The sequence below is a fragment of the Citrus clementina genome, unplaced genomic scaffold (assembly GCF_000493195.1).
Source record: "Citrus clementina cultivar Clemenules unplaced genomic scaffold, Citrus_clementina_v1.0 scaffold_3, whole genome shotgun sequence".
Classification (NCBI taxonomy): Eukaryota; Viridiplantae; Streptophyta; class Magnoliopsida; order Sapindales; family Rutaceae; genus Citrus; species Citrus x clementina.
In genome coordinates this window covers 23356325-23407814 of record NW_006262339.1, presented here as the reverse complement: position 1 = coordinate 23407814, position 51490 = coordinate 23356325, and the positions used below count along the sequence as shown (strand labels likewise).

Here is a 51490-nt window from a genome sequence, read left to right as displayed (position 1 = left end):
TCAACTCTCTATGACATGCATGCACATTGTGGAATCTTTTAATAAAAAATGTTGGTCCAATTATGGTCTTTGCTACATGTAAAAACCAAGGGCATTGGAAGAATGCACAACCAACAATAACTCTAAATCTCTTAAACTTGTGCTTGTACATTTTGAACCTATTTTCAACTGCATAATTTCTTAAAGCCCAAGTCAACTACTTAAAGTTTCTAAAATATTGTCCAATTCTAAATACAATTGGGTCTTCGTTGGGAACATATATGTTTTCTCTCATTGTTGCACCTATTCTTGCCAAAATCTCATCAGTCTCATCATCAGAATCTTCACCAAATTCATTGTTATCACTGTCACATTCAGATAGGATGCCATCCATATCATTGTCATCAGAATGCATATAACTCTCATAACTCTGCTGAATAAGAGGGACATGAGGATGAATAACATTTGGAGCACCAAGTGGATGACATGAATCTTCTTCTTCGAATTATGTTAGACTATAATCATTGTCTTCAGAGTCATATCTTCAAGCTGCTGACTTAGTTCTTATGGGTTTTTGGCCATTATCACCAAGACCATGAAAATGGTTAGATGCTTAGAAAACTTGTGAGTCAGGATTCTGTGTTGTTGCTTGGGTTGGGAAGTCATTTAGAGGATTAGGTGTAGGTTCATGTAGGTATCGTGTATGTTGTTGCTGCTGAAGCTGGGGAGGGGTGGAAAAATTTTGTGTTATTTTTTGCCCAAATGGGGTTTTATCAATATCACCTGAAAATGTTTTATTAACATGACTGTCATTGGAAGTATTAGAAGTGTATGTTCTATTGGTTTGATTTGGTGATAGTGTTTGCTGGTCTGTTGATGATTTGAAATGGGTGTCCAAAAAATCTTCAAATAAATCAGAGTTAGGTTCAGATGCAATGTTAGGCTTATGTGTGGAAGGATATGGTGATTGGTGTGGTTTAGATTGTGATTGGATGCTATCTGGTGTAATCAAACGCATCAAAATGCTAGTGTTGTTATTCATAGGGGATTCATTTACTAAGGAGGCATGATTGACTTTTTGAGAAGGCATTTTGTCACTTGTGTTGGTAAAAGAGGCATATAAAACGGGGTTAATTTTTTCAGTTCTGGTTGAAATGCTTTTTTCAAGGGCTGTAGAAGTCTGGAATAAAGCTCTTTTTGCTGCTAACTCTGTAGCTTAAGGTATTTAATAAAGGTAAAGTTGCATATAATAGTACAACAGGTTGTGGTGCTCATGTAACTGAACAATGAGGTCATGATCATCCATAATCTGAACTTTCTTCCGCTTCCAAGATAGCCATACAGGCAAACACTTAGATTAAACTTCTTATCAGGAGTCATCATTCTTCCATGCACTCTCATTAAAACTTTATTCATAATGGAGACTCTACTCAACTTATCAGGATCAATGACACCAAGATTATGTGCTGTATCTTTGAATGTGACATAAAAAATTGTACCGCCATCATCCATTTTCACCTATAAAAAAATTAGATTTTCCTCTCGAATTGGCTAATGCATGAAGCTCGTGTCATGTAAGACTTATTTTTCATTTCCTAAAATGAATGTGCATAAACTCACCCAAATCCCACCCCTGAGTTTATCAGAAACACTAAAACCATAAACCAAAAAACTCGTAGTTTCACATGTAACAATGCAATAACACATAATAATTGAGCATTTAAAGTGAAATTGAGGACCCAAGACAACTCATTTCAACAGTAAGGCAACATAAGTTAAATCCATCCACACACATTCAATCATAAATCTAGTACATACATGCCAAAGTCACACAAAACCCAACAAATCCAATAAGTTATTTGACATGCAAGTAACATAGAAGCTTAGATTTGCGAAATAACATATATAGAAAGCCAAATCAGTGAAAAATAAACTAGGATTTGCTACTAACCTAAGTTATTTCAACCACCAAACACCAGGATCTCCTCTCGCCCAAATAAAAATACTTACATCCACACACCAATCAAACCCATGGCTCTCACAAATCTTATCTCCTTCAAATATGAATCCGTGTTAGGTAATTTTGGCGCTTATTTGTCAAGAATAAGAGTGAGGAGGTTGTCCTTGCTTATTTCTGCAGTAAGATCAAACAAGTGAAATGATAAGGCGCGATTCTTGAGCTTTATATTTTTTAAATTTTACTTCACTTTCCCACTTTACCCCTACACTGTTAACATTAACCGGAAAACTAACGAAATTGGGGCGCGGTGCAACTGGTCATATCTTTTAGGTGTGCAGTGCTATATGGCAATTCATTTGGGGACAAGGTATAAATTACTCTTTTTATAATTATAATTTTTTATTTTTCAAAATTTTTATAAAATAAAATGACCTTTTAATTTATTTAGGGGTAAAATTATTATTTTATTTAAATTATTTAAAGGTGTTAGTGCAAAAGTGGCTATTTGATACAAATTAAAAAAGAAAAGTGATAAAGAGAATATGTTAAAATTTTGTGCTGGTTGGATGAAAATAAGGGAGAACAAAGGTGGTGCAATGATAATTTTCCTTTATTACTTAGGTGTGGATATTTCCACCCCATTATTTTTATAAACCCACCCTATCTTTATAAAATAATGATAATAAGTTCACATTATTTTATAGAATTACAAATTAATAATAAGTTTGAATAATTAATTAATTAAATCATTCTTATAATTTTTTTCTTACTTTGTCTTTTAACAATTTAAGGTTGCTTTAAAATAAGTTTAATTTAACTAATTTACCCTTAAAATATAAAATAACCAAATTACCCTAAGAAATATATATTATTGTAACTAATTGTTTAGGAATTTAGTTTTATATTTTATAATCTAATATGTTTTATATAAAATTTAATAATTTTCAATACTCCAAATATCCTAATTACATCTCGTTAGTTTAGTGGAATATTAATAATCATACTAAAAAAGTACTACTTATACATCGTTAAAATATAAAAAAATTTTGTATAAAAATTTATTAAAGTTAAAGTAAATTTTTAGATTTTTTTTTTACTTTTACCTTTAAGGTTAGAATAATTATATTAATTTATGTTTAAAACAACTTTATTGATCAAATATAACAAAAAAAAATAGTCTCATAAAAACGAATTTAATTAGTTAAATTTTTAAATTTCTTCTTAATTTAAATTTTAAAAAAATAATGTGCACTTGTTGTAATAAGTTTTTAAAATTGGGGTGGGTTTTGATTAAATTAGAATATATTTTTTATTTTGAAAAAAAAACATTTTTCGAGAGTTGGGCTTACACTTATCCCTGAAATGGACCCGTTTTCAAATTTGAAGCTTTCGGGGCCTATAACCCGACCGAATTAATGGGGGCCGGCGCCGCGGGGATGTCGCCATCCCTTATATACATATATATAAAGTCTGAAGATCTGAAACTGCTTTGTTGTGAACTCAGCTCATTTGAATCCGACGAGTGAATTTGGAAAAAAAAATTCTTCTTCTTTATATATTGATTTAATTCAAATATTAAATGCAGATCTAATATCTGAATAGGTAGCTGTATAAAAATAAATACCTAATTTTCGTCGCATAATTTTCTCAAATTTTTGATTTTGTACTTGATCAATTAACTTGGAATGTTACTGTGGTTGCAGATAGAGCTGTCGGGCATTTCAACTATGGCCGATGCTGCCCCAAACCAGGGGGTAATTAATAGCTTACTGAAGCAAATTTGACTTCTTTTATTCCATTTTCAGAAGCATGCTTTGGTTGGGTTTATAGTTCTGGTGCTTGAATTTCTTTGCAGGATAACTCTTTTGCTGAAAAAAATGAGACTCCGAAAAATGTTTTCGATTTAGGGGCATTTGTTGGGGACTTGACTTTCGAGGAAGATGCGAGCGGGTACGTGGAAGTGTTTGTTTGACTAGTTTTGAGGTCTGATTTGTAATGGATATTTAGTTTAAAGATCAAGAAATGTATGCCATTGTTAAGAAATCATTGATTCTTGACAACCAGATTCAGGTTCTTTTTAGAGTGTTATTTTGTGAATTCTATTGGTTTTTAATTGAATCTGTTGCTGTTTTTGGCAGTGATGATATATCGTTGGAAGGACTTGAGCAAGAGCTTGAAGAATGCAAGAACCATGATGTAAGCAGAGGCTTTAGTATTTCTTTCATTTTAAGCTAATACCTAGCCTTTGTTTTGTTCATTACACACTTAGTTGTTAGTTTAGCAACTGACGCAAGATGTTACTTTATATTCTGATCTTGTTTTTGATATGTACTTTGAGCTGAAAAATTGAAAGCTTGTAAGTGAGTAAGCAGCCGTCCATTGGGTGTTGATTAGACCTCTGAGTGTGTAATGCTTCTTGAGCTTATATTAATGCAAGTTATTTAGATTTTTGGGATTAGAAGTTAAGTAGCTAAATGGTTGATGCCCAAGTCAGATGATTGCAGTATCCCGTTCAATTTTTTTAAACATCTTGAGAATACGGTTATCTATCAGATAGAGGGGGCTGATAAGTGTGTCTGGAGTAACACTTGTCATTGTCTTGTAAGTTTGATGCAGTGCTTGATGGTGGGACCTCATGCTTGCTGCCTAAGGAGCATGAATTCAAGGGTTGACAAAAGAAAAGCTAGAAAAAAGACGTAGAGTGTGCATACCATATTATGTTCTTATACTTGCCACCTAAAGTTTGCTGCTTGAATTTTGCATTATTATTGTATTTTTATTTCTGTTCCTAATATTTCTTCGCTCACCTTCAAATCTTGATCTTACCATGGGTGTCTACTTTTTACTTGCAGGTGGTTGCAAACATACTGTCTAAAGGTACAACACTAAGGGAGTATACAAAGGGGGTTGAGAACAATCTGCGGCAAGTTGAATTGGATTCGATTCAGGTCTGTGATTACTTCTCAGATATATTTATGTGCAACATCTTTCTAACTTATATTCTACTTGGTTTATGCTTATGAAGTTTCCTTTTTGACGTGAGTAGCATAAAAACGCTGGCTGTTTTCTTTTCATAAGTTATTTGTGATTTGTTTGAAGTATATAAATTGGAAAGCTCCTACTCTGCTTAGTTTGATTTGAATTTTATCATTTCTTAGTCCTCTTGCGCATGCTATGCAGAGAGCCTGTAATGTCTCTTAAGTCAGAATAAATAGCATCTGGTTAGTGAGAAAAGGATTGGCAATTAATCAACCGTTTAATGAATGGAGGTTTTTCTGTAGATACATAGGTAGCTCTGCCTGGACAAGAACAGACGTCAGTTGGGGTTGTTTTCTTCCGTGATTGTTTTGTGGTTGAGGATTGTCTTATTGTACAGTGTGTTCAGAAGTGTATCTAAAGTGGGTGAACTCTTATTCATTAAAGAAAAGGTGCTCATGATCTGCGGTCAATTATTAAAGTTCAAGAAATAACAATCTATAGGTCCTCTTTCATATTTGCAATTTTTGAATCCATTTTAATTGCATCTCTCTCTGTCCTATCAAAATTTTCCTTATAGTATTTGTGAATCTTAAAATTCAAAATTTTGCTTATCTGTCATACCTTTTGTAGCTTTAATTATCTGTCAAACTTTGTTTGCATAGTGTTAGTGTTCCGGGTGTGTAAGGTGTTCAAGCAGATTTAGTTAAATAAGTTTCTTGTTTCCTATCCACAGAATCTCATAGTTCTAGGTCAATTTTACACTTTTAATGTATAATACTTCCTTTTTTGTTAACTGTGATGTTAAAAAATAAGTTCAACTATTGAGTGTCTTCATTTCTTTTATAGTTTTCATTAAACCAATTTATTATTTTCTTCAGATTTTAGCATGCCATAGTGTTTTGGAAGAGTTTCATGTTAGTCGAGATGAGATATTGTCCAGTATAATTATGCTGGCAGAGCTGTTTTCATCTTCAAGTATCTTCTTTATTGTTACCTCATTTGTAGTTTATCATTTTATTTTATTTATACTCCAAGAATAATTATTCATTCGTTTTAAAACTGTTTCAAAACTGTAGGATTATATTAAAGAAAGTGATAATTTGGTGTCTCTTCATGATCAAATTCGTGACTGCGATGCCATCTTGTCACAGATGGAGACTCTTCTCAGTGGTTTCCAGGTATGTTAGTTTTTGATGGTCAATTTACCTAGCATTCACTTTCATATATCTCTCCCGTGATGATTTTCCCTGATTGAAAGGATTACAGTTATACTTTTAAAGTATTCCAGAGTAATCATACTCTAAGGTGTCTATGATAATTATCTTTATTATAAGATGCTGGATTTTTATTGCACCTTGTATCTGTAAGCAAGGGGATGTTTTTAATTTGTGTTAGACTATTAGTTCAATGTAATGTAAATCTCTGAACTCCAATTGTTTATGGTTGAAATACTTTTATCTTCTTCCATCCAATGCAACAATTTACAACTCCTAGTGAACCAGTGTGGAACATGCCATGTTGCAGTTGATGGGTTTCAACAGAATTTTGCAATTTTAAAAACAATAGAAGTTGTGTAATTGGGTTAACTCTTGATACAAGTAGAAAATTGTTGTGAGGTTGAGCAAATAAGTAGGTTCCAGAGTGTTTCTTTGTTATTGAGCTTCATGCTGATAATCATCTTTACTGGAAAAGCTGTATAAAAATGAATTCAAGCGGTCAAAATTACAGATTTAGCTCGAGAAGCATCCAACACGGTTTGTTAAGAGGATAAATTACTTCATGGAGCATACGAAGATCTGTTTACAGACTCAGGATGCTATTCGTTAGTATGCTATGCTGCCAAAGCTATTATCTTTGTTATTGTTGTTGCATGATAAAAAAGTTTTTCAAAAAAAAAAAAATTGGTGGTGTAGGCGTATAAGCAAAACTAGAAATAAATAATTTTAGAAAGAAATGGAAGAAACTTAGATAGCATAGGAGAGTCGAAATGGGGAAAATCTTGATAGAATTCATAGAGAAGAAATTTTCTAAATTCAAGTTGTTCAAATTATGATTTATGCTATCCCTTTTTATAGGGGAAAAATGAAACATACCCTATTAAGAAAAGGGATATGAAAAAATTAAACCAAAAAGTAATGCTAGTATAAGAAACCTTAATCAATAAAAAGCCAAAAGAATCCTAATGCAAGTATACAACCGGGAAAGAAATCTAACAAAATACTTTGTCTTGTGCCTATGTCTAGTTAATGTACATAGACCTTTAGGATATCCTACATCATATGGTATTGTCAGTGGTGAAGGTCAGTTATATATTGATAGATATCTCAAGTAGCTGATGCCAAGTTTGTTGTTTTGAGTCCAACAGTGGACTCTTCATGCAAAATAGCAGATTAGTAGAACTGTTTTCTGGTTTACCCTCCCAGTACTTTGCAGCATTCAGACCCTAATAGAGTAAGGATGTGTTTACTAACCGTGAACAATGATACCAGAGTAATCACCGGTATACAAGTATTAGAAAAGCACCAAAGATTCTTAATAATGTCCTCTCTCTATTAATTCTTCTTTGTGTACATTGATTTGTTCATGCGGGCTTACTTTTGCAACTTCTAAATTACTGGTATTGTTGTTATTGTCGTGTTGTTGATGTTCTTATTCTAGGAAGATGATTAACTTTTTGTCCTGCTTCTGTTTTGTTCTTCCTTGTACTATGATCTTGTATTATCAGCATCATAAGATTTTTCTTTGCTGCAGGCTGAGATTGGTTCTATAAGTTCGGATATCAAAATACTCCAAGAGAAGTCTATGGATATGGGCCTGAAGCTGAAGAACCGCAAGGTATGTTTCTGTAGGGACAGCTACATTTCACTGTTTGATGTGGAACTCAGAAAACAACAAATGCTTGTTGTGTCGATCTTTCTAAACAATGGGTTTCATCTTTTTGTTAAATAGTCGTCTTTTACTTAATCTATCTTTTATTATCTGTTTTTGTCATCCATCCCCATTTTTCAAGTATCTGTAGTAATTGGTTTAACTTCTTTGTATAGGTGGCAGAGTCAAAACTAGCTAAATTTGTGGAAGACATTATAATCCCTCCGCGGATGGTGGACATAATTGTTGACGGAGAGGTATTTCTTGTTTATGTGGATTTACCAACTTTTTCATGTCCTGTTGTTTCGTTTTGCAAAAATGAAGCATGTGCTCAACATGTTTTCTGCGATAGGTGGTGCACTCTTTCTAGGACCACAATTTATTTATGCAAATCCTTATAAGATTCATTTTGTTGATATTGGGAGGGATATGAATTGTAGTAGTTACTCTTAGTAGTTAGGAAAAGTTTTAAACACATATGTTTGTTCAGAGGGTTTTCATGAAGCCTTTGTCTAAGTCTAATTATTATTAAATAGGACACAAATCTGAAACAAACTATACCTGATTAGAAATTTGAAACAGTTTCTTTTAGATTTTCTTTCTTTCTATTCCTTGACTCTATGTCCATCCTTCTCCTAGACGTATAGTATGTCTTTCTTTAGACCAAACATTGTTACAAATCTGTTTACCTTTTTGACTAACTTTTGCCGATTAAATTTACTCATATCTGCATTATGCCTGCGGTGCTTCAACTTAACCCTGCCATGTCATCTTGGTTGGTGGTTCATTTTTTAACTTTTTTGATTTCATTTGGTTGCTAAATTTAAATCAGTTCTATTTTTTCATTAAAGGTCTGGGTAGCACCCCCTTATTTTAGTTCATAACTATATGCGCAAATGCCAGGAGTTTTGTTCGAATTGCAACATCCGTATATGTTGTTCTGTGTTGTGTCTTTGATTTGATAACTTTTCTGCTGCTTTTACGATCTGGCATGTTGAAATTATAGCTCTAGTTCTTTTTTTTTTTGAAATATTATCTGTATATCCTGTTTTACAGAGTTCAGATACATTACACATGTCCTCAAATGTTTCTTATGCACTCTTTATGTTGCTATGTTGTCCTAGAGAATTGGAATCCTTTTTATCCAATCATCTTAATTTGTGGTGGAGCTTTTATTCAGGTCAATGAGGAATATATGAGAAGTCTCGAGATCTTAAGTAAGAAACTGAAGTTTATAGGAGTTGATCCCATGGTTAAAACTTCAAAAGCACTTAAAGATGTTCAGCCTGAACTCGAAAAGCTTAGGCAAAAAGCAGTTTCAAAGGTAATTTATTGGAGCTTCTGGACAGTCCTGATTAATGGTGCTTCTAGTGATGTCATGCATATCAGATATAGTGTGGCAATCCCCCATGTACACACACACACTGACTCCCATTATTCATAATACTGGTCTTTAACTACAATGGTCTAAAGCTAAAAGCTCTGGTCAATACTAAATCTAGAAAGTTAACCATTGATATTCACCTTTTATACCTGCATAATTGGTGTTATTTCTAGCTGCTCGTGGTTGTTTTAATAGGGATGAGCTCTATTTTATTTGTCGAATGTGGTTAAGGTGAATAGAAGTTTCATGTGTAAATTGAATATCCATTCTATTGAGGCAACAATTTAATAAGTTAAATAAAAGTAATTGAGATTCTTTTTGCCAAGATTTCACTTAGACATTACTTAATTGTATGGAAATGTCATATTATGCAATATTACACACAATGAGTAAACAAATATGGCAAAACTCATAGTCTGGGAGGCCACAATGTCTAATTTTTTGAAATTTTTGTGTCAATTTAAACAGTTTTCTTCCTCAAATGGGCAGATTCTGTTGTTTCACTGGAACATTTTTCTTGAGTCTTAACATGGGGATTTGGTTTTAGTTCAGATTACACGAAGGTTTGACTGATATATTGACAAAGTATCATGTTTTTAAGTTCATGAATGGGGAAATTTTTTATTTTAGACTATGAACTCTTTTATGATAATCTTGGTGATAGTTTTGATGGCATGGTGAACGATGTCAAGTGATTCTGTAGCGATAATCTGTCACAGACTCTAAATTTTCTTCACCACTCAACTGTTTGTTAGCAAGTAGACAGAAAGTTCTGACTCTATTTATCTTTTCTGTAGGTGTTTGACTTCCTTGTGCAGAAGCTTTATGCACTCAGAAAACCCAAAACTAATATTCAGATCATTCAACAGAGTGTCCTTCTAAAATACAAGTGAGCAGCTGTTTTTATAATTATTTAATGGTGCTTCAACCGTCTTGCTCCCCTTTGTATGATACTAGCGTAAAACATGATTAATATGACTCTGCTTTAACTGCTTTAGTAATTATCAACTTCTATAGATCATCTCATGTTCACTCTTTACCCTTCATTTGTGTAATAATTTCAGTTTCACACCTTTGATAATTTAACTGAGAAATGTGAAATTGTAGGTATATTATTTCATTCCTGAAGGGACATGGAAAAGAGATATACAATGAGGTCCGCGCTGCATACATCGACACAATGAACAAGGTGAATGCTTTAGAATGCATTATTATGTGTTTGGAATGTAGTTTTGTCAGGGCTAAAATATTCTCTAAGAAATTTTTACTTTCATTATGTAAAATTTAATTACTGTTGCTGTTGACATATGTGTATGTATCAGATTATAACATTTTTTGTAGCTCAAAAGATGGGAAATTCAATTTTACAAATGCCACTGTAAGAATATCATTTCACAGGTGTTGATGCTCTGCTGTTTCATTTGCAGGTTTTGAGTGCACATTTCCGTGCTTATATACAAGCATTGGAAAAATTACAGTTAGATATAGCAACATCTAGTGATTTGATTGGTGTGGAGGCTAGAAGCACCGGTCTTTTCTCAAGAGGAAGAGAACCACTGAAGAATCGTTCTGCTGTTTTTGCTCTTGGGGATCGGATAAACATTTTAAAGGTTTTTCTTCCACTATTGGTTGAATATGGTTTGCTGTGTTATTCTGAATTGTACATTGAGTTTCTTGCTGGATCACTTACCAAATGAAATGTCAGTTGTGACTTGCATTATCCACTGATTGTTTTCTCCTTGGTTTCTTCTTGGGCATAAAATTTAGGAAATATACACTAATTTCTTTTTGAAGTTTAATATATGAGCCATATGACTCATTTGTTGCCATCTATTTCACATTTTTGTGTTATAAACAAGCCAACATAGAATTGTAGATGCCTGATTAAAATATATATGCTTTGTTGTGATTTGTTGCTTTGAGAAGGTGAAACCTGCAACGATAGTAGTAGTGAACGGGATCTACCGCTATATATCTGTGTTCAAAGTCATGTGTTATCCTTTGAAAAAAGGGCGAAACATTTTTTTATTGCATTATTTTAACTTCTGCTGGATTTATCCTGCTCAATTTTAACTTCATTTTTGGATAAACATTCTTCTTTCTTTTTTTTTCCCGTGGGGCAGGGGTGGGGGGTGGGCTGGTTACAGGGAGGAGGAATACTGTGCCATGAAGTGTTGTTATTTAGTCAGTATATTGTTCCTAGTTGAAGAAAGGAATTAATTATCTGGGAATGATAGACGAATTTGATGTTCCTAATCTTATGTTGCTTTAGTTTATAAAAGGCTTCAGTTTATGAATATTGTTTAGTTGATCTTGTTCCAGATAAGTGTAGATATTACTCTAGAATTGGATACATTCTTGAGACCTTTCAGGGTTGCTGGAGTTCCTTGCCTATTCCTACTTCTCTGGTCGTGCTTGCAGTTGAAAAGCTCTGTCATTTGTCAACTCCCCTATTCCCAAATTCTATGACTGGATACATTATTCTTATGGTTGATATGTTTTATCTTTCAAGAATCAGAAAATAGAATAATAAAATATTAATAATAATAATAATATTGGTAGTAATGAGATATGGTTAGGGGATACATTTTAAAGAAAATGAAAACTATATGTCACACATGTACGTTGTGCAAAGAATAATTTCTTCCCTTTCCTGGATTCCCTTATTGATTCTTTGTTGGCATTATGATTCCATAGTTTAAATATCTTCCTTTCTTCTATTTTTTTGGTTACAGGAAATTGATCAGCCAGCATTGATTCCGCATATAGCTGAAGCCAGCTCCTTAAAATATCCTTACGAGGTCCTCTTCAGGAGCTTGCACAAGCTGCTTATGGATACTGCAACTTCTGAGTATCTTGTTGCTCTGCTCTTTGAATTTGTTTTCTAGATGTAAGTGAATGTTTAGTCACTTGTAGTATCAATATTGACTCCTTTTCTCTCTATTTTGCAGGTATCTTTTCTGTGATGATTTCTTTGGGGAAGAATCAATATTTTATGATATTTTTGCTGGTAATTCCTTTTTTTTTTTTTTAAATCAATGATATGATTAAAAAAGCACTAAATGGATTTAAGTACTGTCATACAGTATACAAGAGGAGCAGAAAAAATAAAAGAAAAAGTATTTTCTCTTTAAGCACTAAGAATTTTCATTGATTCAGAAAGTCACTTGTCCTACAAGTATTGTGTTGAATGCTTTCAACAATCCTTTTCATTTACTTGGTATTGTGTCCATGATCTTGAAGTTTTAAGCTGTTTTGTTTGACTAATAACAGTGGGAATTATCACTGCATTGAAAGATAGATTACTCAAAAGTTTAAAATGGGTTATATTTTGGTAAATGGTGATCCTATTCTGTTGCACCAAAAAAACATTGTAACAGCTTTTCTTGTTACTTCTTTGCTATTTCAGGTCCATTTGCTGTTATTGATGAACACTTCAATGCAATATTACCAAATTGTTATGATGCTATTGGGTTAATGCTTATGATTCGAATCATACACCATCACCAGGTAATTTTATGAAATTATATAAATGAATGTCGATCTATATTAGTCAGTTTACTGTATGCAGTTTTATTTTCATTTAAGTCTTTTCTTAAATCTCCAGAACTCATACTAATCATCACTTGATTTCCATATGACTTGTTTGCCTATTGGTTGGAGAACCATATGATTTGAAAGATTTAGTGAAAAAATAAAAACATATTGGTCAATTTCAAATATTCCAATTGAACCAGAATTTGATGCCAAGTTTATTTATACCATAACATTTTATGAAAATCAATTCATTATGGTATTTATTTAGTTTTTACCTGTTTGTATCCTGATTATAAGTAAACATGGTCTTAAATTTGCTATCTGAAAATGTTACTGATTTCTTTTGCTTTTCTTTTTACAGCTCATCATGTCACGGCGGCGGATCCCATGTTTGGATTCTTATTTAGATAAGGTCTATCATCAACAGCACCTTGATGACAAATGTGATCACTATGAAGACTAATTTTGAATTGAATTTGAGCAGGTCAATATTTCCCTGTGGCCTCGTTTTAAGATGGTGTTTGACTTGCATCTTAGTAGTCTGCGTAATGCAAATGTGAAGACTTTGTGGGAAGATGATGTTCATCCTCATTATGTCATGAGGCGCTACGCTGAATTTGCAGCCTCTCTGATTCACCTCAATGTTGAATATGGAGATGGTCAGGTGAGAACTTTTGAAAGATGTTGGTCATAAAGGGTTTCTTTGTTGATTGTTTGTTAGCTAAAATACCATTCTTTGTCTGCAGCTTGAATTGAATATGGAACGGCTGAGAATGGCTGTTGATGACTTGCTTACGAAGCTTGCAAAATTGTTTCCAAAACCAAAATCACAGATTGTGTTCCTGATAAATAACTATGATATGACAATCGCTGTACTAAAGGTGAGAATATAATTCTTCTTTAGTATGACTTTGACCGGAGAGAACAGTTTTTTCAGAGTAAAATTTCCTGGTTTTCTATATTATTCCTTTGTAAGGAGTGCATATATGCTCCTTTTGGTTGTGCTAGAATGCTGTAAATCTATATGCCTTCAGTGACCCTCTCATAATCAAATTGGCATTTGGATGCAGGAAGCTAGCCCAGAAGGTGGGAAAATTCAATTGCACTATGAGGAATTGTTGAAGAGCAACACGGCTTTATTTGTCGTAAGCATCTGCTAACCAGTATTTTTAGATTTTTTATTGGATGCCTAATAAAACTCCACTCTTCACCTTAAAAATTGAATATTGCCATTTTAATATTGAATGCTGAAAGTAGCAGCTTCACCCTATACGTTTTTGTCTGTACGACTGAAGGGGATAGAGCAGTCTCCCATCCTCTGGCTTGCATTCTCATAATCTCATTTATAAAATACACATGGTGTGGCTCCAAATAACCCCCTTTGGAGAAGATACTTCTACACTAAAAGGGCGTGATTTTCTGGTTTGATTGCTATACTGGTTCTCCACTTTTTCCTCAAAAGCTACAACGTGGCAGTACAATTCGCAAGTAAAACTAACACTTTGGTTGTGTTAACTGTGCATATTTTAATGGTGTGGATTCAATTTAATGCCATTTGTTGGAGGGCCTCAAGCTCTAGTAACACAGTTGTTGATATGTAGGAGGTACCTGCATGCTGATCTTGGACGTGCATGAATTAGGGCTTGTGACAGTGCAGTTTGGAATTTTTCTATGCATGTGGTGCCTGAAAAGAATTAGCTTTAGAATTGGTTTTAGAGAAAAGATTGTTTGTCTCCGACTTATGGGTTTATGAAATTTTTCCACCACCCATCATTTATTATTTCACTTACATAATGCTTATCTTTCTTCAGGAAGAACTGCTTCTGGAGCATTTCAGTGATTTAATTAAGTTTGTAAAGACCCGAGCTTGTAAGTACTTGAACAGTTGTACATATCTATGTTTGTTCATTTAAATAGATGGTCTTATTTGCAAGTTGTCTTACCAGCGGAGGACTCGAGTTCCACTTCCGAGAAGCCCATAACCGTTGCTGAAATCGAGCCACTGGTCAAGGACTTTGCAAGCAGATGGAAAGCCGCAATAGAGCTGATGCACAAAGATGTCATCACCTCTTTCAGCAACTTCTTATGTGGCATGGAGATCTTGAGGGCTGCATTGACGCAGCTGCTGCTGTATTATACCAGACTCTCAGACAGCATAAAGAGAGTTGCTGGCGGGTCTGCGCTGAACAAGGATCTCGTGTCCATATCTTCAATCATGTACGAAATCAAGAAATACTCGAGAACTTTCTGAATCACCAATATCATGCATTAACGCATCTGGAAATTTGTAAAATGGTTGCCGCAGCCCATCCACCCAGTCGCATCAACTTTTGAGTATTATGCGCCAATTAAAGCCGAAACAGATTATACTTTGTATAGGGTATATGTAAATGCTTATATGATTTGGAAACAGCGCAGATTTTGGATACATGATAATTGATCATGATTTATTTTCTCTTTTTCAGAAATTTCCCTTACGCACATATGCATGAAATAAAATGCAGATTTAGCGTTTGACGGTCTAGCAAAATGGTTTTGGCCATTGTAAAAAGATTAACAATGGGCTTAAAATACTGCATTTTATTTTATGCGGACATTTGCGATACCGACTCTCTCTCTCTATATATGTGGAGAGTAAATTTTCAATAAGGGATTTGTCTCCTTAATAAAGTTAATGATAAGTTAAAATATAAGAAAAACACACTCAAATATAGTGTATTTTGTTTTGTAGTGTATTTTTTTTTTTAACTTATCTCTTACTTTGTTTAAGTGAGGGATTTCTTTATTTTAGATAATAATTATGTATGATTAATTTTTTAATATAGGATTTTTAATTATATCAAAGTTGGAAATAAATTAAAAAATAAAAAGATACATATTTCAATATTGTATATTTTATCTTGTAAGATATTACAATTGTATTTTTTTTGTCTTAGTCTGTATTAAAATAAGGGTTCTCGGATTCAAAGTTCACTCGTATATAGAAAGCTGACCTGGTACATGCAGCCTCACAATTCATAATACGCAATTGCATACACCTGATCACTCTTCTGTATATTTATATTCTATTGTCGATCATTCGGGACCGAGACTACCTACATCATAGTTGAAGAGATGAAAAAAAAAGTACAAATAATTTGTAAGAGTAAGGTGTAAGGACCGCAATCAAGAAATCGAGGGGCAACATCGATAGATTATGTTGTCCCCTAGAGTATCCGATGTGGTCCACAATGTGTCAAACTCAAAGATAAAAGAAGTTTCTGCTTATTTTAAAGCAAATTTGCAGGTCCATGACCCCATCGGGACTTAGGTGTCAATCTAGAATAATAACACATGTTTATCTAGAATAATAAACGATGGTTAAAGGTCTCCTCTTCTTTAAGAAATTTGCATAAATAATATCATTCATTTTTCATTTTCACAAAGCCACCTTCGATGGAGAATGCCTCTATTTTCAGCAATCATTAGCCTATACAAAGTTTTCTTGTGCCAAGTCAGATTGTTTATCTTCACATTTATTATGATTGGCCTTTGGTTTTCATTGATCGATTATTTTAATGCCATGCTAGATTGTACATGATACAATGTAGTTTGTTTGCATAGATTGTACGTTTAGCATTGCTTATGTGTAGGCCCCTCAACACTATTCTATGAAATTTTGTAGTCGAGATAGTTCTTTTTCTTACATTTAAACCAAATAAAACCCTCTTCTAAAAAAAAAATAAAAAAATGAAGAGACCATTTTATAGCGAGCACAGCAATCAACTTGACTATGGCTGAAGCATTTCTTGGTTGATACAAGAAGAAAAAAGAAAAAAAAAAGGAAATTACTAAGGCTTACCAAAACAAAAATTAGAACTACAGAAGATGAAATTTGCTTACCAAGGACGAAGCATTAGTAGAGAATTAAAGTAATTAAGCATTTCTTGGTTGATACAAGAAGAAAAAGGAAAAAAGAAAAAGGAAATTACTAAGGCTTACCAAAACAAAAATTAGAACTACAGAAGATGAAATTTGCTTGCCAAGGACAAAGCATTAGTAGAGAATTAAAGTCATTAAGCATATAACAGTATCAAATTAAAAGCATAATAGTAAGTAGCATAGAAATTCATTCTCTCAACAACCAGCCATATGGATGGAGAAAATGAAATCTTATCCTAGCTGCCTAGTTACAATCCAAAAGCACCATAAAGAGACTTATACAACATATAATTAAAGAGAGTATCAAAGTTCTTCTCCAAGTAAAAGTTCAACCGAGATCATAAAGAGAGAATAGAGGGATTGAGAAAAAGAGAGAGAGAGATGTGACCTAAGTCCTAACCATGGTTGGTGGGGTTAATTAGAAAAGAAGAATCCAAGGGAACCAAAATATATCCCAAGGATTACATGCATGCATATGCATTTGAGCTCCACATCCATTGATGGAGTTCTTGAAAAGTAACTAAATGCAAATAAAAATGTACCCTCCTACAGTTTAGTGTTTTGTTGCTAATACTCCAAAAGTTTTAGCCACAATGAATTTACAAGAAACGAAAATAAGCTAAAAGTGTTAGTAAAACATTTTCTCCCCTTACCCAAAGGGAAGAAATTGATTTGTTGGTTTAAAAAAAAAAATGTAAGATTTAAGTGAAAGTTGGGGGAAAAAAAACTTCTAAAAACATGAGTACTGCTGCCCTAGTTGCTACATGGTCCTAGTTCTAAAACCCTAAGACTACATGTTAATGCACAAAAAAAACTTTGGGCATATCCCATGCCCTTTTGATTTTTGCTAAAACTGCCTCTTTCTCCAGAGGTTCATTAGCCATATCTAAAACCAGAGGTTTGCTATCTTTTTGTTCAATTTACAATTTTTGCAAACCGGTTTCCATTTTATTAGCCTTTTCCCTAGGCTAAATTAAAGTTATAAAATGATATTTTTTTTTCAACTTAGCATTTCCAGGGCTAAGGATTTACAGAAAATTAAACTGTTCCCAAATACAAGCTGATCATCCACAACAGCTTGAGTTGGTAATTTGGTACAAAAAAGCTTTTTGGTTCTCTTTCAAGGAACCCTTTTACGAAAAAAAAAAGATGCATGACCATCCAAATTTTTTTTTGGAGGTGGGTTTTTTTTGTTTTCCAGCCCCTATGGGGGGCTTTTGTGTGCAAAAATGCCCATTTGATGCCATGCAAATTGGGCATTTTGTGTTAGAGAGAGAGGTGAAAGAGAGAACCATGGTTAGGCCAAAGGTTTTGTTTCTTCAGAGATTGCATGCAGCTGAATACATATTTGAAACTGAAGGAGAATGATTTGAGAGATTCATTGACTCTAGCGATGTGGAATTGGTGGAGCATGCAGAGCCATATTGGTCACGCCTGTGGCACAGCAAAACACACTGTCAAAGATGTTAGTAACTCTCTTTCAAACATACACGAATGTAAATCAACTATAGATATAATATAAACAAAATAATTTAGAGTTTAACATTACTCATATTATGGTGTAATTTCTCAATAAATCATTTATATTTTACTTTGAAAATAGAAAATAGTTAAAAGTGTGTTTGATGATGTGTTTCCAAACCTTGATTTCTAGGAGGAAAAAAAGAAAAACACTACTATTTGTTAACTTCAAAAAATTTTAGAGATGAATCGTAAAGAGTAAAATTGTACATATGGTACAAACCTGATTGCAAGGCAGGTGTAGGAGCAATAGACATAGGGGGACCATAGTGCTGCGGGTAACCGGCAGCGGCATTGATGGTGGAGTATGGAAACAGGTGGTGTGGGTACTGGACGCCGTAGCCTTGGCCGGAAGTGTAGCCGGTGGTGGCTGCTCCGGTTCCTTCTCCAAATTGAAGATAAGGGTAGTAAGCAGCGGCAGCGGCAGCGGCTGCTCCACCGGTCATCATCCCTCCTGCTGCATGGCCATTGCCATACATGGGATACTGAGCAGCTGCCCCTCCATAGACATTGTAGTAGCTCTGCAACAAAAGGAAAAAAATGAAAAAAAAAAATTCAATGCAAACAAGTTATTGTTCATGTTTTGTATGTTAGTAGATCTACTACAAAACTCATATATTATAGGTCTTTTGAACAAAACTTTGTCCTTGTTTTGTGAAATGAGACATATAACATGTGAAGTGAAAATGAGTTATTGCATTCAGGTAAAAATTTGTGCCTTTGTCATTCGAAATAATATTTTGCGTAATGCCTACATACATAAAGTTACAATTCAATTTAAGTATAGAGTTTTTTAAGATACGGTTCAATTTAATATTAAGATACAGTATTCGGCTGCATCTATATCGCATATAGAGTTTTTCAGACATCACATACACACAGCCAGATGTGTTGTAACATTACTCTTTTTGGGTAATAAGTATAGTGAAAAATGTTATCTTGGTGGTCGAATAGTCATAGACAAATAATACAGTCACAGCCATGGAATTTTGGAAGACTGTAAAAGTGTGACACAGAATGGACCACAACTGCAAATTCTATTGAATAAAGGAGACAAAGCTAATCTAGCACAGCTGTAAATTCACTTAAAAGTACACCATTTGACCACCTTCGTCCTTTTTTGAGAAAATTGCTATTCATGTCTCTTTTTTTTAAGGCACCTTCAATCTTCATATACATACAATTTATCTAGGGCTACTACAAAATAAATAAATAAATGGAAACAAAATGCATAATCCAAATCATTTTCGTATTAAGTTAGAAATACAAGTCCAGCTAGCATTCATATCAATATATTAACCACTCAGATTAAAAAATGCCAATGCTATTATTATTTTTAAGATGAGCTCTATCAAGAATTAAGAAATTCACCTACTATGATTACTAACATAATTGAAAGAGTAATAAAGGAAACCTTGTTCCAACAAATTTGGTAACAAGTCAACCTCATCCTCATGGCAGCTTTAAATGTCAACAGTTGTTGGTGAGTGGTCATTATTGATGGATTTTTATTTTTATTTTTAAATATTTGTAAAAGAGCTGTTGGAATTTAAGTACACTTATTGTACAAAAATAAAGGTAAAAGGAAAAGGAAGGTTGTGCAAACCGTAGGATAAGTGTAATCTGCTGAGTATGGTGAGTACCTGAAATAATGAGAAAAGCTTTGAGATTGTGTAACAAGAAATGAATTAGAGAAAGCACACGCCAATGTCGCAATGCACTATGCACATGCATGATTTCCGCATTAATTATTCACATTCAATTATGCATGCCTTCGTTTTTTTTTTTTTTGGGTGAAAGAGCATGCCTTCGTTTTTGTTAACACATGAAAGAAAGAGATAGAGAGAGTCCATGATTGATGCTTAAAAGTAAGAAAAAACATGGATAGTGATTCCCATGATGATAAAAGACAACAAGAGAGAGAGAGAGAGAGAGAGAGATGATGATGATGATGATGATCATAATGATGATGATGAATGAGCGTGCTTATTGAGTTGGCATTAAACCCTAAAGTTTTAATGGGGTTGAAGTTGAGTGTGCATCGTGAGTTGGCAATGCACGTGCATGCAGGCAGCTTCTCATACACACATGCACAAGGAGAAGAGAGAGAGAGAGAGAGAGAGTGAGAAAAAAGAAATCTATAAAAAGAAAAAAAAAATAATATACCCATAGAGATTAAAAGGAATGCCTTGTTGGATGGCATAATGAGGGAAGGTTGCAGCGGCAGTTGAAGGAAAAGTTGTCCCTCCAAATCCACCGTTCTGAAAAGTACTCATTAACCTCAAGTTGTTTCTTCCTCCTCCTCCTGCCCCCACCAAATTAACCATTTTTAATTACTATCTCATTCTTTCATCTAAATCAATTAATAAAATCTATTTGAAAAGAAAAAAGAAAAAAAGATATATCTCTCTGTGTGTGTGTGTGTGTGTGTGTGTGTGTGTTATGAATGCTTCTTATGTATATTGCAGAATGCAGACTGCTGTTTTTGTTTGCTGAAACTGAAAGAATGTTTGTACAATAAGGCTGATAAAACATAAAAACTTTCTAAATTTGGAGGAATATTCAAGGGCTGGATTTGACTTTGAAATTGTGTTCTGCTGATAAGAGAGTACTTTTGAACCCACAAAAATTTTTTTTTTTTTGTTTTTAAAATACAAAATTTGTAGAAGATTAATTGGAATAGAATTAACTAGAGCCAGCAGCGAATATCCAACAGTGACTTAATGAAAGACTTGAAAGATTTCATGAAACTTTTACGAGATCTGATATATCAATCAAAACCCTATCTTCATTTTGAATATGTCATCAAAAAAATGAAACAAAAAAAAGAAAAGAAAAACGAGTTATTAATTTTACCATGTTTTGGTGTTGAGGGCTTCGATCTCTGAACTCCCAAACAAGCAAGATTGCAATTAGCCCTCCTTCCATCTATCACCGGAGCTGCATCAACACAGGCTTTCATGGCGGCTTCCGGTTCGCGGAAAGTCACCTAAAATGGCAACAAACACATTTATATACACATTTACATACGTTTATACACACATGCATACATACATAAAATAACACAGAACTAATATGTTCTCGCGTCATATAATTTTTTTTTTTCAAAAAAAGTTGTCGAGATCTTTCATTAGAATCAAGATCTAGTGATCAAAACAAGGATCATCATGCATGTAAACCAGTGTGACGAGAGTAAAGAAATTCAGAAGATGAAGCAGCTGCTAATTAACATACGAATCCATATCCTTTGGATCTGCCAGTGGCCTTATCAGTGATAACAACTGCTTCCAAGATCTCACCAAACTGCTCAAAATACTTCTCCATGGTCTCCTTCTGAGTCTCCCATGCCAAGCCTCCTACAAATACTTTTGTGTATGTCGTGTCACCAAACTGACCTGCTCCTGCTGCCGCTGCTTGTGCTGAAACTGGAGTCATCATCTTCTCTTCTTCTTTTGTTGCTCTTGCTAGCTTGATGATATATATTTACTGATCTTCTCTAATGAAAGAAAAAAAAAATCAGCTGAACAGAGAAAAAAATGGGATATATATATTTTGGTGGGATTATTAGGGCTAGCTAGCTAGATATAGGGGCCTTGTTGTCCAAGTATAGATCAATATTGGATCTATAGTATTAGAGATGTAAACAAAAGACCCACTTGATGATGGAAACTGTTTGCGGTTTGTGATCAAAACTCAAAAGAGAGAGAGAGAGATAATTAGGTTAAGAGAGAAAGAGAAATGGGAGGGAATTGAATGAAGAGAAGAGAAAGCAAAAGTTGTAAAAATAAAAAAGCAAAGCAAAGCAAAGCAAAGACCAACTCATAATACGGACATGAATTATATACACAACTTGCCCCCACCTCATCAATTCATTCTTTCACGCGCCTTTATGACGTCTTATTATTACTATATATATATATATATATATGCTATTGTCTTTTCCTTTCTAGGAAAGTTTTCTTAAATGCCCAAAGGTTTATCAAAATATCAAACACATAAAAAGAGTAAAAATATTTAATAGAGATCTGTTTGGTATGATGTTACACGTAGCTTGATTGCCTGATCATAAACGAGTTTTATACTTGTTGTTACCTCAATTATAAATAATAAGGAGTAACAAGTAGAGTGTATTGGATTTACACATATTCTTATCCCAATTCTAAATTAATATATAAGGAGAAATGGTCGGTGTTCAGTGGGTGAAAAATTTCTCATTCCACCAATATATTCTTTTAAAAAATAAATTAGATTCGTTTAATATCATTTTTCTTAGAAATAAAGATTTTACACATAGAATTTTCACAAATAAGGATTTTTTAAAGATAGATTATAGATCATTTAATAATTGGTTATATAGCGAACATAATATATATGGCAACTAAAAAAAATAAGAATTTTTGACATTAGAAAAAAGATTTTAATCAGTTAAGAAATATATATTAAATGAGCATTAAGATCTCTTACCACCAATAAATATAAGAAAAATGTTAACTATTTAATGATTTTAAATTTATAAAAATTATTCAGTCAACGACATTAACTAATTGGATGAATAGGGGCTTTCATTACATATTTTCACTCTTCTCCGCTTAGAAATTTTAACAAATATTAAGGGTACTCCATGAGATTATCCCTTTCCAATTTTGAATCTGCACCGCGGCGAAGTGAGCGTGGGAGTGGTTTCTGACGTATTATCATGTTTGTCGTCGCTGTACTTTCTATTATTTTAAGGCCACATTCAGAATGACAAACTAGGGCAAGTATTGTTGCAATAATTACGAAATTACCATTCGAAATTAGGCTGCCTGGGGCAAAGGTCCGTAGTGGCAAAAACGGCACGGAAAAATTATGAAAACGGAGGGAAACTACTAATGAGGGGATGAAATCACGCGGGAGGTCAACGGTCAACGATCGAATTGCTTATATGTAAAGTTGATGATTCTCTGTATCTCTTATCCCTAATATCTTTCGCATTTTCTGTTTTGTTTCATTCTTTATTTTTAAATAAATAAATAAATAAATTATTGTGGTGAGAATTGTCTTAATCAATAGAGTATTGGGTTAGTTGTCTTTTTCCAATTTTATTATCAAAAGTAATTATTATGTTTGTACCCTGCAAAGTTATAAAATTATTTTCGTTTGGACTTTCATTTTTATACTATGAATCTATAAATCAAATCTTATCCTTTGAGTACCGTCTAATTCAGTTGATTAAATCTCTTCTATGAAAACAAGAGATTTGGATTCCCACTCACATTGATCGTAGAGAGAGAATTGAGTTACTATTAGACTATTAAAAATAAATCAAAACTTTATTCTAATCTTAATTGGAGCAAAATTCTATACTAAAGATTCATTTTCTTGGGTAAGCATTCCATCGTTTTGTTTCCTTCAATGCATTGATAATAATAAAAAGTTACCTTAAAAATTAATATTAACCACTTCCCTATTTATAATATAGTAAATAAATATGACTCCAATTGAATTGACCCAAAAAAAAAAAAATCTTCCGAGAACTTAATCCTAATATTTTTCAGCAGTAGAGCGAAAACAATACGATAAATAATGATTCAAGAAGAATAATTGGACTCATGAGAGAAGAAACAAACTTATGAAGCAGCCATTACCAATTCAATTTAGAAATTAAAAAGCAAAGCCACTAACGTGGCTCGCTAAAATTGGCTTTTGCCGAAAGGGTTTGAGAAAAAATTAAAAAAAAAAAAAAAAAAAACCAGCTGCAACGACACATCAAAGTCAAATTTGGGCTTCTGCTTCTTCGAAATTATTATTGTCTTTCATTTTGTTCCTTTTTTTTTAATAGAAAAGTTTCAATGACATGATCAAAAAGATTTTTTTTTTTTTTTTTGTATTAGAACAAAAATGTATTTAGTCATCGGGGAAGACATAATACATCTTACTCTTTATAACATTATCTTTATACAAATTTAAAAATACTTACGAATTAAAATGAGTTTTAAAAATAAAACATAATAAGCGAGAAAAAAGTTGTTCTTATTTTTAAGCTTCTCGTCAACTCTAATGTGCAGAATAATAACAAAAGTATGTACAAATGTATAGCTGTTAGAAAATAGACTGGATGGCTTTAGTCCAGGGTGTAGCTAATTGGTCATCAGGGCTGGCTCAAAGGGATTTGGGGCTCAAACGATGTTTTTTTTTTTTTTTTTTTTTTTTTTAAAGCCTTGCTACATTCAACAACAGTAACTCGAAACAAAAAATTACTAAAATTTAATTATTTTTTTTAGATTATACAAGCCATGTATCAATATAAAAAATAAAAAATTAAATTTATTTAAAGAAGGACAATAATAAGTTCAAATATATTTTAGAACATTAGCACCAGGAAAGTTAATAGAATAATTTCATTTTAGGGAAGAGAGCAAGAAATATTTTTGCTGAGATTATTGTTGATTCGATATCTATTCATTTTGAAGTTTTTAATAGAGTTTAAATTAAGGACTACTAAAAGTCAGTTTTAATAGAGTAAATAATTAACTGGTAAAACCAGTAATTCTAGTATATGTGAAGATTATCAAATATGAAATTTTTACAGAAAAATAAATCTTATTTTTAAGGTGAAAATTATTAAATATAGAATTTTTATTAAGAAAACAAATCTTAATTTTTAGATAATTATGAATGGGAGTAATAATAAAGAAATATCTAAAAATTAGGCTTTCTTATATACGTAACTTAAATAAAATATTTGAAATCTAAAAAGAATAATTGTTCGTTAGCATATTAATTAAATAAATGTCAAAATAATGCCTTAGACGAACACCTAGTTAGCCTAGTGCTGAAGTTACCCCTTTTGGTCATGAAGGAATTTTGAACTGAAATCACTCAAGCTTGAATAAAAATTGGATGTAAGGATTAGTATTTAATAGGTGAGATTTCTCCCCTTCATCCAACTACATTTTAAAAAAAAATAGATTGAATAAAGAAAAGAAAAATTTGTCATACAAAATTGTCTTATTGTATATATCCAAATACATATTAGATATTAAACTTCTAATATTAATTAAAAATATGTAGAAGTTGACCTATTATCTGGTCACAAAAGAAGCTACCAACTGCAATTGTATCTTTGAAAACTGTATTGAGGTATCACATGGATAGAGAATAAGAATAAGTGATCTCAAACTAAAACATTTATATATCATGTCCAATATTGTATTGAAAAATTAGATAATCATAAGGCCATTAGACATGTTGATTGGCACATATCATCTGAATTTTCTTGCACCACTTAATTAAAATAATCAAATTTAATATTTTATCCTTTCTGTAGCGCATGCTGATCGAAATGATCTTAACTGTCTGGTTGTTGGAATGAGTCTCAGAATCGCCCAAGTTAAGTCGAGCCTAAGCTAATTAACCTTTCAATAACTATAAATGTGATTAATTTGCACAACTATCCATTTTAATTGATGGCGACATGTGGATTGCAATTCTACTAAGGTCCATCTTTGTATCATTTGCATACATCTAAGTCTATATGTCCATATGGTTGAGTCCCATAGATTTCATTTTAAAAAAAATAAAGCAATTATTTTATGAGCCATGAATACAAAACTCTGTTTCAAATAATTTGATTTCACCATGAATAAGATTTCAATTTTCCCTCCACTCTCTCTATAATCTTGTGTAGATTTGCTATTGTGTTTTGAGTTTGGCGATGGTCTTGTTTGTGGGATCAGTTTTGACAAGTATCTGATGGTTGCATGGCTGTATTGGTTTGATATTGGTTTTGTTATTTGTTTTAATTTGAGATTGATTGTACAATTATTGTTGTTTTGGTACGTTTCTTTAATATATAGTTAGACGGTGAGCTCTCCGATCTCATTTGCTTATGTCTTGTAATGAATTTATCGTTGTAAACGTTTAACAATACCATTATTTACAGCATTTGCATAGTTGCAATTCTTTACTTGCATTAATTTCTCTGCCTAGCTGCCTACAAAGAGGGTTGGTTCTATATATTCCTTTACAAGTATTCAGACTTCTTTTGTCAGTATTGAACTTTAATTACCTCAATATAAGCAAACCTAATTTGAGAAACTTTCTTGTCGAAGGTGTTTATTACCTCCGAATGCTGGGAAATGTTTAACTTGTCTATGCACCGTCGCAGTAGTGGTAGTACCTACAACGGCAATCCAGCACTCAAATTAGTTTGGAAACTGAGAAAATAAGAGAGAGAGAGAGAGAGAGAAAAAAAATATGTTGAAAGAAGAAAATGGGTGTGTTTGTTCATCTTAAAATATACTCTCTCTTTTTTTTTTTTCATTTGAAATCCAAGATGTTACTTATAATTTAAGCAGAATCCATAAATGTCAAAGCATATCAAACGAAGCAATTAGTATCCACCAATTATGTTCCCTTTTTTTCCTATTAGATCTTGATGTTCTAAGGTTTTTGTGTGTTGAGCTTATTAGACTTCTCACCAGCAACCTTTCAGTGATACATAAATTAACGTAATATCCAAATCTTTGCTGGATGGAAAAGAATTGAAAGCATTATTGTTAGATCCAGGATCATTTGATGCCCGTTCTTTTCTCTTGCTAAATCTTCTCACACTTTTTGCTACTATTGAACTCTTAAATGTAGTACCTGTAGAAAATACTCTAATGCTCAAGTAAACATTTGATCAGAGAAAAATTGAGATAGAGAAGTTAAAGGAATATTCTACAATTTTCTATAGAATACATCGTAAAAAACTTGATGTATAATTAATGACAGAATGAATCTTAGCTCATGACGATTGTGAATAGAGATATTTCCAAAAAAAAAAAAAAATTATATATGAAACAACTAACTTACTAATCTTTTAGACCATCTGAGTTGTAAAATAATTGTAATGGCTATAATGAAAGGTGTTTTAAGTGAGTAACACATTTGTTAAGTATGTGCACATGAATGTTTTTCTCCATAGGGTAAAAGTTCGTTTAGCCCCTGTATTATAAGGTTAATGCTTGTATACTCCTTGTATTTATAAAAATAACTAAAAACATCACTATATTTAAACTATTGATATCTTTGTCATTACTTTTTATTTATTTTGACTTGATTTTACAATATTAGCTTCTTATAATAATGTTTGTTTTTTAGAAATTAATAAATAAAATACTAATTTAACCCCATATATATAATAAAAATAAAAATAACATATATTAATTTTGGTGGAAGCTCATGTATGTCTAAAAAAAATTAATAGTGTAAAAAAAATTAAATTACCAATTTTTTTGGAGATTAATAGAAAATTAAGATATTAACTCCTCAACGGAGTGTTCCAAAAAAATTTAATATATTTTTTTCTATTTTATTTTGGGGTTAAAATGATAATTTAATTTTCTTTATTAATGTAAAAAAATAGAAACATTATTGTAAAATGGTAATATTGTACAATGAAGCTAAAATAAAAAAAAAATAATGGCAGAAGTGTCAATAATTTAATAACAAGAATGTTTTAAGGCATTTTCAATAATACATGAACTAAATAAACATTAACTTCAAAATATGTAGATTAAACGAGCTTTTACCCTTCTCTATATTGTCTTGAAGGGAGATATGTCTTAAATATTATGGATATGTAGCATAATGCGATGGGCTGTTAAGAAAAAAGCACCCATAATTACTAATAACTTGTTAAACACCATTGACGAGTAAGTTTAGGGCAATGACATTTAGTTTATGGTACATGCTGTCAAGAAAGTAACACCGTTGGTTGGGAGGGAACGGAATGGCAATGATGAAACTTGAGGTATGAAGGAAGGGCAAATTTGGAATAATTAGAATTTAGAAAAATCTATTGGGCCCCTTTTATAGGCCCACCAGAAACTCCCTTCAATCATACGATACGAACCGAGAGGTTTAAAATAGTAAAAAAAATCAAAATTAGGCATTTGATAGTGACATTAGCAACTATCGGACGATGAAGATCGGACGGTTGAGAATGAGGAAAGTTCTGAAGAGGATGTACATACTCGTGAAGTGTGGTGGATCAAAACCAAAAACGAAAAGCAAAAGTCGATTACTGCTTGCTGCTTCTTATCTGGCAGCTGTCTCCAACTTGTTTGACTGCAGATGGTAAAGAAAGCGACTCACGCTGTGTGGGGCCCACTGCCAATTCAGTTTCACTCACATGCGTCTGCCTGACCAGCCACCTCCCCCTTCTGTTGCTGTGTCCCAAAACATAATTTTCATTTTCATTATTATTTCTTTTTTTAAAAAATCCAAGATTATTAATTTAGGTGTTTTCTTTATATGATTATTACTTTTGGTTCAATTAATTTGAAATTTCATTGGCATAATTAGTTAATTTAAAGATTTGATAAGTATGGTGAGATAGTGTGTGTATATATATAGAAGTTTTCTGGTCTGGGACCACAAAGTATAGGAAACGTCTAAAAAAACTTTAAAACCGTCGGGTTTTGAAGGTTTAAAACTTAAAGCGCTTAAACCGTACGGTTTATATGTTTTCTCATACGTTTCCACACTTTAAAATTCAATGTAATTAGGTTAGTAAAATTAAATTTCATTTTTAAGCCCTTACCTCTCTCAAGATTCGAATTCGGAGGACAAACCAAATAAAATTACTTAAAAATCACTCAACTACATCCTTGGAGATTTTTTTTTTAATATATGTATAGTATAAATAGATGTATAATACTAAAAGTCAAAATAGATTTTTACACAGCTACGTGAAGGGTAATCCCTCTTACTTTAACCATGTTAAGATAAAGTGTCAACTAATTCAATTAAGTAGTTGTTAATAGCCACTTGTAATATTTTACACTTTCACTCCCAAAATAAAATTATCTTAGATGGAGTTTTCATTACAGGATCAAGATTCTCTCCTGATCTGATCATGTCCTGAGCAAATAATTTAATTACTGATTGATAGTTAATAAATAAATAAAAAGAAGTTGAATCTTATCTATATATTATCACTAAAAGACACATGACAGAAGATCTCAAAAAACTCATAAGAGATCATATCAGGATCCTTTTCCTTCATTACAAGACCTTATAACTTTTATTGACGATTTTATTGATACAAGTTTTATTAGTTACCATTTATTACTCCCAATCCTTATCCTAAATAAAACATATACCTTTGAAATTTGAATTTTGCTTCCACTGCGGCAAATCAATTGGCCTATCGTTTGGAGATTTGACTTAATAAATGTTGATTCAGTTGGGTGGAGATTTTTTTTTTTTCATATTCTAAAGTTGAATTTTGATTTTTTTTATTAAAATCTAAACTCACTCATTTTATTAGGAAAAAGATAAATTTTGTAATCTTTAAATTGGACCAATTAAATGTAATCTAAGGTGGGTCTATTCGGGATGGCAACAAAACGATTCGATTCCGATCATACAATTGGCATTGAAATGTATCATCGAATTCTGTACCAAATAATAAATCAACATAAAAAATACGTCCCGAATTCCGATCGATTACACAACCGAAGGTTGCTTGCATTTCTTATGTAACTCAAATTAGAATTGGGCCACACGATTAGGAGGACCGGTGATGAGAGTGTTTGGAATCCTCAAAATAGTATTGGGCCACCGAATTGAGAGGACCAAACAAATGATGGAAGTCAATTTATCCAAGAATTAATTCCAAAATTCTGAAGATTTAATAGTGTCTTCATAAAGTTTTTATAAATAAAACCATAAAATAAAAATTTATATGTTACATCAATTGCAAACTTTTTAACGAGTTGAATTTTGTATATATCTAGATAACTATTTGTAAGATATACCATCTTTGTTCATTTATTTATAGTTTTGCAAAGCAAAAATACCAAAAAAAAAAAAAGTCATAAAAATAATGACTATCGCAAACCATAATTACCACTAATATCACTTAATTAAAATTGGAACTTTGAATCCCATCTAGACTCATCATACTCATGCTCTTGAATTAACATTACCTCAAAAGACCGGCTTCACACAAATTAAGTGATTCTTCAAAGATAATTGTTCTTACAAGCATCCAAATTTTTCTTCCAATTCACAAGAAATCTAAGATGCTCGGGCACAATCAATAACGATAACAAAAATGATCTGAGCCCCATCAAAATATTTTGTCCTACCATTTTACCATATAGAAGCTCCATGTCAGCTTACAATAAATCTTCATGGTAGAGATGAAGCCCGAGGCCAAAACGTGCACAAGCTCGGCGAAATGCCATAGCTTCTGCCTTTTGTACAGCATCTCCATAACCTTGTTCATCCACTAAAGCAGTTCCTGTTGACTCCCTAAATATCTTGTGGAGCAAAATAAACGAAAAAAATGGCATTTAAGTAAGTTAATTCTTGATTATATTTATCGCAAGCTATTGTCTATAAAATTTTATAACCATCTGCTTTTGGGCAAGTACTCTTGCCATTGTAAAGAAGATAAAATAATTTCATGGAAAATAATTTAGTTAGAACCATTTCCCGTTACTCTACTACACTCAATCTTTATCTCACCTAACCACTAGTGAAACAATGCTCCTCCTTCCAATCGTAGCAATGCACCTCTACAGCAGATTCTGTTATACATGCCAAGCTCCTAACTCATATTCACAAAATCAATGCAATAGCCAAGTATCATTCCATATCTAAAAGCCAATCATTGTAGCTCGTAGGGGCAAGCCAGGCTCACTAGTAGCAAAAAGGCTACTACTGGTTAGTTGAGTGGTTTAACATCCTAACTTTAGAGGCATTTAGATCTGAAAGTCAACCATTTAGCTGCCAACTCTATATCAGCAGCTTGAAGACCATCTTAGAAAAGCCCAAAAGATTTTTAGGATGCTAACTTCTCAATACAATTAATTAAAATTTGTGTCAAAATTAGTCCTCCATTCGGCTCACATAAGTATAATTTGCATTTCACTGAGTTTACAAAATTCCAACCAAAGACAAGAACTCTAGAGCTCACATCACCGCACAGGTTGCAGGCATCCTAATAATTCACACTCTTCCTCGGTCTCACTATTCAAGATAACTACTCATCCACTCTTCTAAAGCATCTCCACAAACAAATGCTACTGCATTTGAGGGTGCAAATGCAAAAACACATGTTCTTGGAGTCCACGGTGCCATAGATTACATGAATGCATGAATAGAAGGTGGATTTACAAACATCAGACCAGAACCTCCGACGCTTCAGTTTCACTAAGAACTAGCAGAATTAGCAGCCAATCTTACATGGAGGAGTGTGGACAGAGTATTACATGACCATACAATATCCATTTAGTTGTTAGGGACATTTTGTAAAATGTTTATGAAGTTGGCCGCGTGTCATATGCCATAATAGGGTATTGGACGGTCAAAAAAACCACTTTCAACATTTGCACGCAGGTCAAATGAAGCACTAAAATGGATGTGTGTGAATACGATCAAGTACTAGAAATAAATGTCCTTCCTAAGCAAAAAAGTGAAACTTACCAAGATAAGGGAAGCTTACATAAGATGGTTTAGTTATGTCCTCTATAGAATAACGGATTCTCCAACCCCCCCCCCCAAAAAAAAAAAGGTAATTTGCGCAAAGTGGAAAAATATGAAACGGGGAAAAGATAACATGAAAATTACAGGAGTAGAAGCAATGAAAACTGACTTGATAACACAAAAGTGTTTTCAGATTTCTAAGTTTGAAAATCGACAATAAAATTGTATGGAAATACTGGGATGAGCTAGTCAACAAAGGCAACCAAGTCTAAGATTATCAGTCAACTAGCATGAATTAACTAAACTCATCTAGAATGTGCTACATTACATACTGTATATGGTTGGATAGATAAATGTGCCTAGTTTTTTGGGATTTACAGAATTAAGTTTGGCCTTCCCTTTTTAAAGATATTCAAGAAATAGTCTACAAAAGTCACAGCTATCAAGAACCTATATCAAGCTGAAAGTTTTAAATTTACTATTACAACATTTCGATTTAATGAATTTTATGGTGGTCACTTTGGAGTTCTCTACATAAAAATATAATTGAATGAATATAAACTGTTCAAAAATACTATAGCAACTAACTAAGAAGCAAAATAATTTGTACAAACTGACTTGTTTTTGCTCTTTCTTCTAGCTACTCTACAACTAATGGCACAAATTTGAGTTTGAATTGAGTTCCTAAAGGATAAAAATGATATGGTTGGAGGGATATATATATATAAATTAGTTCTCTTATTAAGGTTTTCTACATTTTAACTTTGTATCTCTTAGGTAGATTCCTTATAGTGGTGAAAAAGCCCTATGATGAAAAAGAAATCTAAGAAGACAAATGCAACAACTATTAACGTCCCAACAACTTGAAGCAACTCAAGGCTGTTCCTTCTTCAAACGATAATGGATATGGTTTCAAACCCTTTTCAAAATGATCAACACTCTACAAGTGGCTCCACTACTCGTTCCCAAAATCAAAGGCACAACAAACATAGCGATCCTTTGATATCAAGGTCGATATTTCAGAATTTGGAGGAAGGATACAAACAAATTTCTAGATTGGCTTCACTCAATTGAGAGAGTCCTAGATTATGAACACTCTGGACCCAAGGAATCTTACAAGAGAAACATGGCTTCCTTGAAAAGCTCCTTACTCAAAGAACTCTACAAGAGATATATATGGTTTCCTAACTCATCCCTTTAAGAAATTCACCTAAGAGATATATAATTAAATGAAGAAACTCTTAATAAGAGAACTCTTCTCAAATTACAATCTAAAGTTTCTACCTCATATCATCATACAAATAACCTTAGAACATCCTTCCAAGCCCAAGATATAATCTTTATCATTTAAGAACTCAAATCAACTCAAATTGTGCCCCTAGCTCTAAAGTAGCTGAAAGAAAGAAGCAAAAATATATTTTGCTTCTTAATTAGTTGTTATAGTACTTCTGGACAATTTATATTCATTTAGCTATATCTTTATGTAGAGAACTCAAAATTGACCACAGTAAAATTCATTGTTCTTCTAACTCACAAAGCTTTCCAAAGGTATACAACTAGCAAACTAAATCAAAATATTGTAATACGAATAAATTCATAACTTTCAACTTATTGCAGGTTCTTGACAACTGTGACCTTTGTAGACTATTTTTTTAATATCTTAAAAGTCCAATTTTGATTCGGTAAAATCCTAGAAAATCTTCAAGCCTCGGACAGGGCACACAAAGACATATAATATGTATAATAATGAAAACCGTAAACAGCAAAGTATCATAAACCACAAAAACCACGCATAAAAGGCTAGACAATATTTGTTTCACCGATTAAATTCAACTTGCTACCCAAACTACTCTTTAACATGTTCTCAATTAGCAACAAAATGTTTACAGAATTAGAAGTTACCTCAGCATCAGTCCCATAAATCGTAACACGATACACAACAGACACAGTCTTTCCATCAGCAGAATAAGTAATGTTTCGAACTTCACCAGACCATTCTGTAATAAACACATCATCATATTCATTTTACTTCAAAATCTAACTTTTCTTTTCCATTTAAATAAAAGTAAGAAATTTAAAGAACAATTTACTCACCAGGAGCATGCAAGTTCATAATCCGATTCACAATATGCCTGCAAAATAAAAGTTGAAAAAAAAATTTAAAAAATAAAAATTGGAACATTGATGGGGGTGGACGGTTGAGATTATGTGATTTACCAAGGTATATACTTCATCGAAAACCCATCTTCAACTCGGATTTTAATGAGTGAATTTGGGACGTTTTTGTTGAGTTCTTTGAGAATCTCGGACAAAGGACGGCTTATGCCGGAAGTGGGAACGGCGTCGTTTTCGTCGTTGAGGGTTTCTGGTGATGAAGAGAAGGCGGGCGATGATTTTGATGAGTAGAAGCTTTGAAGGAGGAGATGGGGTTTTCGCAATAAAGAGAGACTATTGGTGGGAGCGATTGACCTGCGAAGAGAAGAAGACATCATCCCTGCCATTTTCGTTTACTAAAACCCTGTGTCAGTTTTACTTCAAAGCACTTTCAAATTCTTTTGACTCACCGGCACTTTTGTCTATGGATAGTTATCATTTACGAAAATGTTGTTTACCCGAGTCAAACCCCGAAGCCCATAAGCGACGCCGTTTCAAACCATTACTTTTTTTTGGCTTTCATTCAGCAACGACAGCCCCGAATTGCTCGTTACCCCAAATTGTTTTCTCTCCTCTTCGTCTTACTCTCACCACAGCTATTCTCCTTCTATTTCTATGTAAAACCACTACTTTCTTCCCCTTCGTTTCACAACTAGTATCATTGTCATTGGTAAATGATACTTGCATGAAAACCTAGTTAGCAGTTTAATAAGATATCAATATTACATGTGTATTTTATCTAAGTTTTTCTCACTCTATACAAAAAGAGCTTGGGCTAAGAGAACTATCTGAAATCCCCAAGCAGATCATAAGTGAAACTTATGGACAAATAATTTCTGGAAGCATAGTACAACAACTATAATCAAAATGTAGTATCATTATTCTTAGAAGCAAGAACAATCACAGTGGTCAAAGCAGAACCTGTAAATTTTGTGAAGTTCTTCAACATATTTTTTATTTAACTTTGTCTGATTTTCCTTTATGATTTTTGAGTTTGTCGGAGAGGTTTAAGAAACCCAGAAGGATGCAGAAATTTTTAAATCATTTGAGCTTTTTTCTTGTTGAAGAATTCTTTTATAGTTTTCCTGCATTATGAAGTATGAACTGATCCAATTGAGCAATTTGGGGCAGTCGTTGCTACCTTAACCAAGCTAAAACGACGTCGTTTTAGTGAAAATGAAAGGAAAAAAAAAAAGAATTGAAACGGCGTCGTTTAATGGCTTTGGGGTTTGACTCGGGGTAAATAGCAAAACTCAAATGAAAATACATCAATTAATAGACAAAATTTTTCCACTTTTTTTACACTCACTCCTTGGTTGATGTGGTGTCATCTAATTGACACGGTGAAATTTCTTACGTGAAAATAAGAGATCATGAGTTCAAACTCTACTCACATCAATAAAGAAGAGATCAAGGTTCTGTTAAACTATATAATTAAAAATAGAACTCTAGGATTTTGTTGAGCATTACTTGGAATTAAGGGATATTTATTTTTTAAGTTATTCTATAAGAGAGGAATGAGTGCTGGTGGAGGATTTGAATTTTACCCTTCAAGATAGAAGTAATTAGTATTTTGCCACCTGCATACAATTAAGTAATATCAAGGGATGTATGATTAACCCCTTAGTAAGTTGGAAAAAAACAAGGGACAAAGGTACAAAATGAAAGCTTTTTATAGAGTACGCTATGAAGATATGTGTAGCGCATATAAGAGATGTAGAGAAAGTTCAACAAGAATGGAAAGAAAAGAGTAGATAGAGAATTCAGTTGATTTATTTAAGAAGAAAGCCAATGAGTCAATAGGAGAATTTCACTTGTAGAGTAAAGAGGAGTTTGGAGGTCGACAAAAGCAATTAGAACAACTTAAGAACAAGCTCAAAATGATTAGACAAGATTTTAGCCACTATGAATGTGGAGATGAACTAAAGAAAACAAAGAGGCAGATTGACAATATTCTTTTGGATGAGGAATTTTTTTGGAAACAAAGATCAAGAGCAGATCAGTTGAAAGAAGCGGATAAAAACACAAAATTCTTTCATTCTCAATCCTCAATGAGGAAAACAAAGAACAAAATTTAGGAGATTCTAGATGAAAATGGGAAGAACATAATTTAGGGGGCACTAGATGAAAATGAGAAGAACATAATTTAGGGGGCAGTAGATGAAAATGAGAAGAACATAATTTAAGGGATACTAGATGAAAATGGGAAGTGGACCAAGGATAACAGTGATGTGGAGAGGTTATTTTATGAATACTTCACATATGTCTTTACAACAACAAACCCTACCACAAGTCAAATGGATGTAGTTCTTAGAGATATGCTAGTTAAGGTGAATAGAGAGATGAACAATTAATTGGATACAACATTTACTTAAAAAGAAGTCCCAAAAGCACTGGCTTAGATATGTCCCACAAAAGCCTTGGACCAGATGGCTTGCCTATAGTTTTCTTTCAAAAGCATTAGAATTAAGTGAAAGAAAGAGTGATAACCACCTATTATTTGCACGTCTTTAATGAGAAAGGTAACATAACATCTCTCAATCACAACTATATTACTTTAATTCCAAAAATTAAGAAGCCTAGGTCAATGAATGAATTTCAAACAATAAGCTCTGTAATGTTATTTATAGAATTATCACAAAAATAATGGCTAATAGGTTGAAGCGCGTCCTAGATAAAATTATATCCTCGAACCAAAGTGCTTTATCCCAAATGGACTTATTACAGACAACATAATCATTGGTTATGAATGTTTTAATAAGATAAGACAGAGATGGGAGAACAAAAGAAGTTTGTTTGCTTTAAAACTAGACATCAGTAAAGCATATGATTGGGTAGAATAGAAATTTTTTAGGTGCACCGTGCAGAAGTTAGGCTTCTCTCCTAATTGGATTGACTTAACAATGAAATGCATCTTTATTACCTCTTTTTCAGTGTTGATCAATGGGGTGCCAAAGGGTCAAATTCAACCTCAAAGGAGATTGAGATAAGGCTACCCTTTATCACCGTATCTTTTTCTTTCATGTGCCGAAGCCTTATCCAACATGCTTGTGCAAGCTGAGAGAAACCAGATCATGCATAGCTTAAAGTTTAACAACAACCTATCAATTACACATTTACTGTTAGCAAATGACAACTTGATGCTTACAAGAGCAACAAGTGAAGCCTGTAAAAACCTAAAAAGCATATTTGTCTATTATGCTTTGACATCGGGCTAGATTTTTAGTTTTGAAAAGTCCTCCATGTTCTTCAGTAGCAATGTACAAGCTGGCCAGATGGATACAATCAAGGGTATTTTTCAACTAAATGTAATCTCAAAGTATGACAAGTACCTTGGCTTACCATTTATGGTGGAAAGAAAAAAAGTTAGCTTATTGAATCATATAAAAATGAGAGTTTTGAACAAGCTCTCAAATTGGCCAAGTAAGCTATTCTCAAGTAGGGGTAGGAAAGTGCTTACCAAGGCAATGGCCCAAGCGGTTTCAGCAAATGCAATGAGTGTGTTCAAACTTCATCTAAGCATTTGTGAAAACATTCGAAAAACTATAGCTAGATTTTGGTGGAGGTCAAAAGTAGATCGTAGAAGTATTCATTAGGTCAAATGGCAGAAACTTTGTCATGCAGAGACAAGAGGAAGGTCCGGATTTTGAGATTTTTTTAAGTTTCAACCAAACCTTAGTTACGAAAAAAGGATGGAGAATTATTCGGCATCCAGAATCAATAATGTCAAGAATTTTGAAGGCAAAGTATTTTAAACATTCCAATTTCATGGAGACAAAATTGTGATCGAATCCATCCTTTGTATGGAGAAGTGTTCTATAGGGAAGACAAATTTTGCATAGAGGACAAAAGTAGAGAATAGGCACTGGAAATCAAGTGTACATCTACAAAAGCAATTGGCTACCAAGACTTGAAACTTTTGAGCCTTTCTCACCACCAATAATGGATCCTCATGCAATGGTTGCTGAACTAATTGATGAAAACTAGTATTGGAAGGAGAAAAAAGATTCAACAACATTTTATTAAGGATGATACAGACATAATTTTATAGATTCAGCTTCTATGGACTTCACAACAAGACCAGTATTAATGGCACTATGATAAATATGGGCAATATTTTGTTAAGAGTGGATATCAACTTGCACTAAAGTTAAAGTTCTCATACAACCTCTATACTCAGACAACTTTTAAAGCCAATGGAATGTTATATGGTTCAATAAGTTACCAGAAAAAGTTAAGGTCTTCATGTACAAAGTAGCAAGAAATCTCTTGCCAATAGTCGCTAATCTTTGGAAAAGGAAAATTGTGCAAAACCCCATTTGCAAGAGATGTGGATTAAGAAGAGAAGATGTCTTTCATGCTCTAATAGAATGCGAAGCAACTAAAAAAGTGCGGAAGAATATCATTTCTATAGATGATGTTAAGATGCTGGATCACTAGGATATGATGAATGTTTTGCAAGAAATGCAGAGGAAAAAAGGCAAAAAGGAACTGGAGTTGATAATTGCTTTGTGTTGGGCCATTTAAAACTCAAGGAATCTTTTCATCTTTTAGAATAAGGAAGAAGGTCCACAACTATCAATTGTGAAAGCTGAAGCAATTCTGGAATCCTATAAAAGAAGCAACGGGCCAATTGCTAAATCTCCATGAAACTAGCAAGTGAGTAGGCATCAAATCTGGAATCCCCCACCGAATGGCTGTTCAAAGTTAATGTGGATATAGCAGTGAAGATTAATGATCCAATGGCAAGGTTGGGAGTGGTAATAAGAGACTCAAATGGAAAGGTAGTGGTAGCCATAGTTCAATGATCTAGGCTCCAAAACAGTAGTGCTAATATGAAAGCTGAAGCGATGAGTCTGGGTATCAAGACTGCTCATAATGCAGGTTACCCTCCAATGGTTATAGGATTTGATTCGCAAGAAGTGAAAGACTTAATTTTGAACATGAAAGGCAGCATAACAAAAATCTCCTCGATAATTGTAGACATTCAAGATAGTCTTCCGAGATTGAATTAGTTTGTAATTCAACATGTAACATTCTTTAACCAAGAAAGTTTTAGAATTTGAAAAACCTATAATCTGGTTGGGATCTTTCCTGCCCCAAATCATGTCATTATTTTCTAATTCCAATCAATGAAAGCTATATTTTCATATTAAAAAAATTAGTATGTTATCTTCAATGATTTAAGCTTGAACCATTCTATAGAACTGGTTACTCAAGTTTGAGTCCTAGAGAAGTAGAGATTAAAAATTTTTAAACTTTATCCACTTTCCTACCTTAAAAAAAAAAATCAAATAATTAGATTTCTTTGATATTTAAAAATAGATTAACATCCTTTGCATTACATAAAATATAGACTAAAATTGTAACCAAAATAACTGAAGATTTCGATTTCTAGCAAATTAGATCATCACTTGCACAAACATAGGATGAATTCTATGGCAGCAAAAGTAAACACATAAACCCAATAAAAAGACATGACCTGGATACAAAGTTACTTTTTCTTCTTCTTTGTTCTCTCAGCATATAATCACCTAATAATTTCCTTCAGATATTGTCAATGGAGAGTCATGTTCAGCATATTGATCGGATAACAATCGGCCGACGAGCCATAAATCGCCCGCCGGGCAAGAATTGCATTGACAGCTTCTGTTGGATGAAAAGCATCCCAGAAAACATATTGGTTTCTATTAAAGCATGGCATTGCAAATGGAAGACATGTTATTTGGCCTTGGTTTCTTCCAATTCCACAGCAAGCTCTATCAACTACATTAAATCCTGCACATAATGCAAATATAATTCACAATTTTCCCCCGTTTAAATTTTTAAATTTTGCGATATATACTTTGAAATTAAATTATAAAAATTCTTACCAAAAGTAGCAGGGTTGTTTAGAATATCACCAACAGCACCGTAAGTGTTACCATACACAAACATAGCCCCAGGCCTTTTGTTGAGCTGATCAACAAGTGATCTCAGCCCTTCATTGAAGGGACCAAGTATCTGATTAACATAATCAACACATCTTCCTGGCGGTGCCTGGCCGGAACCTCTCTGGTTAGGGATGCAACCAAGAGGTCCAATTCCGGCCAGAAAGAATTTTCTTAACCCTACGCTATATAATGCCTGTAAAGAAAAAAATGTCGAAATATTATTAACAATTACAAAATTTGCATGTCAATTGACGTGACATATACATGTAATGTATTATGGTTAATATACTAATGAGTGACACGTCAAATGCCACAACGTACCAAAAGCTGGCGGGCATAGTGATTGAGTAGAAGGTTAGCATACTGCGAAGGGTTATAGTAGAAGCTGGAAGAATAAATAGAAGGCATGAGATAATTGTTGATGTAGTCATTGCTTCCAAATACCATAATTGCTATTGATTTTGACAGATAATTTGTCAAATTACTAGCACCCATTATTCCTCTTAATTGATTCAATGTGCTCTCAAAATTCAGGACTTGTTGGCTCAAGGTATACCTCTGCCCCTGTACATATATATCATCTAAAATGAAGCTCACATATATAATTAATGAGGATGAATAAGGTAATTAAGTGAGATAATAATAATAATAATACTATTATTATTACATAATGTTGGCCAGTTTCATCAAGGATGCCAGCTGCTGCCGAAGCATAATCGACTCCTCCAAGCAATCTGGCTCCATTTGTATTAGGATCTGCAAAGGCTAGTGGGTAGGGCAAACCCATGATCTTTCCTACAAGCAAATAGTTAACAAGAAACTTGTGAAATTGAAAATCTCCTCAGGAACCATGAGAATATTTGGCACAATAATAATTATATATAGGTTTCTAATGATAAATAAAATCGGTTTGTACTTTGTACATGTGGTAAGAAGAGATCAATAGAAAAATCATTTACTTCTTGAAGTAATGAAAGGGAGGAAAAAAGGAATTAATTCATATCAAGTGATGTCGTGACACTCTCTTAAGATCGTCGCAACAATAACAATCCTATAATGATTAAATATTTTGGTAGACGATCCAAATTTTCACATGAACATATGCAAGGTACTTGTGATAATTAAATAGAAGCTTACCAATAAAATCAACAAAGGTTTTGCCATTGGAAAATCTACCAGTAGGGCCATACTCAAAATCAACACCATAAGGATAATAATTGGACTTGGCAATGGAACTGAGATAATTGTTGTTACCAACATCAACCAATGAATCTCCAAACACAAAGATTCCTCGAACCACTTGTGATTCCGCAACCCCATTTGAGTAACTTAAGATCACAATAAGCACCCAAAATCCGGTAAATGACAGCCGTTGATTGGAACCGATCACCATGCCTCCTCGGCCAGTACCTATCCTCGTATTGAAAAGATTTTTGATCTTTTTGTTGAGAATTATGAGGGTTTTGGGTGACATAAATAATGGGAAAATATTGCTATACATGGAAAGGAACGGTTAGTGTATGAAGTGTGAATAGTGTAAGCAAAACCCATAAAATGTTGCTTTTTAAATGACTTTTTTACTGGAATTTTGGTGGCTAGCTTAGCTCTTTTCATAACGGCCGATTTTGCAAGTTTCTTATTTTTGTTTGCTTGCCTGGTCTTAATGCCGCTTTGCATGTGAACAACGATGCATGCATATAAATGTGTGCGATAGCTTTATGTTCACAATGGGCTACGGGGCCAACGATCCAGCAAGTATTCTGTTGAAGGTTTTGGGCCATATCGCGTCACCTTCATGAAACTTACAAAAAGAGTGGAGCTGTTAACACCCCAAAGAAATCCTTTTACCCCCCTTTTAAATTCTATTCTCTAAAATACCCAACTTAATTTATAAAATATTAATTTATAAATTAACATCAATCATCTTGTCATTAAATTTCACCTTAAAAAAGCTTTTCTTTTAAGTTTTTATTTATAAATGCATGCAAATCTTAATATTTTAAGTTATTTTATTCGTATTACATAATTTCTATTTCCATAATTCTTAAAAGTTTCTTAAAAAAATATTTTTGATTAAAATTAAAATATAAATATAAACAATGAAATGGTGTGGGTGTACAAAATTTGTTTAAAAAATAATTTATTCAAGTTTTTTATTAAATTTTCATTCAAAAAAATTAATTTATCTTTATTTTTTAGGTAATTTCAATTAAAAATAGGTTTTTAAGGAATTTAGAGATGTGTCAGGAGGTCTATTCTTATGAAAATCTTCACTTTATGCAAGAAAATGGACTAAAGGCGTATAATCATCATTAATTTGGAATTTATAATGGGCATGACCATGATATATGCTATGTTTACATGTCGTAATGATTTTGATTTTGGCTCCTAGTGGGAATAACATATTTCAAATTATTTTTTTATCGCAAAGTAGACGTTTTGAGTTTCAAATATTTTTTTTTCCCGAAGTTTGATGAAATGAGATGAGTAGCTTATCGTGAAGATATGCTGTTTTTATTTTAATTTTTTATTTATAAGATAGATAAATGGACATAATTTAAATTACTTTTAAAATTCTTTATTTTTTAAAATTTAAACTCAAATAATCCACTAAGGCCATGTTTGGCTGTTGAATAAAAGGTAGGATTAGACTAATTTAAAGGATAAAAAAATTAGTCCAATCCTGAGTTATGTTTGGCTGTGATGATTAATAAATTAGTCCAAATTTTAATCCAACATTCATAGGACCATTAATCCCCATCTTCATACGGGTTTAGATAGGGCTAGATATTTAATAGTCTAAATTTGTTACTAATATCAAAAGTTTATTCAATAATTTAATGTTAACTTTTTTAAAATTTAATATTAAATCAAAATTTTAATTCAATAATTTTATTTTAACTAATATGTAATATATTAAACATAAAAAATTATTCAATTTATTTAATGCTGATAACATTAAAATCTAAATATTAAATTAAAAAATAATAATATGATTTAAAAAATAGTATATTATTTAAATATTTATTTTTAGCTTCATTAAATTAAATTTAACATAATCTTGTCCGACACTATACCAAACAAAAGATAATACTATATAATCTAATCTAATCTAATTTTAAGAATTAATTCAATCCAATCCAATCTTCCAAACGTAGCCTAAATGAATTATTTGAAAACTATTCAGCAACACCCTAAAAAGTGCGTGAGGACTCCGGACTTGGAGAGATGCCCTTTTTTTAAAAAGATTTGAATTTTGTCTTTGTAATGGGACGGGTGACGCAATAACCAAAGTTGAGGCATTTTTGCAAGCCCTTTTTGTTACAACAAAGATCCTCTACTGTATACCGGGTACATGCCTTTTTTTTGGGGCAAGTTTTCCCAAAAAAAAGTAACTTTTTTCATAGAAAAAAGTACTACTATGACATGACATCTGTTTATACTTTTTTTCCCCTTCAACATGAGCAGCAAAATAACTACCCTTACACTCACACGTAGTCCTTTTCTCATTCGAATGTTCGCGAGAACTTTCATATAAATTTAAAATTTCACAATGGTATAATTTTTTTTTTCGAACAGTGTGAAGGGCTTCGCACCATGAAACCTTAAATTTACACAAAAATTTATACAAACATCTACACTTAAGAATTTTTCTACATAGCCAATAGGCCCGTTGGCAACTCATGCGCACAATCTTGGGCGCATGAGTTCAAGTCTTAATAGTAGTTGAGATTCAACTTCTTTTTCGATAGAAGTTTATTTGGTTCTCTGTTTGGAGATAGAATAATTTTTTTTTCAATATTAAGTGAGGATCGTTGTTCGACATGTGTCATACTAGAATCATAAAAAAAAATTCTGATTACTATCTGATTGTAAATATCAGTAGAGTTTTAATTGTAATATATTAATATTTAAAAAAAAGATTTTTTCTACATATATATAATGTTTATGTGAAATTAATTGTGAATTGACACAAGTGTTGTCAAGTTAAAAGACACAATGATTCTTTTGATAGATTTTATCTTGCAAATATTCACCAATATTGATTCCAATAATTAATGTAGAGAAAAATAAAAAAGAGACGATGAGAGCGAATGGTGAGTGATTTGATATATTTACTTGTCATCAAGACATGAAAATTAGTCCAATCAATATTGAAGCCAGTCGAGCCCATTACCCGTGCACTCAAAGTTCCTTGAATGCATGGGTTCGAACAATTATTTGATACTCTATTCCCCTCCCAAAAAAATTAGGTAGGGGTATTATTGTTTTCTTATAATTTAGGTAGAATAGATATCCCTATGATATTATGTAAGGATAACAATTCAGACTGTGATATAGTAAAATTATCAAAGAAAGTCTCGATTAATTTTTTATTGTAAATATCAGTATATTTCTAATTATAATATATCAGTGTATTAAAAAAAAAAAAATCAAGCCCGTCACTATATTGTTGTGCAAGTTGGATTTCTCATCATCGTCACAGTTCAAACATTTAACGCCGTTATATTTTCATGCTGCAGAATTCTTTTGTGAAATGTAATGATAAATCGCCTCTAGTGGAGCCACATTGATCAGCATTATCAAGAAGACAATTACTTTACAAAATTCTTACTGACCACCTTGAGTTCTTTCTATATTTTTTATGATTTATGCGAATCAAACCTGATGTAAGTTTGTTCCATATTTATTATCTATTATTCAAATATTCAAATTTATGAAGTCAATATTTTCGTCAGCTTTGGAAAGATCTATTACTATGACCTCCACCAACTACCGAAAATAATTCAAGTAGAGGCCAAAATAGCAATAATTAATCTCGCTAAGGAACTGAAAATCATTGGCAAAACACACACACAGTCACACACACACTGGAATAGCTTGCCGCTAATATTATTAATATTAATTCTGTACAATGTAGCACGTTATCTTTAGATTTTATTACTTATAGTGGAGACTTTAATTTTGACATCTTTAAATTTCTTATTGGAAATTTTCTTTTACCATTCAGGTTGGTTTTTTTTTTTTCATGTTTGATTTTATTTAGGGTGGTGGGTGTCCTTTATTATAAGCCTAGTACTTATTATTTTATAGAGTAATGATATAGCCACAAACTCTTGTATAAATTTATTTTGTACAAACTGATATGGTGTTAATTCATTGGTTGAATTAATTATCTCTTGGCCCACATAATTTATTTCTATTATTTTATATTTTCATTCAACCAATGAATTAATGCCACATTAGTTTGTATAAGATAAGTTTGTATAAGAGTTTGTGGTTGTATTACCACTCTATTTTATATAGTTAGGAGTACATACTTTATATCCTGACATGTGTCATCAATTATTATTTAACGTGTGTCATCAATCATTATTTGGCATGTATTAGTGTTTCACTACATTGCTGTAATATTTTAAATAAACGTGTGATTAAGCTTCCAATAATTTTTTAAGCAACACCATACATGAATTAGGGTCCGACTACGGTGCAACTGTGGTACCATGCCATAGTTGCATCCAGCCGTTAGATCCACTTAGATGGGTGGGGTCCATTGAAATTCAACAACTAGATGCAACTGTGGCACGGTACCACAGTTGCACCACAGTTTTCCCCATAAATTATGTGTGATTTGTGTCTTATGCCAAAAAACTTGCAGATAAATTTTAATTGGCAGACATCAAATCTCCTAGCTAGATTACTCAAAAGTTAAGGCCTTCAAAGTTTTATAAATTTCTACATGTCCTCGACTTGGGGGGGCTCCCACCCCTACAAAGAAGAAGCAAGGTGCATGATTACCAAAAGACGTGATATTTTTTCCTCATAAGTCCTTCTAGTTAGAAACGCATGCATCACATTCACATCACATCCCTTGAAACATGGAGCATACTTTTTTTCTTTATTTTTTTTTTATTTTTCCCGAAATCACCACTACAATGTCCAATTGTCCATCCTTATTGAAGGTACATGTTTTTGGATTGATACATATGTAGTGGTGTCATGTTGAGATAAAAAAATGATTGATTTGAAGAGATCTTAGAGAATATTATTCGGTTACCTAGGTTTCATTGAAGAGAAGAGAGAAGAGAAACAAGAGGATGAGAGTGAATGGTGCGGATAATTTGTTTGCCATTAAAACTACATGAAAATCCAAAGCAAAATTAATTAAAGCCGCCATGGTGCAAGTTGCATTACCCACAAGTCACAACAACTGAGAGAAAAAAATTATCATCCATTTATTATAATATCAGGTTAAAAAGGTTACATTTACCTTTCAAATTAAAAAAAAAATGAAGGCGGAAAAAGAAAAAATGAAAGAAATTCAGTTATGATAAAATAAGAACCTTATCAAAGTCCCCCAAAATGGGGATGTAGCTCAAATGGTAGAGCGCTCGCTTTGCATGCGAGAGGTACAGGGTTCGATCCCCTGCATCTCCATTAAACTAAAATTTTATTGCTTTTATTTATTTAACACACCTCATTTGGATAAGGCTTTTGGATTTTAAAATTGTTTTTCACTCTTTTTTTTTTCCCTTAGGCATACTCCACAAAAAATTGACTCTTATAAATATTCTTAAGAGAGTTTTGAGATCATGCTCTTTGCTAATTGTGGCTACTTCTCTTGGCTCTTTGCATCTTCTGACAAAATTGGTAAACTTTGATGAGATTAGGATATAGAATTGTCTAAAATTTATATAAGATTAATTAACTCAAATTGTATGTCATCTCACCAACGTCTTTTGGAAAATACTTAGGGTTTACTTGAATTTGATTTAGCTGCCAGTTAGAGACTTGTATTGTTGCTGCGAATAAGGGTGATCCAAATTCTTTTTCTGCTGGTTTAATAAAATTCCTTAGTGCTTGTGAAATAATTATATTAATAACTTTGTTTGAAAAGTGAATAAAAATTTACTTAAGTACTTTTAGAAACATTTGCGAAGAGGAAAGTTTAATAAATTGTTTTGTGATAATTATTAGATCATGCGTATGAAAGTAGTAGTTTACATGTCTCCATCATTCTATATGATCCCACTTTCTTGAAAGATTTAAAAGCAATGGTTAAGAACGAGGAAGCGTCAGTTTTTTTGCTCAAATCTAGATTTTTAAGATTTGATGCATCGACATTCTTTTTGCAAAAGTTTTCTTTAGAACAGTAATTATGCAATAAGATAAATAATCCCTATATTTCCAAGTATTTATGTTTATCTATGAAGAAGTAGAAGATAATTTGAATAAATTTGAAAAATCATTATTTACTTGTTATCCTAATAACAAGTTATGTCCATATATATCAACGATCAAGATTCCTCTAATATGAGTTTTACGTGGGTCTTGATCAACTTCTAATTGTTGATTCAGTTTTGCACTGTTTGCGAATATGGTTGAAATATTATAAGTACCTTATTTAATAAGTTTTGATAATAATAATATTTGGTAAATTTTTTAAAAATTGCTTATTTCGTAAGTTCTTATATTTTAACAACGACTTTTAAAAATAGACAGGAGTTACATTTTATAAGCAACTTAGTAAAGAAGTTATCATACCTTTTTAAAATTTTTATTTTAACCTTAATATTGTAATAAAGGGACAATTATTTACTACTTTTTCACAAACATAATATACAAATAAAAAAAATTTAAAACTTATATCTATTTTGATCATTATACAATAAAATCTACTTTCGTAATAACATTTACTAAACATACATACCTACTTTTCAAACTAACAACAATGAACAATCACAACAACATAATTTATCGAATATTGAGATTTTTTTTTGAATCAACGTCTTATTTCATCTGCAAAGAAAAAAAACAACTTATTTTATCAGTAACCGCAATCTCAAATTGCCCTTAAGTATCGATCCTTATCCCAATTATATATTTGTTATAATACATTCTTAGATGCAAAGTCCAATCTACAAACTTAATTTATTAGCAGCAAAACTACAGTAAAAATTAGTACTTCGCAAAATTGATTCATTATCAAAAGTTTTTCATAAAATTTACCCCAACTCAAACAAATTTTTTTAGAAAATTAATATGAAAACAAAGGAATTTTTTTGTTGAGCAAAGTCAATTACCTATATTACACTATCTTTTACATAGGTCCGCCCTCTGGTTGGATGAAGTCGCTTCATTCGTTTGGGTCATGTAAACTCTCTCTCTCTCTCTCTCTCTCTCTCTCTATATATATATATAATCATTTATCAACAGATATGTAAATGCTCATCAAAAGTTTTACAATTGAATTCCTAACGCAAGAAAAATAACTTATTTTCTCTTACAATAACATTCTGCTTTCAAGAAGATAAAAAAAAAAAAAAATTAAAAGATGGTGGAGTGATTAATGTAGCCTAGAGTAGGGATGGCAATGGGGAGGGGAGGGGAGGGGACCGATCTCCCCGTACCCATCCCCGATATTTTGCGTATGTCCCCGTCCCCGTCAGAATTATTTGAGAGAATCCCCATCCTTTCTCCGAATAATAACAGGGGATCCCCGAGGGTCCCCGATCCCCGAATAACTAATACATTTTTTTTTTGAGTTAATCATATTAAAATAAAAAATTCAAATAAAAGTAAAGTTCGAAATATATCTTACATTAATATCTATTACAAAAGTCACATACATTAAATTAGTAAGTAACGCAACATGCAAGGGATACAAACTTCTTTTACAAACTATCATGAATAAATTAATAGTCTAATACAAAATTGTTACAAATAAAATCAAATTTAGATTCAAAATTAACTTTTTCAATGGTGGCGTGGGCACTTTATAAATGTGGACTATTCCCTTTACAATACAATAGTTAAATTGGAGCAAATCAAGAGTAAATATTAGATTAGATTATATTAGATTAGATATTAAAATTGTGATTCGCTGTGGGCAATTATAATATCTAAAAATAAATAAAAAATAGATTTAAGTTTAAAATATTTAAAGAATATTAAAATTAAAAAAATGTTAGGCTAATAGAATCTACTCGGTCTTTTTAATGTCCTAAATAAAAATTTAGGACTTTAATTAGTTAATTAGGCCTAAAAGTTTAATAATATAAATATTTTGATATTTTTTATTTTTATCAATATTTATAATTTTATAATTTAAATTTTATAATTTATTTACTAGTAATTTTAAAAAATTAAAATAAAATTAAAAATTAAAATGGGGAAATGGGGAAATGGGTAGGGGATGAGGATTCCACCTCATCCCCGTCCCCTCCCCGAATAAGAAATTAGGTAAAATAATTTCCCCGTCCCTTTCCCGAATAAGAAATTGGGTATAAAATTATCCCCATACCCTCCCCGAATGAGGAAAATCCCCGAGGGTATCCGTCCCTGTGGGAATTTTTGCCATCCCTAGCCTAGAGTTGATTGATATTTAAGTTATTAAATTTAGTTTCATTGAGGACAATAAATAGATGATTAAAGTAAATATTGACATATTGTAATTTGAGCATTAATCTAATATAATTTTTTAAAAAAAGTAAGCATTGGCATAATTATATCACTGACCCAAAATGAAAATTAATAAATAAAAAAATGGCGGGTGTGTATCGATCCGGATGACATTGGTAGAATCTTTCTAGAAGTCAGAATGCCTTTGATCTTTTGATAATCAAAGTCAAAATGTTTCATATACTTTAATAATTATAATCAGGACATTAATCTTCTATTTTTCTTTAATTATTTACGATGTCATCACACTAATGAATGTTTGGGGATCGTCTTATTACATCTTTGATTGTCTCCCTTAAGCAGGCTGAATTAAGTGGGAAAAAAATTAAATAATTTCGTTTAATTACAAGTGAAATAAAATTAAATTATCTCTACTAATGAAATAAATTAAATAGAATAGCATACACATTTACCTATTTTGACTTTTTAAATAATAATAATAATAATAAAACCCGGAAGTATAAGTTACCGGATCATTTGTTGTCTACAAACCTAAGAAAAGAGTGAAAATAATTTCACACGATCTCATGGTAATAGAAAGCAATGAAGAAAAAGAATAGATACTGTTTATAGATCACACATGTTACTAATTTAATTTTCAACGTGATCATTCTTATATGTGTTCATTATTAATTTTCACATTAGCATACATATGAATACATGTGATTGATAAATTTTATTATTAATTATAAAATAAATAATAATAATATGTGGTATGTGAGGAACGATTGCGTTAGCGACATCACCACATGTTCAAATTCGTGTGGCTCATTATCTTAACAGTATGTATTAATTTGTTGGACATCATCTTTAAAAAGTAAAGTAAGGCTAAAATAAGTTGAGGATTCATTACCAATTCCTAATCACATGCTTCTCGTATTTGCTACCTCACTCATTATATTAAGCTAATAGGGCATTAATTTAAATCTAAATTTTCATTCCGGGGCTGCAGCGGTAGTTGATTTGCAGCAAAAATTAGAATCTGAAGCAATGGACTAATTTTATTGAGAGTTGAAGAAAAAGTTATGCCATGTGTCAAATCCAAGTACAAGCTTACTAAGGGGCTACTGTTTGTGTTATAGGACCACAAAAACTCCATGATTACTAATCACTTTGCCTAAGCTAAACGAAAGTCTAACTACTCTAAGCACTATCAATTTGCTTTTGCTCATCTTTCTTGGTCCAACTATGTGCTTATTTGTTTCTAGAAAAGTTTTAAATTAAATAATGGGAATAATTTATACAGTAATATATTCATGAGAGAACTTAGAATGTCATAAAAGATTTTATATATTTTTGAAAAGGATAAATGCGATTTTAACAATAAGAGTTAAAAGAAAAAAATTTAATTAAAAGCAAGCAAAAGGGAATGGGAAGGTTTGTTGTAAGATCAACTATCTAGTATCTACTATATAAACTAAGTTGTGAGATTTTACTATATAAACTAAAAGGTAAATGCTCATTTAATCTTTATATTTTAATTTAAGTTTGTTTAGTCCTTATTTTTAAAAAAATATTTCAAAGCACCCCTACAGCTAAATATGTTACATTCTTACCTTTACTTTTTCTTTACTTTTATAATAATACCCTTCTAACAATATTCTTGACATTAATTAATTTGTCTATTAAAAAATTAATTAGCAAATTAATCAATAATTATTTATTAGCAAACTATACAAAAATATCAATGTAAAAAAATATTATTTTTGTACTTTTAAAACAACCTTAATAATAATTATTTATAAATAAATTAATATCATCCAACTTAAAGTAATGTTTAATATACAATCTTACTAATAATTATTTTATAAAAAATTAATTTATCAATTAATATTAAAAGTAAAATAATAATATAAAAGTTTGTGTAAATTTTATGCTACTTTTAAGATTAATTTGATAGATTATCATTTTTTTTCTTTTTATTAATATCCCTAACAATATTGTTGTAAGGGTGTTATTGTAAAAGAAAAAAAAAAGTAAGGACAAGAGTATAATATATTTAACAACAGAAATGTCTTGGAGTATTTTTTAAATATAAAGACTAAACAGACAATTAACTTAAAATATAGGGATTAAACCAACATTTATCAACTAATTTAATTTTAACCCCTTTTCGTGGTGGGAAAATAAAATTTGAAGGGAAATTAATTTGATGATTTTCCCTGTCTCTCGATCTCAAAGTGAGTGAAAAAGCTAGCTTTCTTTACTTTAATGAGAGAGAGATGAGCCTGGTTACAAAATTTTATGTAGTGTTGACTCATATAACTAGGGAGAATTGATATATACAGAATTGTAGATATGCGTAGTTGAAAACAAATATTCAAAATA

The 51490-nt window shown here is 32.1% G+C and overlaps 4 protein-coding genes and 1 non-coding gene across 6 annotated transcripts; 2 read left to right on the top strand and 3 right to left on the bottom strand.

Moving 5' to 3' along the window:
- The first annotated feature begins 3415 nt into the window (after nt 1-3415).
- LOC18047423 (vacuolar protein sorting-associated protein 52 A) lies at nt 3416-15311 on the top strand. Its single transcript, XM_006441750.2, has 21 exons — nt 3416-3541; nt 3643-3693; nt 3795-3889; nt 4078-4135; nt 4792-4887; nt 5995-6096; nt 7670-7753; nt 7963-8043; nt 8967-9110; nt 9968-10059; nt 10278-10359; nt 10598-10780; nt 11906-12021; nt 12122-12180; nt 12580-12680; nt 13069-13119; nt 13192-13371; nt 13454-13588; nt 13778-13852; nt 14519-14576; nt 14654-15311. The coding sequence occupies exons 2-21, from the start codon at nt 3667-3669 to the stop codon at nt 14956-14958; spliced, it is 2124 nt and encodes a 707-aa protein (XP_006441813.1). The 5' UTR covers nt 3416-3541; nt 3643-3666; the 3' UTR covers nt 14959-15311.
- A 1407-nt stretch (nt 15312-16718) lies between these two features.
- Nucleotides 16719-21907, bottom strand: LOC18047422 (RNA-binding protein 24). Of its 2 annotated transcripts, none has more exons than XM_006441748.2 (6): nt 21384-21907; nt 21006-21138; nt 20316-20454; nt 19756-19792; nt 18373-18670; nt 16719-18062 (listed from the first exon to the last, which is right to left on the bottom strand). In XM_006441748.2, the coding sequence occupies exons 1-6, from the start codon at nt 21585-21587 to the stop codon at nt 18016-18018; spliced, it is 858 nt and encodes a 285-aa protein (XP_006441811.1). In that variant the 5' UTR covers nt 21588-21907; the 3' UTR covers nt 16719-18015. The 2 variants fall into 2 exon arrangements, with proteins under 2 accessions (XP_006441811.1, XP_006441812.1); XM_006441749.2 differs by having other exon boundaries at nt 17268-18082.
- An 8165-nt stretch (nt 21908-30072) lies between these two features.
- LOC18047421 (DNA repair RAD52-like protein 1, mitochondrial) lies at nt 30073-34209 on the bottom strand. The gene is made up of 4 exons (XM_006441747.2): nt 33831-34209; nt 33708-33745; nt 33516-33610; nt 30073-30445 (listed from the first exon to the last, which is right to left on the bottom strand). Exons 1-4 carry the CDS (start codon nt 34112-34114, stop codon nt 30302-30304), a joined length of 561 nt encoding a protein of 186 aa, XP_006441810.1. The 5' UTR covers nt 34115-34209; the 3' UTR covers nt 30073-30301.
- Nucleotides 34210-39324: 5115 nt separating this feature from the next.
- LOC18047420 (GDSL esterase/lipase At1g71250) lies at nt 39325-41093 on the bottom strand. The gene is made up of 5 exons (XM_006441746.1): nt 40838-41093; nt 40368-40495; nt 40022-40264; nt 39641-39893; nt 39325-39545 (listed from the first exon to the last, which is right to left on the bottom strand). The coding sequence occupies exons 1-5, from the start codon at nt 41091-41093 to the stop codon at nt 39325-39327; spliced, it is 1101 nt and encodes a 366-aa protein (XP_006441809.1).
- A 4972-nt stretch (nt 41094-46065) lies between these two features.
- On the top strand, nt 46066-46138 carry TRNAA-UGC. The gene has a single exon. It is a non-coding gene; the product is annotated as a tRNA-Ala (tRNA).
- The last annotated feature ends 5352 nt before the right edge of the window (nt 46139-51490 follow it).

Excerpts from the sequence above, each read along its gene's own strand:
- LOC18047421 (XM_006441747.2), bottom strand. The coding sequence starts at position 34,114 with ATGGCAGGGATGATGTCTTCTTCTCTTCGCAGGTCAATCGCTCCCACC. Across the intron at positions 33,746-33,830 it reads TCGATGAAGTATATACCTTG|GCATATTGTGAATCGGATTA; the intron begins GTAAATCACATA and ends TTTATTTTGCAG. Across the intron at positions 33,611-33,707 it reads TATGAACTTGCATGCTCCTG|AATGGTCTGGTGAAGTTCGA; the intron begins GTGAGTAAATTG and ends TGTTTATTACAG.
- LOC18047422 (XM_006441748.2), bottom strand. The coding sequence starts at position 21,587 with ATGATGACTCCAGTTTCAGCACAAGCAGCGGCAGCAGGAGCAGGTCAG. Across the intron at positions 19,793-20,315 it reads ATTCCTTTTAATCTCTATGG|GTACTCACCATACTCAGCAG; the intron begins GTATATTATTTT and ends TCATTATTTCAG. Across the intron at positions 18,063-18,372 it reads TACACCTGCCTTGCAATCAG|GCGTGACCAATATGGCTCTG; the intron begins GTTTGTACCATA and ends GCTGTGCCACAG.
- LOC18047423 (XM_006441750.2), top strand. The coding sequence starts at position 3,667 with ATGGCCGATGCTGCCCCAAACCAGGGG. Across the intron at positions 3,890-4,077 it reads TTCGAGGAAGATGCGAGCGG|TGATGATATATCGTTGGAAG; the intron begins GTACGTGGAAGT and ends TGTTTTTGGCAG. Across the intron at positions 10,060-10,277 it reads AGTGTCCTTCTAAAATACAA|GTATATTATTTCATTCCTGA; the intron begins GTGAGCAGCTGT and ends GTGAAATTGTAG.
- LOC18047420 (XM_006441746.1), bottom strand. The coding sequence starts at position 41,093 with ATGGTGATCGGTTCCAATCAACGGCTGTCATTTACCGGATTTTGGGTG. Across the intron at positions 40,496-40,837 it reads AACCTTTGTTGATTTTATTG|GAAAGATCATGGGTTTGCCC; the intron begins GTAAGCTTCTAT and ends ATTTGCTTGTAG. Across the intron at positions 40,265-40,367 it reads ATGAAACTGGCCAACATTAT|GGGCAGAGGTATACCTTGAG; the intron begins GTAATAATAATA and ends ATATATGTACAG.